The 72,089-nt window shown below is 51.2% G+C and overlaps 1 protein-coding gene across 1 annotated transcript; it reads right to left on the bottom strand.

The window, feature by feature from the left end:
• Positions 1-24,110: 24,110 nt before the first annotated feature.
• LOC140396757 (uncharacterized) lies at positions 24,111-52,295 on the bottom strand. The gene is made up of 5 exons (XM_072485491.1): positions 52,096-52,295; positions 43,865-44,017; positions 43,072-43,302; positions 30,323-30,388; positions 24,111-24,244 (listed from the first exon to the last, which is right to left on the bottom strand). Exons 1-4 carry the CDS (start codon positions 52,252-52,254, stop codon positions 30,329-30,331), a joined length of 603 nt encoding a protein of 200 aa, XP_072341592.1. The 5' UTR covers positions 52,255-52,295; the 3' UTR covers positions 24,111-24,244; positions 30,323-30,328.
• Between the last annotated feature and the right edge of the window lie 19,794 nt (positions 52,296-72,089).

Below are 72,089 nucleotides of genomic sequence, written 5' to 3'. Positions count from 1 at the left end.
CAGACAGACAGACTGGGATAACCAGACAGACAGACTGGATAACCAGACAGACAGACTGGGATAACCAGACAGACAGACTGAGATAACCAGACAGACAGACTGGGGATAACCAGACAGACAGACTGGGATAACCAGACAGACAGACTGAGATAACCAGACAGACAGACTGGGATAACCAGACAGACAGACTGAGATAACCAGACAGACAGACTGAGATAACCAGACAGACAGACTGGGATAACCAGACAGACAGACTGAGATAACCAGACAGACAGACTGGGATAACCAGACAGACAGACTGGGATAACCAGACAGACAGACTGAGATAACCAGACAGACAGACTGAGATAACCAGACAGACAGACTGGGATAACCAGACAGACAGACTGAGATAACCAGACAGACAGACTGAGATAACCAGACAGACAGACTGGGATAACCAGACAGACAGACTGAGATAACCAGACAGACAGACTGAGATAACCAGACAGACAGACTGGGATAACCAGACAGACAGACTGAGATAACCAGACAGACAGACTGAGATAACCAGACAGACAGACTGAGATAACCAGAGAGACAGACTGAGATAACCAGACAGACAGACTGGATAACGAGACAGACAGACTGAGATAACCAGACAGACAGACTGAGATAACCAGACAGACAGACTGAGATAACCAGACAGACAGACTGGGATAACCAGACAGACAGACTGAGATAACCAGACAGACAGACTGAGATACCAGACAGACAGACTGGATAACCAGACAGACAGACTGAGATAACCAGACAGACAGACTGAGATAACCAGACAGACAGACTGGGATAACCAGACAGACAGACTGAGATAACCAGACAGACAGACTGGATAACCAGACAGACAGACTGGGATAACCAGACAGACAGACTGGGATAACCAGACAGACAGACTGAGATAACCAGACAGACAGACTGGGATAACCAGACAGACAGACTGAGATAACCAGACAGACAGACTGAGATAACCAGACAGACAGACTGAGATAACCAGACAGACAGACTGGGATAACCAGACAGACAGACTGGGATAACCAGACAGACAGACTGGGATAACCAGACAGACAGACTGAGATAACCAGGCAGACAGACTGAGATAACCAGACAGACAGACTGAGATAACCAGACAGACAGACTGGGATAACCAGACAGACAGACTGAGATAACCAGACAGACAGACTGAGATAACCAGACAGACAGACTGGGATAACCAGACAGACAGACTGAGATAACCAGGCAGACAGACTGAGATAACCAGACAGACAGACTGAGATAACCAGACAGACAGACTGGGATAACCAGACAGACAGACTGAGATAACCAGACAGACAGACTGAGATAACCAGACAGACAGACTGGGATAACCAGACAGACAGACTGAGATAACCAGACAGACAGACTGGGATAACCAGACAGACAGACTGGGATAACCAGACAGACAGACTGGGATAACCAGACAGACAGACTGGGATAACCAGACAGACAGACTGAGATAACCAGACAGACAGACTGAGATAACCAGGCAGACAGACTGGGATAACCAGACAGACAGACTGAGATAACCAGACAGACAGACTGGGATAACCAGACAGACAGACTGAGATAACCAGGCAGACAGACTGGGATAACCAGACAGACAGACTGAGATAACCAGACAGACAGACTGGGATAACCAGACAGACAGACTGAGATAACCAGACAGACAGACTGGGATAACCAGACAGACAGACTGAGATAACCAGACAGACAGACTGAGATAACCAGACAGACAGACTGGGATAACCAGACAGACAGACTGAGATAACCAGACAGACAGACTGGGATAACCAGACAGACAGACTGAGATAACCAGACAGACAGACTGAGATAACCAGACAGACAGACTGAGATAACCAGACAGACAGACTGAGATAACCAGACAGACAGACTGGGATAACCAGACAGACAGACTGGGATAACCAGACAGACAGACTGAGATAACCAGACAGACAGACTGAGATAACCAGACAGACAGACTGGGATAACCAGACAGACAGACTGAGATAACCAGGCAGACAGACTGGGATAACCAGACAGACAGACTGAGATAACCAGACAGACAGACTGGGATAACCAGACAGACAGACTGAGATAACCAGACAGACAGACTGGGATAACCAGACAGACAGACTGGGATAACCAGACAGACAGACTGGGATAACCAGACAGACAGACTGGGATAACCAGACAGACAGACTGAGATAACCAGACAGACAGACTGGGATAACCAGACAGACAGACTGGGATAACCAGACAGACAGACTGAGATAACCAGGCAGACAGACTGGGATAACCAGACAGACAGACTGGGATAACCAGACAGACAGACTGAGATAACCAGACAGACAGACTGAGATAACCAGACAGACAGACTGGGATAACCAGACAGACAGACTGAGATAACCAGACAGACAGACTGAGATAACCAGACAGACAGACTGGGATAACCAGACAGACAGACTGAGATAACCAGACAGACAGACTGGGATAACCAGACAGACAGACTGGGATAACCAGACAGACAGACTGAGATAACCAGACAGACAGACTGGGATAACCAGACAGACAGACTGAGATAACCAGACAGACAGACTGAGATAACCAGACAGACAGACTGAGATAACCAGACAGACAGACTGGGATAACCAGACAGACAGACTGAGATAACCAGACAGACAGACTGAGATAACCAGACAGACAGACTGAGATAACCAGACAGACAGACTGGGATAACCAGACAGACAGACTGAGATAACCAGACAGACAGACTGGGATAACCAGACAGACAGACTGGGATAACCAGACAGACAGACTGAGATAACCAGACAGACAGACTGGGATAACCAGACAGACAGACTGGGATAACCAGACAGACAGACTGGGATAACCAGACAGACAGACTGGGATAACCAGACAGACAGACTGCGAAAACCAGACAGACAGACTGAGATAACCAGACAGACAGACTGGGATAACCAGACAGACAGACTGAGATAACCAGACAGACAGACTGAGATAACCAGACAGACAGACTGGGATAACCAGACAGACAGACTGGGATAACCAGACAGACAGACTGAGATAACCAGACAGACAGACTGAGATAACCAGACAGACAGACTGAGATAACCAGACAGACAGACTGAGATAACCAGACAGACAGACTGGGATAACCAGACAGACAGACTGGGATAACCAGACAGACAGACTGAGATAACCAGACAGACAGACTGGGATAACCAGACAGACAGACTGAGATAACCAGACAGACAGACTGGGATAACCAGACAGACAGACTGGGATAACCAGACAGACAGACTGAGATAACCAGACAGACAGACTGAGATAACCAGACAGACAGACTGGGATAACCAGACAGACAGACTGAGATAACCAGACAGACAGACTGGGATAACCAGACAGACAGACTGGGATAACCAGACAGACAGACTGGGATAACCAGACAGACAGACTGAGATAACCAGACAGACAGACTGAGATAACCAGACAGACAGACTGAGATAACCAGACAGACAGACTGAGATAACCAGACAGACAGACTGAGATAACCAGACAGACAGACTCAGATAACCAGACAGACAGACTGGGATAACCAGACAGACAGACTGGGATAACCAGACAGACAGACTGAGATAACCAGACAGACAGACTCAGATAACCAGACAGACAGACTGAGATAACCAGACAGACAGACTGAGATAACCAGACAGACAGACTGGGATAACCAGACAGACAGACTGGGATAACCAGACAGACAGACTGAGATAACCAGACAGACAGACTGAGATAACCAGACAGACAGACTGAGATAACCAGACAGACAGACTCAGATAACCAGACAGACAGACTGGGATAACCAGACAGACAGACTGGGATAACCAGACAGACAGACTGAGATAACCAGACAGACAGACTGGGATAACCAGACAGACAGACTGAGATAACCAGACATACAGACTGGGATAACCAGACAGACAGACTGAGATAACCAGACAGACAGACTGGGATAACCAGACAGACAGACTGAGATAACCAGACAGACAGACTGGGATAACCAGACAGACAGACTGAGATAACCAGACAGACAGACTGAGATAACCAGACAGACAGACTGAGATAACCAGACAGACAGACTGGGATAACCAGACAGACAGACTGGGATAACCAGACAGACAGACTGAGATAACCAGACAGACAGACTGGGATAACCAGACAGACAGACTGGGATAACCAGACAGACAGACTGGGATAACCAGACAGACAGACTGAGATAACCAGACAGACAGACTGAGATAACCAGACAGACAGACTGGGATAACCAGACAGACAGACTGAGATAACCAGACAGACAGACTCAGATAACCAGACAGACAGACTGGGATAACCAGACAGACAGACTGGGATAACCAGACAGACAGACTGGGATAACCAGACAGACAGACTGGGATAACCAGACAGACAGACTGGGATAACCAGACAGACAGACTGGGATAACCAGACAGACAGACTGAGATAACCAGACAGACAGACTGGGATAACCAGACAGACAGACTGGGATAACCAGACAGACAGACGGAGATAACCAGACAGACAGACTGAGATAACCAGACAGACAGACAGAGATAACCAGACAGACAGACTCAGATAACCAGACAGACAGACTGGGATAACCAGACAGACAGACTGGGATAACCAGACAGACAGACTGGGATAACCAGACAGACAGACTGGGATAACCAGACAGACAGACTGGGATAACCAGACAGACAGACTGGGATAACCAGACAGACAGACTGAGATAACCAGACAGACAGACTGAGATAACCAGACAGACAGACTGGGATAACCAGACAGACAGACTGAGATAACCAGACAGACAGACTGAGATAACCAGACAGACAGACAGAGATAATCAGACAGACAGACTGGGATAACCAGACAGACAGACTGGGATAACCAGACAGACAGACTGAGATAACCATACAGACAGACTGGGATAACCAGACAGACAGACTGGGATAACCAGACAGACAGACTGAGATAACCAGACAGACAGACTGAGATAACCAGACAGACAGACTGGGATAACCAGACAGACAGACTGGGATAACCAGACAGACAGACTGGGATAACCAGACAGACAGACTGGGATAACCAGACAGACAGACTGAGATAACCAGACAGACAGACTGGGATAACCAGACAGACAGACTGAGATAACCAGACAGACAGACTGGGATAACCAGACAGACAGACTGAGATAACCAGACAGACAGACTGGGATAACCAGACAGACAGACTGGGATAACCAGACAGACAGACTGGGATAACCAGACAGACAGACTGAGATAACCAGACAGACAGACTGGGATAACCAGACAGACAGACTGAGATAACCAGACAGACAGACTGAGATAACCAGACAGACAGACTGGGATAACCAGACAGACAGACTGGGATAACCAGACAGACAGACTGGGATAACCAGACAGACAGACTGAGATAACCAGACAGACAGACTGAGATAACCAGACAGACAGACTGAGATAACCAGACAGACAGACTGGGATAACCAGACAGACAGACTGAGATAACCAGACAGACAGACTGGGATAACCAGACAGACAGACTGATATAACCAGACAGACAGACTGAGATAACCAGACAGACAGACTGAGATAACCAGACAGACAGACTGAGATAACCAGACAGACAGACTGAGATAACCAGACAGACAGACTGAGATAACCAGACAGACAGACTGGGATAACCAGACAGACAGACTGGGATAACCAGACAGACAGACTGAGATAACCAGACAGACAGACTGGGATAACCAGACAGACAGACTGAGATAACCAGACAGACAGACTGGGATAACCAGACAGACAGACTGAGATAACCAGACAGACAGACTGGGATAACCAGACAGACAGACTGGGATAACCAGACAGACAGACTGAGATAACCAGACAGACAGACTGAGATAACCAGACAGGCAGACTGGGATAACCAGACAGACAGACTGAGATAACCAGACAGACAGACTGGGATAACCAGACAGACAGACTGGGATAACCAGACAGACAGACTGAGATAACCAGACAGACAGACTGAGATAACCAGACAGACAGACTGGGATAACCAGACAGACAGACTGAGATAACCAGACAGACAGACTGAGATAACCAGACAGACAGACTGAGATAACCAGACAGACAGACTGGGATAACCAGACAGACAGACTGGGATAACCAGACAGACAGACTGAGATAACCAGACAGACAGACTGAGATAACCAGACAGACAGACTGAGATAACCAGACAGACAGACTGAGATAACCAGACAGACAGACTGAGATAACCAGACAGACAGATTGAGATAACCAGACAGACAGACTGGGATAACCAGACAGACAGACTGAGATAACCAGACAGACAGACTGAGATAACCAGACAGACAGACTGAGATAACCAGACAGACAGACTGAGATAACCAGACAGACAGACTGAGATAACCAGACAGACAGACTGAGATAACCAGACAGACAGATTGAGATAACCAGACAGACAGACTGGGATAACCAGACAGACAGACTGAGATAACCAGACAGACAGACTGAGATAACCAGACAGACAGATTGAGATAACCAGACAGACAGACTGGGATAACCAGACAGACAGACTGAGATAACCAGACAGACAGACTGGGATAACCAGACAGACAGACTGAGATAACCAGACAGACAGACTGAGATAACCAGACAGACAGACTGGGATAACCAGACAGACAGACTGAGATAACCAGACAGACAGACTGAGATAACCAGACAGACAGACTGGGATAACCAGACAGACAGACTGAGATAACCAGACAGACAGACTGGGATAACCAGACAGACAGACTGGGATAACCAGACAGACAGACTGGGATAACCAGACAGACAGACTGAGATAACCAGACAGACAGACTGGGATAACCAGACAGACAGACTGGGATAACCAGACAGACAGACTGAGATAACCAGACAGACAGACTGAGATAACCAGACAGACAGACTGAGATAACCAGACAGACAGACTGGGATAACCAGACAGACAGACTGAGATAACCAGACAGACAGACTGGGATAACCAGACAGACAGACTGGGATAACCAGACAGACAGACTGGGATAACCAGACAGACAGACTGGGATAACCAGACAGACAGACTGGGATAACCAGACAGACAGACTGGGATAACCAGACAGACAGATTGAGATAACCAGACAGACAGACTGGGATAACCAGACAGACAGACTGAGATAACCAGACAGACAGACTGAGATAACCAGACAGACAGACTGGGATAACCAGACAGACAGACTGGGATAACCAGACAGACAGACTGGGATAACCAGACAGACAGACTGGGATAACCAGACAGACAGACTGGGATAACCAGACAGACAGACTGAGATAACCAGACAGACAGACTGAGATAACCAGACAGACAGACTGGGATAACCAGACAGACAGACTGGGATAACCAGAGAGACAGACTGAGATAACCAGACAGACAGACTGAGATAACCAGACAGACAGACTGAGATAACCAGACAGACAGACTGGGATAACCAGACAGACAGACTGAGATAACCAGACAGACAGACTGGGATAACCAGACAGACAGACTGAGATAACCAGACAGACAGACTGAGATAACCAGACAGACAGACTGGGATAACCAGACAGACAGACTGGGATAACCAGGCAGACAGACTGAGATAACCAGACAGACAGACTGAGATAACCAGACAGACAGACTGGGATAACCAGACAGACAGACTGAGATAACCAGACAGACAGACTGAGATAACCAGACAGACAGACTGAGATAACCAGACAGACAGACTGAGATAACCAGACAGACAGACTGAGATAACCAGACAGACAGACTGGGATAACCAGACAGACAGACTGAGATAACCAGACAGACAGACTGGGATAACCAGACAGACAGACTGGGATAACCAGACAGACAGACTGGGATAACCAGACAGACAGACTGAGATAACCAGACAGACAGACTGGGATAGCCAGACAGACAGACTGAGATAACCAGACAGACAGACTGAGATAACCAGACAGACAGACTGAGATAACCAGACAGACAGACTGAGATAACCAGACAGACAGACTGAGATAACCAGACAGACTGGGATAACCAGACAGACAGACTGGGATAGCCAGACAGACAGACTGAGATAACCAGACAGACAGACTGGGATAACCAGACAGACAGACTGAGATAACCAGACAGACAGACTGAGATAACCAGACAGACAGACTGAGATAACGAGACAGACAGACTGGGATAACCAGACAGACAGACTGGGATAACCAGACAGACAGACTGAGATAACCAGACAGACAGACTGGGATAACCAGACAGACAGACTGAGATAACCAGACAGACAGACTGAGATAACCAGACAGACAGACTGAGATAACCAGACAGACAGACTGGGATAACCAGACAGACAGACTGGGATAACCAGACAGACAGACTGAGATAACCAGACAGACAGACTGAGATAACCAGACAGACAGACTGAGATAACCAGACAGACAGACTGGGATAACCAGACAGACAGACTGAGATAACCAGACAGACAGACTGGGATAGCCAGACAGACAGACAGATAGCTCAGCACCGATGCTGGAACTCAGAGATTAAAACATCAATGATCAGCGATGCACAGCGGGAGTGACGCACCTGTCGAGAGAGAGTCAGGGACGATGTTTAAACTTAACCCTAACCTCTTTAACACGACTGGGAAAGGTTATAGAGAGGGCAGCCTTTCTCCAAGGACAGAGCTGAGGGGGGAAAAGAGGGGGGAATAACAGCAGAGACGGAATGACGGTGCACGAGCCAGGGACAGGGAATGGGACACGATACACTGGGTGGGTCTCAAGGAGGTGTCAATGGGGAGAGCAGGAAAATTGCCAACAGCTGCCCACTCAAGGAAACTGGGGCACATTTGCATGGAGTCAGAGCTGTTGAACTTGGTGTCAAGTCTGGAATTCTTTTCTGTGGGCGTCGCTGGTTAGATCTATTGCCCATCCCTAATTGCCCCTTGAGAAGGTGGTGGGTGAGCCGCCTTCTTGAGCCGCTGCAGTCCCTGTGGTGTAGGTACACCCACTGTGCTGTTAGGGAGGGAGCTCCAGGATTTTGACCCAGCGACAGTGAAGGAACGGCCGATATATTTCCTAGTCGGGATGGTGAGTGACTTGGAGGGGAACCTCCAGGTGGTGGGGTTCCCAGGTATCTGCTGCCCTTGTCCTTCTAGATGGTGGAGGTCGTGGGTTTGGAAGGTGTTGTCGAAGGAGCCTTGGTGAGTTGCTGCAGTGCATCTTGTCGATGGTACACACGGCTGCTACTGTGCGTCGGTGGTGGAGGGAGTGAGTGTTTGTGGATGGGGTGCCGATCAAGCGTGGCTGCTTTGTCCTGGATGGTGTCGAGTTTCTTGAGTTTTGGAGCTGCACTCATCCAGGCAAGTGTGGAGTATGGCATAAGACGCAAGGCATAAGACACAGGAGCAGAATTAGGCCACTCGGCCCATCGAGTCTGCTCCATTCTATCATGGCTGATATTTTCTCATCCCCATTCTCCTGCCTTCTCCCCATAACCCCTGATCCCCTTATTAATCAAGAGCCTATCTATCTCTGTCTTAAAGACACTCAGTGATTTGGCCTCCACAGCCTTCTGCGGCAAAGAGTTCCACAGATTCACCACCCTCTGGCTGAAAAGTTTCCTCCTCCTCTCTGTTTTAAAGGATCGTCCCTTCAGTCTGAGATTGTGTCCTCTGGTTCTCGTTTCTCCTACAAGTGGAAACATCCTCTCCACGTCTCTTCTATCCCTCACACTCCTGCCTCTTGCCTTGTAGATGGTGGACAGGCTTTGGGGAGTCAGGAGGTGAGTTACTCTCCGCAGGATTCCCAGCCTCTGACCTCCTCTTATTGCCACAGTACTTATATGGTTCAGTTTCTGCTCAATGGTAACTCCCAGCATGTCGATAGTGGGGGGTTCAGCGATGGTAATGTCATTGTGAATGTCAAGGGGCGGTGGTTAGATCCTCGCTTGTTGGAAATTGTCTTTGCCTGACACTTGTCTGTCCCAGGGCCTGAGATGATCCACCTCCAACCACCACAACCATCTTCCTTTGTGCCAGGTGTGACTCCAACCACGGAGAGCTTTCCCCTCGATTCCCACTGACTCCAGGTTAGCTGGGGCTCCTTGATGCCACATTCGGTCAAATGCTGCCTTGATGTCCAGGGCAGTCACTCTCACCTCACCTCTGGAGTTCAGCTCTTTTGTCCATGTTTGAACCAAGGCTGTAATGAGGTCAGGAGCTGAGTGACCCTGGCGGACCCCAAACTGAGCGTCCATGAGCAGGTTATTGCCGAGTAAGTGCCGCTCGATAGCCCTGTTGATGACTCCTTCCATCAGTTACTGATGCTGGAGAGTAGACTGAAGGGGTGGTGATTGGCCGGGATGGATTTGTTCTGCTTTGTGTGTGCAGGGCACAGTCGGGCAATTTTCCACATTGCCGGGTAGATGTGAATGTTTTAGCTGTACTGGAACAGCTTGTTCCTCATCCATCACATTGCAAAGAGACACTTGGGCAAGTTCAGTCATCAGTTGGAAGCAAGGTTAGAAACAGGGGTGAACTTGCATAGCAGAGAATGCGGTGATTTGCCAAGTTAGCTCTCTGAATAGGTCCAGAGAGCTTAGCGAAGTAAGGATCCCAGATTCCTCTAAGTGTGGACAGATACAATTCAGCAGTAAATAATTTCTCTCGTTATTGCCATGTAAGGAGGTGAATTGACTCCCCGATTAAAACATTCTGAGTTTGACCATAATAAGGATTTTATTCTTGTGAATTTAAGGATGTGCAGGTTAGGTGGGGTTACAGGGATCGGGCGGGAAAGGGGGCCGAGGTGGGGTAATCTTCCAGAGGGTCGGTGCAGGTCCGATGGGCCGAATGGCCTCCTTCTGCACTGTAGGAACTCATTTACATGCTGATTGCAACAAAACAAAACTAGTCTGGAAGGCATTTTTGCATCAAAGACTGAAAGGGTTTTGTTTTTATTGAGTCGGGATCTCACCCAAGATTTAAAATCTGTGCCTGACCATCGTAACACACCATCCACACAGACAAACGGGCGGGATTCTCCAATAATGGGGCTATATCCCCACTCCCGTGAAGAAACGCGCCTGAATCACTCTGGACTTACATGGAGAAAGTCCAGGGTGATTCACCGATTTGCAGGGGTCTAGCAGGGCCCCGGATTGCTCCTCGCAGCTCTGGCCGATACGGGGCCCTACACCTCCGGTCAGCGATCCGCGCATGCGCACAGCGGCGACCAGCGTCGGCCGCCCCGTGCAACATGGCCGACCCACACCATGTCCGCGGATCGGTGACCCCCGATCGATAGCCTGGCCATCCTGGAGGCATCCTCCCCCCCCCCGCCGCCCCCGTGAATGATCCCCCTGCCCCCTACCTGGGCGGCCGTGGACTGAGTCCATAGCCGCCACGCCAAGTGCCCACCGGGTGGAACCACGAGATAATCACGCCGGCGGGAACTCAGCCAGCTGCCTGCGTAGAATCGCCACGGGGGCCTCTTTCAATGGCCTCCGACCGGCGCCAAGTCAACCGCGCGCGCCCAATTGGCGGCAATTCTCCAGGGACCCGATCTCGGGTTTGACACCAATTCTCCGCCTCCGCGCAGAGCGCGATTTCAGTACGGAGGCTTGGAGAATCTCGCCCAGAGAGCTCGCTGTTACGAGTACTTTGCTGGTACCCTGTGACTTAGGCAGAATGCTAGGCGGTCTGATTTAGTGGATTGAAGCCTATATAAAACTGCAGTGTCGGAGACAATGGGCGGGATTCCATGCAGCCGCGCTCCGAAATCACGTTCAGCGCGGGGGCGGAGAATCCACTTTCACGCCGCAGTCGGGCCCGGCGCCGGGACCCGAGAATCGGCGTGATCGCGAATACACCGCGTGGCTGGGGGCCCTTTGACAAAGGCCCAGCCAGCGATCCTGCGCTCCCGACTGGCCGAGTTCTCTACGCCGTGGAATTAACCTACCACTGGGGATAGGGATGCTGGTGTTGCGGCTGTGCACTCAGCCCGCGGGGCGGTGGGATCGGACACCGGGGGTGGGGGGGACACCTTATATGCGGCCGGGGAGTGCGTGTGTGCGGTTAGATCCTTGAGCGCGCGGCCGATCGGGGGGGGGGGTTAATTTTTGCGCCATGGAGCTCGGCGTAGCCACTGGAGGCCATCGCGCGCACTCCATATCGAAGGTTGGGGGCCCGTATCCGCAGTTAAAGCTGTGTGAATTACTCCGGGTCCCTGCTCGTCCCCTGCAGGACATTGAATTAGTTGTACTTTTCTCCCCAGGAATCTCTGGAGTAAAACACCAGCGTTTTTACGCTGGCGTGGCGACATAGTCCAATTTTGGGACAATCCTGCCCAAATGTAACCCGTTTTTTCCAAAGTCAATGATTTTTGCATCAAGGTTTATTTCAAAAAATTCCCTATCCCTGTGCTGGATTTTAAACTGGAATAGAAATAGAGCCTTGAACTTAAAGGGGTGGAGGAGGGTATTATTACCCCGCTGGCGGGATATTCCAGTCCAGGTTGTGTGTTATAATTAGAGATTTCAAAAATGACTATTCTAGTCATTTGACCTCCCTCCCCCTCATAATTTGAGATAGTATTTATTTGGCTGATGCCTACACAGATCATGGTTACTGTTTCATGGCCCAGGGGATCAGATCCTGTTACGGCCCAGCCATTTGCTTCTGAATGATTCATTGTCCACCTTGATGAGATGGGGAAAACACTTTTTCACATACTTATTGTCTGTGCTTGAGAGATAGCCTGATGGAAATATAAACGTGAGATCCAGTACAGTTTCAGTAAAGCTTGTGAAGTCTTCATGATGTCATCAGGTGTGAGATTCCATGAGGATCCCGGGCATGCCTCGAGTGTATTCCGATTTCCAGAAAATTGGTCAACCTGTCCCACCAGACATCAGGTGACTTGTGGCAACCATCAGTGCCTTTGTTTGGAGTTCAAAACTCTTTTTCAAACAGTTGAATATATATTATCAGCCGATAAAAGGTTAAAACCTCTCGGGCACAAGTCACATCACTGTGACAAGTATACTCGCAAAATAGTCACACGCGTGCATACACAGAGTAAGAGAAAAAAGCCAGAGATTGAGAGACTGCTTGCATTAAAAATGCCGGTCATATTTCGAGTGGAAATGGCCACCTAAACCTCTCATACATTAGCTAAATGTGATTAAATGGAATTAACGATGTGGCTGATGCATTTGGGTTGCAGAAATAAATTGGAAAAATAGACAATTTTAGAAATGTGATCAATGCTGATTCACACCACATATGCACTTCTTAATGTTGCTGTTGGTAAGGTGCCAAAAGGCAGCATGCACAGTTACTGTGACACCTTGTACATGCTTCACTCGCTTGGAGCGAAGCCCACTTAAAAACGCCAGGTTTTGGCACTGTAGCAACGCCAGCACGCTCGGAGGAACTGTCATCACTTGGCAGATCGTCCAAGTTATTCTTTTTAAAGTTTAGAGTGCCCAATAATTTTTTTTCCGATTAAGGGGTGGCCAATCCACCTACCCTGCACATCTTTGGGTTGTGGGGGCGAAACCCACGCAGACACGGGGAGAATGTGCAAACTCCACACGGACAGTGACCCGGGGCCGCCATTTTGTCTCCTCCCGACTCCAACAAAGCTTCCAGGTCTGAGGAGCACATCTGCCCCCCCCCTCCCCCCTACCCCCACCCCCCAACTCCGTTATTATTTTTTGGCATGTTTTGATTTGAAGCTGTATATTCCCCCTCGTGTCCCTTACTGCGAGCGCTACTTATAGTGCACTTTACGGGTCGTCTCCCGATGCATGTCCTTCGTTCAAATCTGCCGCCGGAAGTCCCACTCACCCGTCAGGAACTCGGCGTGGCGGCTGCGGACTCAGTCCAGCGCCGCCACAGTCGGGGAGGGCCGATCCGCGGGCAGAGGGAACATATTCGGGGCTGGGGGCACTGTGGTGGGGCGGTCCGGGGTGCACAAGCTGACCGAAGGGGAGGGGGGGGCCACTATTTTGCGGGTCAGGTCCACGAGCGGCATCCGCATGCGTAGCCACGGACCCGGCAACTCTCCAGAGCTGGGAGCTCTACGTGGCCTGGCTGCTAGGCCCTCCCCCGGAACAGGGAATCGGTGGCCATTTTGCGCCAGTTTTCCTGATGTAAAATGCCACTGTTTCCACGCTGGCGTGGGGACTTAGTCTCCAGAATCCAGCCCAATGTGTGAGGTTGTTCATTTCGGCAGGAAAAATAAAAAGGCAGAGGGATCTACGTATTCTTGTGAATGAGTCACAAAACATTAGTATGCAGGTGCAGCAAGTAATTGAGGCGGCTAATGGAATACTATCCTTCATTACGAGAAGAATTGAACTTAAAAGGAAGGATGGTATCCTTCAGTTACATAGGGTTTTCTCATCTCGAATATGGTGTGTAGTTTTGGTCTCCTTATTTAAGGAAGAATGTAAATGGGTCGAAGGTGGTACAGGAGACGTTTTACTGGATCGATACCTTGAATGGACGCAACTTATTTTCAGGAAAGATCGGACAGACCAGGCTTGGTTCTACTGGAGTTTAGAAGAGTGAGGGGTGACTTTATTGAAGCAGATAAGGGGCGAAATTCTCCCCCAACGGCGCGATGTCCGCCGACTGGCGCCAAACACGGCGCCAATCAGACGGGCATCGCGCCGGCCCAAAGGTGCGGAATGCTCCGCATCTTTGGCGGCCGAGCCCCAACATTGAGGGGCTAGGCCGATGCCGGAGGGATTTCCGACCCGCCAGCTGGCGGAAATGGTGTTTGGTGCCCCGCCAGCTGGAGCGGAAATGCGGCGCATGCGCGGGAGCGTCAGCGGCCGCTGACAGTTCCCCGCGCATGCGCAGTGGAGGGAGTCTCTTCCGCCTCCGCCATGGTGGAGGCCGTGGCGGAGGCGGAAGGGAAAGAGTGCCCCCACGGCACAGGCCCGCCCGTGGATCGATGGGCCCCGATCGCGGGCCAGGCCACCGTGGGGGCACCCCCCCGGGGTCAGATTGCCCCGCGCCCCCCCCCCAGGACCCCGGAGCCCGCCCACGCCGCCTGGTCCCGCCGGTAAATACCAGCTTTTATTTACGCCGGCGGGACAGGCAATTTCTGGGCGGGACTTCGGCCCATCCGGGCCGGAGAATCCAGCAGGGGGTCCCGCCAACCGGCGCGGCCCGATTCCCGCCCCTGCCCAATCGGTACCGGAGACTTCGGCGGGGGCGGGGGCGGGATTCACGGCGGCCTACGGCCATTCTCCGACCCGACGGGGGTTGGAGAATGACGCCCAAGATCTTGAACGGTATGGACATCGAAAGGATGTTCCCCTTTGTGAGTGAGTCCAGAACGAGGGGGGCACTGTTTAAAAATTAGGGGTTGCCCTTACAGAGGAGGAGCACTTTCTTTCTCTCAGAATTGTACGAAGGCGGTGGAGGTTGCAGGGTTAAGGGGATGAATGGCCTACTGATTTGAAGCTGTATATTTGTAGGTTTGTAAATAGTCCATTTTCTCGTTCGTTCATCAACATATTGTTTTAAAGAATATATACGCACAAATGTATAAATTCCACTTCCTTATCCTTTTTGCCTTTCCTCGCTAAATGCCAAATATCCTTGAGCTTTCAGTTCCCAACCTTGGTCACCCTGCAACCATGTCTCTGGAACGGCAATTATACGATACCGTTTTACTTATAGTTGTGCCGTTATTTCATCAACCTTGCCTCGAACCCTGCATGCATTTGGGGAGAGTATCTTTAATTTATTCTGATCATTTTCACAATCTTGTTACGACACGGAGCGATTGAATAAACTCGGTTTGTTCTCTCTGGAACGAAGGAGGTTGAGGGGCGACCTGATAGAGGTATACAAAATTATGAGGGGCATAGGCAGAGTGGATAGTCAGAGGCTTTTCCCCAGGGTAGAGGGGTCAATTACTAGGGGGCATAGGTTTAAGGTGAGAGGGGCAAGGTTTAGAGTAGATATACGAGGCAAGTTTTTTACGCAGAGGGTAGTGGGTGCCTGGAACTCGCTACCGGAGGAGGTAGTGGAAGCAGGGACGATAGGGACATTTAAGGGGCATCTTGACAAATATATGAATAGGATGGGAATAGAAGGATACGGACCCAGGAAGTGTAGAAGATTGTAGTTTAGTCGGGCAGTATGGTCGGCGCGGGCTTGGAGGGCCGAAGGGCCTGTTCCTGTGCTGTACATTTCTTTGTTCTTTGTTCTTTGACACACTGGGCTAGTGCATGATTAGTCCCACAGACGCAACACAAGTGAATTAACCAATCATTCTTATACCCCAAAATCTTTGGCCTTTGGCTGTCCAATAATTACAGTCACCAGGTTTGTAAGTTTAAACCTGATTACTATTTATTTATAACTAGAACGAATATGTTGTACACAGTAAATACAGCTGCTTAATGACAAGCTAATACCTGACTCCCCTTTAACTGCCCCACCCTCTACCTACACACAGGACAGACAAACACCGAGGGTTGGAAAGGGGCAAAATAATAAGGATCAAGGTCAAAAGATAAGAGTCCTTGCTTCAGCTGATGAGTTCTTTGGTGCACTTCCTTCACAGTGTACGTGTGGATTAAAGTCTCTGGTTTACAGCCTGTAATGACCTTCCTGGCAGGTAGCAATATCTTACTCACAGCTTTTCCAGGAGAGGCCCCTGGCTTCACATCAGCCTTTTCTGCAGAGAGAGAGTTGATTTCCACAGTGACCTTTTGCTGAGAATTTGCTGTTTTAAGAAAACAGAGTCTGGAAAAAAAGACCTTTTAGCTGCCAAAAGCAAAAGTGGAAGCTCTTCAGGTCTCTCAACTATTTCAGTGGGAAAGGATCCAATCACTACCTGTTACCGGGCAGGGCGCCGCCTTTTAGGCCAGTTCATTGGCCACCAGCCACATCAATCAATCTGGGTCATCACTGATGTCAGTCTAAAACAGCACAGCCTTCTGGGTCTTCCTGTTTGAATTAAAGGTACAGGCAGCTTACAGGCTGTTTTGCCTTAAAGTCACAGGTCTATTAAACATCCATGGATCAAAAAATGTAATGACAAGAATAAAAGAACGGAAATATAAGGGAATAAACTGGAAGAACTTACAATCTTGAGCCTTAACTGCTGGTGTGCAAGTATGTTTGCTGCTCTGTCCCTCCCTGCCACACTCTGATTGATATCCTGATATCTTACTTTGGTCCTCACTATTTAGTTTAAAGCCTTCGTTACTTCCCTAATTAGACGACTCACCAGACGCTGTTCTCGGCACAGCTGAGGTGTAACCCGTCCCAACATTGCACCTCCCACCTTCTCCAGTATCGATGCCAATGTTTGAGCTATGCATTGAACTGTCTAACTAATGGGTCGAATGGCCTCCTTCTGCACTGTTGGCAGATATCCTGAACCCCGGCACTGGGCCGACAGTACAGCTGCCTGGACTCTTGCTCTTGGCTGCAGAGAACAATATCTAGCCCCCTCATTATACCCCCCCCCCCCACACACACACACATTGCTGTGACCACCCGCTGCTCGAGTGCCTTGCTATGCCATAGGGTAAGAAACTGGGGTTTTGATAAGTGGGTATCTTCAGTATTTTATGGGCTTTTCTAAGCCACATTGACGGCCTCCCTGCAAAGAGGGTCTCTAAAAACTCTGGACTTCTTTACCGCCTTTGTTCAAGCTGCTCTGTTGATATTCCTAAGTTGAGAAGAGGGCACATAAGATGGCATCCTGTCTAGGCAAATGTTTGGAAATGGCTAGGGTATTACCCTGGGCGGCACTGCTGCACAGTGGTTAGCACAGCGGCCTCGCAGCGCCAGGGGTCAGGGTTCGGTCCCGGCCTCGGGTGACTCTGTGCGGAGTCTGCACGTTCTCCCCGTGTGTGCGTGGGTTTCCTCCGGCTGCTCCGGTTTCCTCCCACAGGCCAAAGATGCGCAGGTTCGGTGGATTGGCCGTGATAAATTGCCCTTTAGTGTCCAAAGGTTAGGTGGGTTACGGGGATAGGGTGGAGACGTGGGCTTAAGTAAGGTGCTCTTTCCAAGGGCCGGTGCACACTCAATGGGCCGAATGGCCTCCTTCTGCACTGTAAATTTTATGATTACCCTCAACATGATGTAAACATGGAGGTCTTTGAGTGTCTATCTGTCTTCCCCCATTGAAACACCCCCGACCAGTGGATCCACAATGGGTAAACTACCAGCAGCCCCTCCCGGAAAGGGTATGTGGATATTGTCATGTCAGAATACCTTTAGGAAATGGGTGTTTATAAATGGGTGTTTATATACTGGGCTCAATCGCTGGCTTTTAAAGTAGACCAAGGCAGGCCAGCAGCACGGTTCAATTCCCGTACCAGTCTCCCCGAACAGGCGCCGGAATGTGGCGACTAGGGGCTTTTCACAGTAACCTCATTGAAGCCTACTTGTGACAATAAGCGATTTTCATTTCATTCATTTCATTTCATTCGTAAATATCTGTAGTCAGAGTACCTTTAAGAAATGGCTGTTTACTACTGCAGTGATGTTAGACAGTGGGCTGTCTGTCAGCTTTTTACTTTTGTTTTAGGCTGTTTGCTGCAGGGTGTGTTTTAGTTTCATTTTCAGTGTTGGAGCTGAAGCCAGACAGAGCAGCTGTACTGTTGATCTCTCTGCCATGAAAAGACTATTTCTTGATCATGTGGTGAATTCAGAATTATAAATGTTCTCAGTAGTGACTTTAACCTGATGTGCTTCTGTTAAAAGGGGTTAAGTCTGATGGATGTTAAAGGGACAGCTTACGGATTACTTAGTGTTGTAGTCTTTGGGGGGTGTATTTGAATTGATGGTTGCTAAGTTGTTCACTGTATGTTTTAAAAAAGGTTAAGTTGAGTTCATAGAATAAACATTGTTTTGCTTTAAAAAATACTTTTCCATTTCTGCTGTCCCACACCTGTAGAGTGGGCCGTGTGCTCCCCATACCACAATCCAGTAAAAGTTGTGGGTCAGGTCAACTCCATGATACACTTTGCGGTTCTCTAAACCCTGGCTCATAACAATATCCTGTTGGAGGATGAGTTACTGCTGCTGCGGGGGGTGGGGGGGGGGGGGGGGGAGATGGGGGGGGGGGGGGTGTCAGTGCTCATCGGACAGCTACCTTCTTCAGAGCAAAGGTGGCCAGAGAAGGTGGATCATCAAAGAACAAGAACAACGAACAAAGAAATGTACAGCACACGAACAGGCCCTTCGGCCCTCCAAGCCCGTGCCGACCATGCTGCGGCAATGCTCACTAACACATCTGAGAGCAACATCTTCTACGCCAACCGTCCTGCAGAATCAGCAACCTGCTCCCAACTCTTTTGGCCCATAAAGGTTTCCTGCCTAATTAGTTACTGTATCCAACTAAACTCCTGCTTCTTAATAAACCATCTTAAAATGACTTATGACTAGTCAACTGTCTATTTAGTCACCTGTGGCTCCGAAACCCCAGTAAGCTTACAATAGTCAGCAGGCTCACCTTCGCTATTCTTGTCTGTACAGGTTACAATAACCTTGAACTTTTCACACAACTGAAAAGACTGCGGCTCCTCCGCTTTCTACCTTCTCCCAGTCACACCCTCCTGCCCCCTGACCAAAAACAGAAGGCCATATCCGAAGTGTCCGGGTGACATTGCCCCTCCCCGATGAATCACAGTTGTAGTAACCTAGCAAGGCCTAGATTTAGGCCCGATTAAAATTGAGTATTTTAAATGAAAGAATTCGCCGATCAAAATGGATATGCTAAATTAAAGAATTGGCCATTTTAAAATCATACTGCAGTCAAACTTGTCGGAATTCAGACTTGACCAAAAGCAAATATACAAGCGACAGACAAGTTTCTAGAACATATAATGGTTTAAGGTGCGAGGGGCAAGGTTTAGAGTAGATGTACGAGGCACGTTTTTTACACAGAGGGTAGTGGGTGCCTGGAACTCGCTGCCGGAGGAGGTGGTGGAAGCAGGGACGATAGTGACATTTAAGGGGCGTCTTGACAAATACATGAATAGGATGGGAACAGAGGGATACGGACCCAGGAAGTGTAGAAGATTGTAGTTTAGTCGGGCAGTATGGTCGACACGGGCTTGGAGGGCCGAAGGGTTTGTTCCTGTGCTGTACTTTTCTTTAAGAAGTCTTGCAACACCAGGTTAAAGTCCAACAGGTTTGTTTCAAACACTAGCTTTCGGAGCGCTGCTCCTTCCTCAGGTGAATGCTTTTCTTTATTCTTTACATCTGGGTCTGTCCCATTCAATCACCCATCAAAAACCATCGCACTCGACTGAGGCCCAACAAGAGACCATCGTATCCCGTTGAAATGCACCGGCCTTTTGTCCGGAGCCCAGATCGAGCCAGACTTTCCGTCACCCAGAGTTTCTACTGTTACCTTATATGGAGCAGGTCCATCGCCAGAGATGGGACACCTGGGGCGGGCTGAGGTGGCCTGTAAAATGGCCATCAACTGGATCATTGGCTGCTGCGACCCCCTCCTGGGGAAGCATTGTCCAGAACCCAGAGCGGTTTCTGGAAAGCGAGGAGCGAGGGGAATAAAGGTATGCAGCTCAGACACACCAGCAGCAAATACTCGATGTGTGACGCGACTTGGACCAGACCAGAAGGAAGGAAGGAAGAGATCGCCAGCGAGAACCACCTTCGTAAAGGTGGGCCAGAGGAATTTCAGTGATCAGATCCACAGCCTACCAAGCCATCTTTACGGGTAGTATACTTGAATCGGGCTATCCTCTTGTTTTATGTGGGTAATATAAGGGTGAATTGTGTGAATAAATAGTGTTGAATTTTGAACTTGTGAATAAAGACACCCTCGGTAAAACCTTTGAATAAGTAACCTTCGAAAGTGCCTGAGGTTTTACAGGTACAGCACAGTGTCCGCAGCTCAGCCTTTCAGTCAATGACTCTCAGCCCAAACAGGCGCTGACTGCAGAAGTGTTTGCCCTGGATTGCACTGGCGTCCAAGTGCTCCCACATGCTGCAGGCAATACCCATCACCTGCCTGGTCTGCCTCATTGTATCCAAATCATAGAGGTATCATAGAATTTACAGTGCAGAAGGAGGCCATTCGGCCCACCGAGTCTGCACTGGCCCTTGGAAAGAGCACCCTACATAAGCCCACACCTCCACCCTATCCCTGTAACCCCAGCCAACCTTTTTTTGGACACTAAGGGCTATTTTGCACGGCCAATCCACCTAACCTGCACATCTTTGGATTGTGGGAGGAAACCGGAGCACCCGGAGGAAACCCACGCAGACACGGGGGAGGACGTGCAGACTCCGCACAGACAGTGACCCAAGCCGGGAATCGAACCTGGGACCCTGGAGATGTGAAGCAATTGTGCTAACCACTGTGCTACCATGCTGCCCCAAACGGAGTAATGGTGTGGGACCTGTGGAGGAGGTGCAACATTCACTTCCAGCATTCACTGAGTTTACAAGGAAAAGCACTGCAAACAGTGACTGTAAAGGAAATCCATAAGTCGATTGGTTGGTGAGTAATTGCTCTAGAGCTGGAATTTAGAAAAGTGAAAACTTGTAAATAACTCCAAAGTACTGGCCGTATTAATAGTTTTGTGTCACCAGCAGAAGTGCGTCACAAAAGTCGTCTAGAATTGCAACAAGACCTTTTCTTCAACTACAACCCCCTTGCAACAACAGCCATGACTCCATTTTCCTTCCCAATTACTTGCTGTACCGGTGTATTTGTGTACAAGGATCCCCAATTCCCCCTGTATGCCAGTATCCTCCTCGCAGCTTACCTTCCTCATCTAAATTTGTATTGCTGCTCCTTTGTATCCTCCTTGCAGCTTACTTTCCTTCCCTAGATTTGTATTGCTGCTCATCTGTCTGCTCCACACAGCTTACTTTCCTCCCCTCGATTTGTATTGCCGCTACTTTGTATCCTCCACACAGCTTACCTTCCTCCCCTAGCTTTGCACTGCAGCTCCCTTGTATCCTCTCCAGGGCTTACCTTCTCATCTAGATGTGTATCATCAGCAAATCCAGATGTTGATTGTTAAAGTGGAGGCCCAATCACTGATCCCGTGACACTCCATTTGTTACACTGCCATCAGAATAGCCCCTTAGTCTGACTATTTTCTGTCCTTTAAACAAAATCCATACCAGTATTGCGCCCAATCCCACAAGCCCTAATTTTGCATAATGATCCTTTGTGCGAAGCTTGATCCAGAGTGAGCATTTCCCCAACTTCCCACAAAGGACCTCAATGCCAAATCTCACACAGATATTCCTCACTGTGCCGACAGGTGCATTTTAAAATTTAAATCGACATTTGTAAGTACAGAACTTGAATATCGCTGAAGAAAAAACAGAGTCATGCTGGCGAAGTTTATTGAAAAAAAAAGACACTGTCAAAAAAGAGACATGTTGTCGAAGTTTTTTGTTTTGCACTCACCAGGACAGACAAAGGCTGGTGCAGACTCGATGGGCCGAATGGCCTCCTTCTGTACTGTAAATTCTATGATTCAATGACTGTAGCCTGGACAAGCCCTGGAATGAAGTTAAGTTGAGCTGAGCTCACTGGGCCTGTGAGGGAGGCCCTGGCAAAAGATGTCCGGGTGGGTGGGGGGGCAGGGAGGTGGGGGGAGAACTGCTGACAGGGCAGGGGTGGATCTTTCAATGTGGGAAGGGTGGGGGCCCTTTGACCGAGGGAGCCACTATGGCCTGATCAGGAGAGTCCCATGGCCAAACTCGGAGAGGTAGGCCTGCCAAAGTGCCGTGACACAGCAGGTAAAATCCCAGAGGTGTTGGAAGGCTGGGCTATCCCACTTGATTTACACACCCGTCTCTTAACGCACTCTGCGGGCTGTGAACACCCAGCCAGAGGCGTTACGGCACAGAAGGAGGCCATCCAGCCCATGCTACTCAAATCTAGCCCATCGCATTCTCTCTTGCTTTCTCCTCGTATCCCTGTGAGCTTATTTCCCTCAAGCCCCCCAATCCAATTCGGAAATCGTTCATCGTCTGCACTCCCACCATCCTCGTAGGCAGCGAGTTCCAGTTCATACCGCTCGCTGGGTAAAAAAGTTATTCCCCCCTCTATTTCGCACCCAAAACCTTAAATCGGTGCACCCCCACCCCCCCCCCCAGCCCCTGTACCATTGGATAACGGGAACAGCTTCTCTTTGTCGACCTTCTCTAAACCTGTCACCAACTTGTACACCTCGATCAAATCTCCCCTCAACCTCCTTCACTCCGAGGAGACCAATCCCCGCTTCTCCATCATCACCTTGGAGCTAAAATCCCCGGAACCATTCTGGTAAATCACCCTCCGCATCCTCTGGCGGACCCTCACATCCTTCCCAAAGTGTGGCGACGAGAACTGGACACAGTACTCTAAGTTGTGGCCTAACCAGAGCTTTATATAAGGTTCAGCCTAACTTCCCCGTCTGTGTACCATAAGCCAATGACGATCTATGAAGCACAAGGCCCCATAAGGCTTGCTAACTCATCTCCAGCAGGCTCGAGGGGCTGAATGGCCTATTCCGAATTTGCGTTTTGCCTGCAAATATCAATGTCCAGCTCCTTCTGTCCTTGCACATTCTTTCAAACTCGGCCTTTAAAAGTTTACAATGACTGCTCCTTGGCAGGTGTCCCCTTTGCTATTTCATGGTCACCCATGACGGAGCAGTTTAGTAAAGGAGGGCTCGAACCTCCAGATCTCTTATACAGTTACGAGGAACCTCTCGAGTGTGAAGTCCTTCGGGAAAGGAAGCAACCGTAACAAAAGAAGCAAAGATCTCTGATCAAAGTTAGTCAATCAAATGATCAACTACGACAAAATTCAAGAGTGACAGCCTCATTTTAATGTTTCACAGGGAATCTCAAGTTCACAATTCAGTCTTTTGAATTAATTAGAAGCCATTTTGTACATTATATATAGATTGCAGACGACTTTGTTCTGTATCGCAGCCCTGTGATCTGTAACAAAATGCACATTAGACACAAGTTAGATAGATATTGGTTATTCCAATTGTTGTAATTGGCAGATTGCCCCACTGTGGTCCCCAGGGAGGCTAGCTTTCGTCGCCCTGGGCGAGAGTCACTTTGAGAACTCTCACTAATGGACACATGCTAAGCTGGAACACAGGATCGATCAATTGGATTCGCTGCTTTTAATAAGCTTTCTCCTGAATGGACTTTAACCCGGAAATGTATTCGGTGGTGCATTTTGGGAGCACGAACCAGGCAAGGGAAGGTTAAGCTCTGATGGTAACTCAAGTATTAAACAGTTATATCCCCAATTGGGAGGCGGCATGGTGGCACAGTGGTTAGCACTGCTACCTCACGGCGCCGAGGACCCGGGTTAGATCCCGGTCCCGGGTCACTGTCCGTGTGGAGTTTGCACATTCTCCCCGTGTTTGCGTGGGTTTCACTCCACAACCCAAAGATGTGCAGGGTAGGTGGATTGGCCGCGTAAATTGCCCCTTAATTGGAAAAAAAAAGAATTGGGTACTCTAAATTTATATTTAGAAAAAGAACCCCAATTGTAACTTAAGTCCTACTAAGGGAATACACAATGCACGGTAAGGAGGCTAGGGCGTACAGAGGAGCAGAGGGACCTTTGGATGCATAGCCATAGATCCCTGAAGGCAGCAGGACAGGTAGATAAGGTGGTTAAGAAGGCAGATGGGATACTTGCCTTTATTAGCCGAGGTATAGACTATAAGAGCGGGGAGGTTATGATGGAGCTGTATAAAACACTGGTTAGGTCACAGCTAGAGTACTGTGTGCAGTTCTCGTCGCCACTCTATAGGAAGGATGTGGTTGCGCTAGAGAGGGTGCAGAGGGGATTCACCAGGATGTTGCCTGGGCTGGAGCGTTTCAGCTATGGAGAGAGGCTGGTTAGGCTGGGGTTGTTTTCCTTGGAGCAGAGAAGGCTGAGGGGGGACCTTATTGAGGTGGACAACATTATGAGGGACACAGATAGGGTGGATAGGGAGGAACCTTTCCCCTTAGTAGAGGGTCAATAACCAGGGGGCACAGATTTAAGGTAAGGGGCAGGAGATTTCGGGGGGATTTGAGGAAAAACCTTTTCACCCAGAGGGTGTTGGGAATCTGGGACTCGCTGCCTGAAAGGGTGGTAGAGGCAGCAACTCTCACAACTATTAAGAAGTTTTTAGATGAGCTCTTGAAACACATTAGCAGACAAGACTGGGAAATGGGATTAGAACAGATAGAAGCTTGATGGCCCACACAAACACGATGGACCAAAGGGACTCATTCTGTGCTGTAAAACCCATCACTCTCAGGCCACCTTCTCCTGGACCCCAGCTGTCCACGATATATAAAATTATATACAAGGCTGGACAGATGCAGGGGGAAGTTTTCCCTGATTAGGGAATCTAGAACCAGGGGCCACAGTCTCGGGATTCAGGGTGGACCATTTAGGATTGAGGCGAGGAGAAAGTTCTTCACTCAGAGGGTGGTGAAGCTGTGGAATTCTCTCCCCACACAGGCTGTGGAGGCCAAGTCAGTGAATATATTCCAGAACGAGATGGATAATTGTTTATTGACATTCAGGGATATGGGGAGAAAGCGGGAAGATGGCATCGAGATCGAGGATCAGTCCACGTCATATTGAATGGAGGAGCAGGATCGATGGGCTGAATGGCCTCCTAGTTTCTGTCTTTTCATTGCTCGCAGCATTCAAAGCGGTTCGTAGGAGCACTGTGAAAGCCCTGATAGGAGACACTCAACGTGCATTACTTTAATATGCAACATGAACTCAGACAGGCTCCAATGCACAAACAACAGGGGTGTGATTCTGCTGAATTCAGTTCGTGACATATGGGTTGCTGGACAAGGCCAGCATTTGTTGCCCATTTCTAAAGGAATGGCTTGCGAGACCATACCAGGGGGCAGGTAAGAGTCAACCACATTGCTGTGGTTCTGGAGTCACATGTAGGCCAGACCGGGTAAGGACGGCAGATTTCCTTCCCTAAAGGACGTTAGCGAACCAGATGTTTCTTTCCCCCCCCCCCACAACAGTCGATGATGGTCACCATCACAGGGCGAGGCGTTGTAATTCGCGATTGTTCTTTCAATCACATGAATTGCAGTAGCAGGGGTGTACCAGAGGCGAGGGAGAGGGCGCTTCGAGTCGGAGAAATCTGGAGAATTCAAGCCAAGACATAGGTTTCGCAGCTGGGGGAGGGTGGTGGGGAGGGGGGCTAGGTTTGCAAGCAGTTCAGTTATAAACAGCTCCTGACGCACAAGGTAAAATGGAAGCCCAGTCCAGGTTGGCTACTCACCAAGTGCAGGCGGGTAGCCCTGTTACCCCCCTCCCTCCCCATGCCACCCCACTCCATGCTACCAGAAAAAACAGCCCAGGGAAACTGGCATGCAGCCTGGTGTGGCTAATTCACCCACCTCTGCTTCCAATATATGGGAGATAGATCGCGCAGGGCGGCTGGGTAGCGCAGTGGTCAGCCCGGCTACCTTATGGCACTAGGGGCCCGGGTTCGATTCCGGCCTCAGGTCACTGACTGTGCGGAGTCTGCACGTTCTCCCCGTGTCTGCGTGGGTTTCCTCCGGGTGCTCTGGTTTACTCCCGCAGTCCAAATATGTGCAAGTTAGGTGGATTGGCCGCGCTAAATTGCTCCTTAGAGTCCATGGATGTGCAGGTTAGGTTACGGGGATAGGGGAGGGGAGCGGGCCTCGGTCGGGTGCTCATTCGGAGGGTCGGACAAGACTCGATGGGACTTCTGTAGGGCTTCTATGGCTCTAAGAGCACCGCTGAACAGTTCATGAGGAAAATTGTCGTACAATCACTTCGGGTCCATGAATAAAGAAAAACAATTGACTTCCCTGGAAAACAAAATGTCTACTTGTTGTTTCAACTGCAAATTGTGCCAGAAATGAAGCACAAAGAGTGTTCATCTGCTCTCGCAGTTGGGACTTGTATGTCCAACGGTAATGGTCACCCTCCCAAGTGAGTATTCCTGGGCATGTTTGTACAAGGGCAGCACGGTAGCATTGTGGTTAGCACAATTGCTTCACAGCTCCAGGATCCCAATTCGATTCCCGGCTTGGGTCACTGTCTGTGCGGAGTCTGCACATCCTCCCTGTGTGTGCGTGGGTTTCCTCCGAGTGCTCCGGTTTCCTTCCAAGGTCCAAAGATGTGCAGGTTAGGTGGATTGGCCACGCTAAATTGCTCTTAGTGTCCAAAATTGCCCTCCGTGTTGGGTGGGGTTGCTGGGTTATGGGGATAGGGTGGAGGTGTTGACCTTGGGTAGGGTGCTCTTTCCAAGAGCCGGTGCAGACTCGATGGGCCGAATGGTCTCCTTCTGCACTGTAAATTCTATGATAATCTCGGAGTTATACCAGGATAAACAGGATCAGTCGACAACCTGAAGCAACAAAACAACATCCACTTTTCATACCAATTGGACAGCTCTGGTGGGAATCAATGCTATGTAGAAAAAAGGCCAGACAAAAAAAAACAGGAATGGAGTAGGCCCCATCTTGAGCCTGCTTCACCATTCAAAACCATGCCTGAACGTCCACCTCAACTCTACTTCCCCCATCACATTCCCAAATCACTCAGTTCCACTAGAATTTCAAACTTGAACATTAAGGGAAAATATTTCTCCTCACCTCAGCCCTCTTATCCAGCGAATATCCTACTCTTCACCAAGGGAAGTGGCCTTTCATAATTTCCTCGGTCAGGACCCCCCTCGGTCTGCTGCATGGGATCTTCCTGTCCCATCCAAAGTTAACAGACCTTTTGCAGGTCTGTCAACGCAATGATTCATGTGGTGGCCGGGACCAGGAAATCCCCTCCCTCGCATAAAATATAGGAGCAGAATTAGGCCACGGGCCATCGTGTCTATTCCGCCATTCTATCATGGCTGATAAGTTTCTCATCTCCATTCTCCTGCCTTCTCCCCATGATCCCGGGTCCCCTTATTAATCACCCCTTATTAATCAAGAACCTATCTGTCTCTGTCTTAAAGATGCTCAGTGGATTGGCCGCCACAGCCTTCTGCGGCAAAGAGTTCCACAGATTCACCATCCTCTGGCTGAAGAAATTCCTCCTCCTCTCTGTTTTAAAGGATCGACCCTTGTGTCCTCTACTTCTAGTTTTTCCTACAAGTAGAAACATCCTCTCCACGTCCACTCTATCCGGAATCGCAGTATCCTGGAAGTTTCAATAAGATCCCCCCCTCATCCTTCTAAACTCCAACGAGCACAGACCCAGAGTCCGCAACCGTTCCTTCCAGGGATCATTCTTGTGAACCTGCTCTCGACCCATTCCAAGGCCAGCACAAGGTCACCACCAATCTAGCTAAACTCCAAAGACTTTAGGCCCATTCTACTCTGAGTGAGCCTTCATTCACACCCTCGGAGGCAGGATTTTTTATTTGTTCAAAGGACCAGCATTTTATGCCCTTCCCCAATTGCCCTTGAACGAAGTGGCTCGCTTGGCCATTTCCGGGGGCATTTAAGAATCAACCACATTGTTGTAGGCCAGACCAGGAGGGCAGATTTCCAATTCGTCAACCAGATGGTCTGTTTTTTTTTTTAACGACAATCATGGTCACCATTAGGCTTTTGATTATTTTGAATTCAAATTTCACCATCTGTCGTGAAGGGCTTCGAATCTGGGGTTCCCAGAGTATTTCCCTGGGGCTCTTGTCCACTGACAATACAACTACACCACCACCTCTCCTTCCTTTGGGAGGTCGGCGCATGGCAACCCAGCTGGGAGGTCACAAAAGTCATCTAGAATTGCAACAAGACCTTTTATTCAACTACAACCCCCTTGCAACAACAGCCATGACTCCATTTTCCTTCCCAATTACTTGCTGTACCGGTGTATTCGTGTACAAGGATCCCCAATTCCCCCTGGATGCCAGTATCCTCCTCGCAGCTTACCTTCCTCATCTAAATTTGTATTGCTGCTCCTTTGTATCCTCCTCGCAGCTTACTTTCCTCCCCTAGATTTGTATTGCCGCACCCATGTATCCTCCACACAGCTTACTTTCCGCCCCTCGATTTGTATTGCTGCTCATCTGCATGCTCCACACAGCTTACTTTCCTCCCCTCGATTTGTATTGCCGCTACTTTGTATCCTCCACACAGCTTACCTTCCTCCCCTAGCTTTGCACTGCAGCTCCCTTGTATCCTCTCCAGAGCTTACCTTTCTCATCTAGATGTGTATCATCAGCAAATCCAGATGTTGATTGTTAAAGTGGAGGCCCAATCACTGATCCCGTGACACTCCATTTGTTACACTGCCATCAGAATATCCCCTTATTCTGACTATTTTCTGTCCTTTAAACAAAATCCATACCAGTATTGCGCCCAATCCCACAAGCCCTAATTTTGTATAACGATCCTTTGTGCGAAGCTTGATCCAGAGTGAGCATTTCCCCAACTTCCCACAAAGGACCTCAATGCCAAATCTCACACAGATATTCCTCACTGTGCCGACAGGTGCATTTTAAAATTTAAATCGACATCTGTAAGTACAGAACTTGAATATCGCTGAAGAAAAAACAGAGACATGCTGGCGAAGTTTATTGAAAAAAAAGACACACTGTCAAAAAAGAGACATGTTGTCGAAGTTTTTTGTTTTGCACTCACCAGGACAGACACAAGAATCTCAAATTTCAAAAGAGCAACAATTTATCCTGCATGAGGGAAGGGTGCTGATTGGCTGGCAAGTCAACTCTGAGGTGATGCCATTGAGAAAGCATATTTGAATTAAACACAAACATTGGGGAGAATGACTCCCTGGTGCCTGCTCCAATGCAAATCTCAACCAGAGTCAACTTGCCAAGCAATCAGCATCCTTTTCCCATGCAGTGCTCCCTTTGAAATTTGGCATTCTTGTGTTTGTCCTGATGGGTGCAAGATGGAACGTTTTGGCAGCTTATCTCTTCTTTATCAGCAATACTTATTCCACATCTGACACCGGCCATTCTATCTTGCATGGAGTGGCCCCAGCACAATACTATTTGTGGTCAGCTAATCGGACTGGTAACAGCTTACCTTGCGCTACTCCAGAGTCAACTTAACTCCTACACTGGAACAGGAGCCCTCGTTTCCTTGGAAGATCTGAAATGCAATCAAGTCAAATTCAAGAGAAGTTGCATGAATTATTAGCGAGATATTCTGGGTAACGTAGCATCTCCTGACTCGCGTCATGAGCTGAGGGTTTTCGGAAAGGGTCCCGGAGGATTGGAGAATAGCCAATGTTGTTCCTCTGTTTAAGAAGGGTAGCAAGGATAATCCAGGGAACTACAGGCCGGTGAGCCTTACTTCAGTGGTAGGGAAATTACTGGAGAGAATTCTTCGAGACAGGATCTACTCCCATTTGGAAGCAAATGGACGTATTAGTGAGAGGCAGCATGGTTTTGTGAAGGGAAGGTCGTGCCTCACTAACTTGATAGAGTTTTTCGAGGAGGTCACTAAGATGATTGATGCAGGTAGGGCAGTGGATGTTGTCTATATGGACTTCAGTAAGGCCTTTGACAAGGTCCCTCATGGTAGACTAGTACAAAAGGTGAAGTCACATGGGATCAGGGGTGAGCTGGCAAGGTGGATACAGAACTGGCTAGGTCATAGAAGGCAGAGAGTAGCAATGGAAGGATGCTTTCCTAATTGGAGGGCTGTGACCAGTGGTGTTCCACAGGGATCAGTGCTGGGACCTTTGCTGTTTGTAGCATATATAAATGATTTGGAGGAAAATGTAACTGGTCTGATTAGTAAGTTTGCAGACGACACAAAGGTTGGTGGAATTGCGGATAGCGATGAGGACTGTCAGAGGATACAGCAGGATTTAGATTGTTTGGAGACTTGGGCGGAGAGATGGCAGATGGAGTTTAATCCGGAAAAATGTGAGGTCATGCATTTTGGAAGGTCTAATGCAGGTAGGGAATATACAGTGAATGGTAGAACCCTCAAGAGTATTGAAAGTCAGAGAGATCTAGGAGTACAGGTCCACAGGTCACTGAAAGGGGCAACACAGGTGGAGAAGGTAGTCAAGAAGGCATACGGCATGCTTGCCTTAATTGGCCGGGCATTGAGTATAAGAATTAGGAAGTCATGTTGCAGCTGTATAGAACCTTAGTTAGGCCACACTTGGAGTATAGTGTTCAATTCTGGTCGCCACACTACCAGAAGGATGTGGAGGCTTTAGAGAGGGTGCAGAAGAGATTTACCAGAATGTTGCCTGGTATGGAGGGCATTAGCTATGAGGAGCGGTTGAATAAACTCGGTTTGTTCTCACTGGAACGAAGGAGGTTGAGGGGCGACCTGATAGAGGTCTACAAAATTATGAGGGGCATAGTCAGAGTGGATAGTCAGAGGCTTTTCCCCGGGGTAGAGGGGTCAATTACTAGGGGATATAGGTTTAAGGTAAAAGGGGCAAGGTTTAGAGGAGATGTACGAGGCAAGTTTTTTTACACAGAGGGTAGTGGGTGCCTGGAACCCGCTATCGGAGGAGGTGGTGGAAGCAGGGACGATAGTGACATTTAAGGGGCATCTGGACAAATACATGAATAGGATGGGAATAGAGGGATATGGACCCAGGAAGTGCAGAAGATTTTAGTTTAGACGGGCAGCATGGTCGGCGCAGGCTTGGAGGGCCGAAGGGCCTGTTCCTGTGCAGTACTTTTTTTTATTCTTTGTTCTTACCCGCCCACTCACCAGAACCCTTAATTCCTTTACTGTTCAAAAATCTATCTATCTTTGCCTTACAAACATTCAAGACCGCAGGAAACTACAAAAGGTCGTGAATGTAGCCCAGTCCATCACGCAAACCAGCCTCCCATCCATTGACTCTATCTATAATTCCCGCTGCCTCAGAAAGGCAGCCAGCATAATTAAGGACCCCACGCACCCCGGACATACTCTCTTCCACCTTCTTCCGTCAGGAAAAAGATACCAAAGTTTGAGGTCACGTACCAACCGACTCAAGAACAGCTTCTTCCCTACTGCCATCAGACTTTTCAATGGACCTACCTCGTATTAAGTTGATCTTTTCTCTACGCCTTGCTATAACTGTAACATTATATTCTGCAGCCTCTCCTTCCTTCCCTACGTACGGTGTGCGTTGTCTGTACAGCATGCAAGAAACAATACTTTTCACTGTATACTAATACATGTGACAATAATAAATCAAATCAAATCAAATTCAATGAGGTCGCCTCAACTGCTTCACTGGGCAGGAATTCCACAGATTCCAAACCCTTTGGCGAAAGAAGTTCCTCCTCAACTCAGTCCTAAATCTGCTCCCCCTTATTTTGAGGCCAGTGGAAACAACCTCCCTGCTTCGGTCTTATCTATTCCCTTCATAATTTTTACATAGAATTTACAGTGCAGAAGGAGGCCATTCGGCCCATCGAGTCTGCACCGGCTCTTGGAAAGAGCACCCTACCCAAGCCCACACCTCCACCCTATCCCCATAACCCAGTAACCCCACCCAGCACTAAGGGCAATTTTGGACACTAAGGGCAATTTATCATGGCCAATCCACCTAACCTGCACCTCTTTGGACTGTGGGAGGAAACCGGAGCACCCGGAGGAAACCCACGCGCACACAGGGAGAATGTGCAGACTCCGCACAGACAGTGACCCAAGCCGGGAATCGAACCTGGGACCCTGGAGCTGTGAAGCAATTGTGCTAACCACCATGCTACCGTGCTGCCCGAACAGATAATGTTATATGTTTCCACAAGATCCCCCCACATTCTTCCAAATTCCAACGAGTATAGTCCCAGTCTACTCCGTCTCCCATCATAAGCCAATCCTCTCAACTCCGGGCTCAACCAAATGAATCTCCCCCCGCACACCCTCCAGTGCCGGTACGTCCTTTCTCAAGTAAGGAGACCAAAACTGGAGTTTTGCCAGGACGTAATGAACGATGTAGATGAACGAGAATCTGGAACATCTGGAGTTCCAAAAGGCGTTCAGTAAGGTGTAACATAATGACACAAATTAAGGGCCCCCGGTGTTGGCAAGAGGGTGAATAGGGGAACTTGTTGGCCTTCATCGCCAGGGGATTGGAGGGTAAGAGTAAATAGATTTTGCCATGATTGGAGGCAGCTTTCAGTAGATTTGGAATTCGCTGCCCTAGAGTGGGTGTGACGCTCGGTCATAGAAAATAGGAGCAGGAGGCCATTCGGCCGTTAATATTTATCGAGAACATTCAACGTAGAGATGTTTAGGCGGGTCTGTGGACTCTATAGCGGTGGGCAACTTGCGGTCTGGGGCCACATCTGGGTTCTGGGTGTACCCCACAAGACATTTTGTTGGCCGTCGCCCACACGCAGAGTCGCCGCTTTCCACTGAGCTCCATCTGCATAGTTTTCTTCCGACCGATTTGATTGATTCGCACGTAATGGGAGGGCGAGTGAAGCTCGGCGCGTGCGGATTGCTCACAACATTGACTGTGAGCGCCATGTTTCTCAAATCAGGCAGGAAATTGGAGTCAAAGGTCAATGACAGAAGGACCAAAAGGCGGCAAGTAGGACTTTCTTTTTAATTTGCAGAGTAGCTTGGCTCTGGAACGCGCTGCCTGAGAATGCGGTGGAGGAAAAATCAATATCCAATTCCTTTTGGGTCAACCATTAATCCTCGGCGGCACAGTAGCACAATGGTTAGCATACTGGCTTCACAGCACCAGCGTCCCGGGTTCGATTCCGGCTTGGGTCACTGTCTGTGCGGAGTCTGCACCTTCTCCCCGTGTCTGCGTGGGTTTCCTCCGGGTGCTCCGGTTTCCTCCCACAATTCCCTTGTCATATACTTGTTAGGTGAATTGGGCATTCTGAATTCTCCCTCTGTGTACCCGAACAGGCGCCGGAATGTGGCGACGAGGGGATTTTCACAGTAACTTCATTGCGGTGTTAATGTAAGCGATTAATATTCATTAACTAAAGAGAAGAAAAATGGCAGGGCGATGGAGAAAAGGACCAGCCAGTTGGCCTTGTAGAGAACTGGTTACAGCACAGAAGGAAGCCACACACGATTCATATGTGCTCTTATTTGTCATGTTTTCAGGGACTTCCTGTCACAGATAAAGGCAGTGTGATTGTCAGAGAATTAGCAGAGAGCATCGTCGCAGAATAAGGGGGAGCTCATTCAAGGCGGATTTGAGGAATCATTTCTTTTCTCAAAAGAGTGGGGAATCTTTGGAATTCTTTCCCTCAGGAAGCTGTGGAGGCCGAGTCCTCGAACATGTTCAAGGCCGAGATCGATAGGTTTTTGATCAGCCGGGGGACGAAGGGAGAGGAGGTGGGAAAGTGAGTGTTAGATCGAAGTCAGAGGACGAACAGACGGTCAAGTTGATTTGCCCCAGCGGACTACAGATGCAGCTCAAAGCCACTGGACTGGTTCCCGGTAACTGTTCAGCTGCAGCCACTGATGCCTCACAGCACCTGGCGAGTGAGGTACACGGGCTATCCCCTTCCTTCCGACCAGGAGTCCACCACTCGCTGAGGGAAAGGGGAGTCCCTCGACCACAGTCAGGTGACGTTTCCCCGACTCCCCATGACCAATTTTGATGCTGTTCTACATCTCGGGTGTATAAACATCCCTTGCTGCCTTTGGTGGAGTTATACAGTCCATCCCATTGGTGGGATCTTCCATTCCTTCCCAAAGTCATGGCCTTCAGAAGGGCTCGACACATCCTACCGCCCTGTCACGACCCTCTCCTTTTCCTGTTTCATCCACTTCCTCCCCTTGGATCCTATCTGTGGTAATACCAGGTATTGCGGTACCAGAGAGAGGAATAACCATTGGCTAGACCGCGGGGTCTACCATTGGGCAATGTACATAGCCCCGCCCTGAGAGGCGGGGTATAAGAACCAATGCCGTCCCAGCAGCCTCCACTTCTGTAACATCGCTGCTGGGTACAGTTCTATCTGATTAAAGCTGAATCGATATGACTTCACGTGGACTGAAGCGTATTGATTGTGCATCAATTTAATCAGATAAGTACTTTTGAAGGATGAATCTCCGCATCAAGCCGGCGTGCCTTCAGCTCAGCCCTCACGCAGAAAACTCCGCCGTGATTTTTAAGCATTGGCTGGCATGCTTCCAGAGCTACCTCGAGACGGCTGCCGATACCCCCACGGAAAGGCAGAAAATGCACCTCCTACGCTCGTGGGTCAGCCCGGCGATCTACCCACTGATCGAAGGGGCGGCGAACTGCTGGAAGGACATTACATTCGTCCACTTAATCAGGTCCACGCCAGTCACCTGCTGGCAACGAGACGGCAGAGCCCAGATGAGACGCTAGAAGATTTCTACAGGACACTGATCGTGCTGGGCCAAAACTGCGACTGCCCAGCGGTGACGGCGAACGAGCACTCCGAACTTTTAATTCAAGTTGCTTTTGTGGCAGGTATGATCTCCCCCGACATTCGCCAAAGGCTGCTCGAAATGGAGACGCTGGGCCTCACCGAGGCCCGGGCCCTGGCAGGGTCCATGGACGTGGCGAACAAAAACACCCTTGCGTACGCCCCCACGTGCACCGCACCCACCTGGGCTGCGTGGCACCCCGCCGAGGCAGCCCCCCAGACCTACCCGCTAACTCCGCAGGCCTGCGCGGCAAGGCGCCCCGCTACCACCGCCGGCCAACGCTGCTTCTTCTGCGGCCAGGTGAATCACCCGCGCGCGCACTGACCGGCTCGCACCGTCACCTGCAAAGGGTGCGGCAAGAAAGGCCACTATGCCGCGGCTGCCGAGCCCGCGCGGTGCCCGCGGTGTCCAGCGAGTACCCACAGCCGTTTTTCCAGGTCCCTGCTGTTCAAGGCCCACCGGTCTCCCGCGGCCCCCGAAACGCCGCAGCACGCCCGGCTCCAGGCCCCGACCGCCCCGCGCAGTGGCCGCCGTCTCCCACGCCCCCGGAACGCCGCAGCACGCCCCGCCCCAGGCCCCGACCGCCCAGCTCTCACCGCCCCGCGCAGTGGCCGCCGTCTCCCACGCCCCCGGAACGCCGCAGCACGCTCCGCTCCAGGCCCCGCCCGCCCAGCTCTCACCGCCCCGCGCAGTGGCCGCCGTCTCCCGTGCCTCCGGAACGCCGCAGCACGCCCGGCTCCAGGCCCCGACCGCCCCGCGCAGTGGCCGCCGTCTCCCGTGCCTCCGGAACGCCGCAGCACGCCCCGCCCCAGGCCCCGACCGCCCAGCTCTCACCGCCCCGCGCAGTGGCCGCCGTCTCCCGTGCCTCCGGAACGCCGCAGCACGCCCGGCTCCAGGCCCCGACCGCCCCGCGCAGTGGCCGCCGTCTCCCGTGCCCCCGGAACGCCGCAGCACGCCCCGCCCCAGGCCCCGACCGCCCAGCTCTCACCGCCCCGCGCAGTGGCCGCCGTCTCCCACGCCCCCGGAACGCCGCAGCACGCCCCGCTCCAGGCCCTGACCGCCCCGCGCAGTGGCCGCCGTCTCCCGTGCCCCCGGAACGCCGCAGCACGCCCCGCCCCAGGCCCCGACCGCCCAGCTCTCACCGCCCCGCGCAGTGGCCGCCGTCTCCCACGCCCCCGGAACGCCGCAGCACGCCCCGCCCCAGGCCCCGACCGCCCAGCTCTCACCGCCCCGCGCAGTGGCCGCCGTCTCCCGTGCCCCCGGAACGCCGCAGCACGCCCCGCCCCAGGCCCCGACCGCCCAGCTCTCACCGCCCCGCGCAGTGGCCGCCGTCTCCCGTGCCCCCGGAACGCCGCAGCACGCCCCGCCCCAGGCCCCGACCGCCCAGCTCTCACCGCCCCGCGCAGTGGCCGCCGTCTCCCACGCCCCCGGAACGCCGCAGCACGCCCCGCCCCAGGCCCCGACCGCCCCGCGCAGTGGCCGCCGTCTCCCGTGCCCCCGGAACGCCGCAGCACGCCCCGCCCCAGGCCCCGACCGCCCCGCGCAGTGGCCGCCGTCTCCCGTGCCCCCGGAACGCCGCAGCACGCCCCGCCCCAGGCCCCGACCGCCCCGCGCAGTGGCCGCCGTCTCCCGTGCCCCCGGAACGCAGCAGCACGCCCCGCCCCAGGCCCCGACCGCCCAGCTCTCACCGCCCCGCGCAGTGGCCGGGGTCTCCCACGCCCCCGGAACGCAGCAGCACGCCCCGCCCCAGGCCCCGACCGCCCAGCTCTCACCGCCCCGCGCAGTGGCCGGGGTCTCCCACGCCCCCGGAACGCCGCAGCACGCCCCGCCCCAGGCCCCGACCGCCCAGCTCTCACCGCCCCGCGCAGTGGCCGGGGTCTCCCACGCCCCCGGAACGCCGCAGCACGCCCCGCTCCAGCTCTCACCGCCCCGCGCAGTGGCCGGGGTCTCCCACGCCTCCGGAACGCCGCAGCACGCTCCGCTCCAGGCCCCGACCGCCCCGCGCAGTGGCCGCCGTCTCCCGTGCCCCCGGAACGCCGCAGCACGCCCCGCTCCAGGCCCCGACCGCCCAGCTCTCACCGCCCCGCGCAGTGGCCGCCGTCTCCCACGCCCCCGGAACGCCGCAGCACGCCCCGCTCCAGCTCTCACCGCCCCGCGCAGTGGCCGCCGTCTCCCGCGCCTCCGGAACGCCGCAGCACGCCCCGCTCCAGCGCTCACCTCCACCCCCCTATCCTAGGGCCACGTGCGACCCATGGCCGCAGTCTTTCTATCCTATCCCGGCCGTCCAAGGCCCACCGCCGCCCCTCTCTCCCCAGGCAGCGTGCAACCCGTGGCCATGGCCACTTTGCCCCCCGGCAACCACGCTGGATGGGTCGGCGCCGCCATTTTGTCCCTCGCCGACGCCATCTTGGATGGGGCCTCAAGCCCCCAGCACGGCTGACTACACGCTGCCCGACCAGAACTCCTTGCTGCAGCTGGCCTCCATTACTCTGGATCAGAGTCGGCCCCGGACGCTAGCGAAGGCCATCACAACGGTCGCCGTCGTGCCTGATCGACTCCGGGAGCACGGAGAGCTTCGTCCACCCCGACACGGTAAGGCGCTGTTCCCTGATCACCTATCCCACCAAACAAAGGATCTCCCTGGTCTCCGGGTCACACGCAGTGGAGATAAAGGGGTTCTGCCTCGCAGACCTCACCGTCCAAGGCAGGGAATTCCGCAATTTCCGCCTATACGTTCTGCCACACCTCTGTGCAGCCACCCTTCTGGGGCTGGATTTCCAGTGCCACCTACAAAGCCTGACTTTTAAATTTGGCGGCCCTATACCCCCCCTTACTGTCTGCGGCCTCATGACTCTTAAGGTCGACCCACCTTCCCTGTTTGCAAACCTCACCCCGGATTGCAAACCCGTCGCCACCAGGAGCAGACGGTACAGTGCCCAGGACCGGACCTTAATCAAGTCCGAGGTCCAAAGGCTGCTGAAGGAAGGGGTCATCGAAGCAAGCAACAGCCCCTGGAGGGCTCAAGTAGTGGTGGTAAAGACTGGGGAGAAACACAGGATGGTCATCGACTCTCGTCAGACCATTAACCGGTTTACGCAACTGGACGCGTGCCCTCTCCCCCGTATTGCCGACCTGGTAAACAGGATCGCGCAATACAAGGTTTTCTCCACGGTGGATCTCAAGTCCGCCTGCCACCAGCTACCCCTCCGTAATAATGACCGCCAGTACACTGCCTTCAAAGCAGATGGGCGGCTCTATCAATTTTTAAGGGTTCCCTTCGTTGTCACAAACAGGGTCTCGGTCTTCCAGCGTGGATGGACCGAATGGTTGACCGGTACGGCTTACACGCAACGTTCCCGTATCTTAACAACGTCACCATCTGCGGCCATGACCAGCAGGACCACAACACCAACCTCCGTAAATTTCTCCAGACCGCGCACCTCCTTAATCTGACCTACAATAAGGAGAAGTGCGTGTTTAGCACCGACCGCCTAGCCATCTTAGGCTACGTAGTGCAAAATGGAGTTATAGGCCCCGACCCTGAACGCATGCGCCCCCTCATGGAGTTTCCCCCTCCCTCACTGCCCCAAGGCCCTAAAGCGCTGCCTCGGCTTCTTTAGCTATTATGCACAATGGGTCCCTAATTACGCCGACAGCGTAATCCAGTCCACAACCTTCCCTCTGTCGACGGAGGCCCGCCAGGCCTTCTGCCGCATCAAAGCGGACATCGCAAAAGCCACGATGCGCGCCATCGACGAGTCCCTCCCCTTCCAGGTCGAGAGCGACGCGTCCGACGTAGCTCTGGCGGCCACCCTCAACCAGGCGGGCAGACCCGTGGCCTTCTTCTCACGTACCCTCCATGCTGTACAAAACTTTGGTAAGGCCACATTTGGAGTACTGTGTACAGTTCTGGTCGCCTCATTTTAGGAAGGATGTGGAAGCTCTGGAAAAGGTGCAAAGAAGATTTACCAGGATGTTGCCTGGAATGGAGAGTAGGTCTTACGAGGAAAGGTTGAGGGTGCTAGGCCTTTTCTCATTAGAGCGGAGAAGGATGAGGGGCGACTTGATAGAGGTTTATAAGATGATCAGGGGAATAGATAGAGTAGACAGTCAGAGACTTTTTCCCCGGGTGGAACACACCATTGCAAGGGGACATAAATTTAAGGTGAAAGGTGGAAGATATAGGGGGATGTCAGAGGTAGGTTCTTTACCCAGAGAGTAGTGGGGGCATGGAATGCACTGCCTGTGGAAGTAGTTGAGTCGGAAACATTAGGGACCTTCAAGCAGCTATTGGATAGGTACATGGATTACGGTAAAATGATATAGTGTAGATTTATTTGTTCTTAAGGGCAGCACGGTAGCATTGTGCATAGCACAATTGCTTCACAGCTCCATGGTCCCAGGTTCGATTCCGGATTGGGTCATTGTCTGTGCGGAGTCTGCACGTCCTCCCCGTGTCTGCGTGGGTTTCCTCCGGGTGCTCCGGTTTCCTCCCACAGTCCAAAGATGTGCGGGTTAGGTGAATTGGCCAATGATAAATTGCCCTTAATGTCCAAATTGCCCTTGGTGTTGGGTGGAGGTGTTGAGTTTGGGTAGGGTGCTCTTTCCAAGAGCCGGTGCAGACTCAAAGGGCCGAATGGCCTCCTTCTGCACTGTAAATTCAATGATAATCTATGATTAATCTAGGACAAAGGTTCGGCACAACATCGTGGGCCGAAGGGCCTGTTCTGTGCTGTATTTTCTATGTTCTATGTTCTATGTTCTATGCTTCCGAAATCCGCCACTCCTCGGTCAAAAAGGAGGCCCAGGCCATAGTAGAAGCTGTGCAGCACTGGAGGCATTACCTGGCCGGCAGGAGATTCACTCTCCTCACGGACCAACGGTCGGTAGCCTTCATGTTCCATAATGCGCAGCGGGGCAAGATAAAAAACAACCAGATCTTGCGGTGGAGGATCGAACTCTCCACCTACAATTACGAGATCTTGTACCGTCCGGGGAAGCTGAACGAGCCTCCTGATGCCCTATCCTGCGGCACTTGTGCCACCGCACAAGTAGACCGCCTCCGAGCCCTCCACGAGGACCTCTGCCACCCGGGAGTCACCCGGTTCTTCCATTTCGTTAAGACCCGAAACCTGCCTTACTCCATCGAGGAGGTCAGGACAGTCACCAGGGACTGCCGATTCTGCGCGGAGTGCAAACCGCACTTCTACCGGCCAGGGAAAGCGCATCTGATAAAGGCTTCCCGTCCCTTTGAACGCCTCAGCATGGACTTCAAAGGCCCCCTCCCCTCCACCGACCGCAACACGTACTTCCTGAATGTGATTGACGAATACTCCCGGTTCCCATTCGCCATCCCCTGCCCGGACATGACTACGACCACTGTCATCAAGGCCCTCCAAAGTATTTTTACGCTGTTCGGTTTCCCCGCATACATTCACAGTGATAGGGGGTCCTCCTTTATGAGCGACGAGCTGCGCCAGTTCCTGCTTAGCAAAGGCATCGCCTCGAGCAGAACGACCAGCTACAACCCCCGGGGTAACGGGCAGGTAGAAAGGGAGAATGGAACGGTCTGGAAGACCGTCCTGCTGGCCCTTCGGTCCAGGAATCTCCCAGTCTCCCGCTGGCAAGAAGTCCTCCCAGTGGCCCTTCACTCCATTCGGTCGCTGCTCTGTACTACCACAAACCAGACACCTCAGGAAGTCCTCCTCGGGACCTCGCTCCCCACCTGGCTAGCGACACCCGGACCCGTCCTGCTGCGGAAACATGCGAGGGCGCACAAGTCGGACCCGTTGGTTGAGAGGGTCCACCTACTGCATGCCAACCCCCAGTACGCCTACGTAGCGTTCCCCGACGGACGCCAAGATACGGTCTCCCTTCGGGACCGGAGCCCCACGCGTGCCCGAGCCACTGCCCCCCCCCCCCCCCACCGCACCTGACCGGAGGTTCAGTACTGCTGCCAGAACCCCGACCCAGAGCCGAGCAGGCACCGACGCCCCCTACAGGCGTCCTACCCATTTTTCGACCCGACAGCGCCACCTAGGGGTGACGAAACTGCCTGGGAGGAAGACACCACATTCCCGGAGTCACTACCGCCGGGGCCCTCACCAGGATCGCCGCCGAAACTTAGACGCTCCAGTAGGACAACCAGGCCGCCCGATCGTCTGATTGCAGCACCATGAAGAAAATTAACAACGCAAGAACTTTCTCCGCAACCCTCGACAGCATGGTACCTGCAATACCTGGTCCTACCATGAAAAGGCGACAGTAATACTGGCCATCACCCCGCCGACTCACCCCGCTGACTCTTTTTTAACAGGGGGTGAATGTGGTAATACCAGGTATTGCGGTACCAGAGAGAGGAATAACCATTGGCTAGACCGCGGGGTCTACCATTGGGCAATGTACATATACCCCGCCTCTCAGGGCGGGGCTAAGAACCAATGCCGTCCCAGCAGCCTTCATTTCTGTAACTTGCTGCTGGGTACAGTTCTATCTGATTAAAGCTGAATCGATATGACTCCACGTGGACTCAAGCGTATTGAATGCGTATCACTATCATCCAGTTTGTTTGGCAAAATTAAATCAAGGGTGAAAGGTCAACCATCGCTCAAATGAGCATTTTTAATCGTGTCCTCAAGTTCTGTTTGTGCAGCACCATTAACACAATGAAACCACCCGTGATGCTTCACAGGAATATCAAACAATTGATACTGGGCCACTGAGTAAGGAGATATTAGGTCAGGTGATCAAACGTTTGGTCAAAAAGGTCAGTTTTGAGGGAGCGTCTTCAAGGAAGTGAGGTGTAAAGAGGGAAATTCCTGAGCTGGGCGCCTCAGGCAGCTGGAGGCACGGCCGCAATGGCGAGGCAATTAAGTTCGGGGGATGCTCAAGAGGCCGGAATTGGAGTGACGCCGGTACCTGCGGGGGCTGGAGGAGATCTGGAGAGATGAGACCAGGGAGGGATTTGGAAACCAGGATGAGAATTTTGCAAATTGAGATTTAGCTCGACTTGGGAGCCGGTATCGGTCCGCGACTGCAGGGGAGGGGTGGGGGAACGATTGGGGACTCGGGGGGGGGGGCAAGTATTGGATGAGCCCAGATTTGCAGAGGGTAGAACGTGGGAGACCAGCCAGGAGCGTGTCGGAATAGTCGAGTCGAGAGGTGATGAGAGGAGGGTTTCAGAAAATGAAATGAGACAAGCGAAGCAGAGCGATATTACGAAGGTGAAAGAAAGCAAAGAATGTTCTTGGAAGGCCTGTTCTTCTCCAAGCCAACATTGATAAGCCCATTGCCAATGGCAGATACTGGCTAACTCTTTGACTTTTGCTAGGTGTGTTCATTACAACTGAGTGGATTAACTCAGCCCTTACGACCACACAAACTTTAAGCACCGTTCTGAAAATTTATACACCATTGTACGGAGCCAGATACATCACCCAGTTTCCATTCTGTAGCTGGACAACGCCAATGTACGGTGCCGGAGGACTCTCCCAGACGCTGTGCTCCTCTTCATCAGTTGTGATTTCAACGTGTCTTTCCACAGCATGGTCCAGTTGAAGAGGAGGCCTCAGGTTAGGAAGGGGGCTCCGTGCAGGTGGGTTGCATACCAACATCGGGGCCTCCCCAAAGTCAGGCGGTTCTGTGTTCAGGTCCTGGTCAACGATCGCCTGTCCCAGAAGTAACACTGATTAGACCACTTCATCAGGAATAGTCAACTCCGCTGCAGGGTAGGCAACTCCAAAATGGTACTTTAAACTTTTTGTTTTAATGAATTAATCGCGACTCTGAACAATTTCAGTGGAAAGCTTCCAGGATTAGACAGCCCCAGGAACGTGCTCTAATTAAATAAATTTAGAACTCAAATTCGATTCAACGCCTTCACCTCTGAAGCATCAGCTCTTGTCCGTGTTGAAGAATTGGCAAGGCTCAAATTAAAATGTTCAATCAAATCGGCCATGTTTGAAAGTTAGGTATCAATCTGCTGCCTCCAGACCTTTCTTTAACCCCTTTCCCGCCTGAACCAACCAGTTATTTTATCTGCCATCATTTAGAAGGCAAACATGCCTGACTACCCCAAATGTGTTGGACGTGGATCACTGACCTAATCCAGGGATCAACATCGCACCTCTCCGAGAGTGAGACAGGGGCTCCCAGCTTCAATTTCAAGGCTTCTACTCCTAGCCTGTCCAAAAGCTCAGGATAGTTACAAATATCGCATGTAATCCTTACCTCAACGCCTCCTGATTCCTCCAGAATTTTATGCAGGATTCGAATGTATTCCGAAGCAGCCTGAAGCACGTGGACTTTGCTCGGTTTCCGATCTTTGGGAATCAAGGGAACGATACTCTTGAGCGTGGAAAAGCCACTGTTTATGCTCTGGATCTGAAACAAGAACAATATTAACTGTGAACTCAAAGTAACGCTTGAGATTTTATATATTTATAAAATAAATTTAGAGTATCCAATTCTTCTTTTTCCAACTAAGGGACAATTTAGCGCGGCCAATCCACCTACCCTGCACGTCTCTGGGTTGTGGGGGCGAAACCCACGCAAACACGGGGAGAGTGTGCAAACTCCACACAGGCAGTTAGCGCCATGAGGCAGCCGCGCTAACCACTGCACCGTGTCGCCTAAGATTTTATATTTGATCGATGTTTTCCCCATCGGTAACATTACAGCTCAAGAACCTCGCACCAGAGGGGGCTTCTGCTAATACATTTGGAGTGAAACTAAAGCTTAAATATCGCAATTCCTTAGGGGAGAAAACAATAGAAAGTCTGAACAGGAAGGAACCTTCTCCACCTTCACTTTCTGCAGTGGTTATAAGAAGCCAGATTTTGAGGGAGTAATAACAATGTTCACTGTCATCACCCCTTAGAGATGGACTGGAGCTTCTGGTGTCTGCATAGACTCAGCCATGGGGCGATAACAGCACAGAAGGAGGCCATTCAGCCACCGGCTCTCTGTAGGGCAACCCAGGGCAGCCCCATTACTGTACTCAATCCCCCGTGACGCTGCGTGTTCAGTTGTCGGAAGCGTCCTTCCAATTTAATCTTTGAACGGTTCGTCCTCTCTGCTTCCACCATCCTCGCAGGCAGCGGGTTCCAGCTCATTACGACTCGCTGGGTAAATAAAACTCTTCCTCACAACCCCCTCCACCATCACGCACGCAAAACCTTAAACCTGCAACGCCCTAGTCCCTGCACCGGTCCACCTCCTCGAAAACTGCCATAATCCTGTACATCCCGATCAAATCTCCGTCGCTGCAAGGAGAGCAACTCCTCCAACCACACCTTAAGAGGCTAAAACCCCTCATCCTTGGAACCATTCCGGTAAATCTCCCTCCGGGCCCGCTCGAGGAGCCTCAGAGTATATGATTAAATAAGGGAGAAAAGCTAGAAGTTGCCATCAGTGATTCTACGCCTTCGCAAAGGAAACACCCTTAATGTCCTCCCCAGAATGCAATCAATTAGAAATCACTAAGCTGACTAGAACTTCTATTCCTGGCGTTGAATGAGGTGCTTTAAAGAACAACTTAAGCTCAATTACCGCAAAACTGCTTCTCTGGCCTGAGGACTATGGGTATCAAACTTCTCCATCTATTTTTAATTTTGTAAAGCTTACTTTCCACCTTAACCCCAGATAATAATAATAGTTATTATTATGTACGTTCAGAATGGAGGAAGTCAAGAGGCTAAATCGATTTTTCCTTTGGTGTGCGCATGTCTGTGGGAATACTTCCATACGATTGGCTGCCTACTCTAAGGGTGTCACACTGTTGCTGAGTGCCTGCAAATCTCTGGTGTCAGATTCAAAGTGGCTTTGGGAAATGTACGCATACATGGAAACACAGCAAATAGGAGCAGCAGGAGGCCATTCGGCCCTTCGAGCCTGCTCCGCCATTCATTATGATCATGGCTGATCATCCAACTCAATAGCCTGCTCCACCTTCCCCCCCCCCCGCCCCCATGTCCTTCGATCACTTTCGTCCCAAGTGCTATATTGAACTCTTTCTTGAAAACATGCAATGCTTTGGCCTCCACTACTTCCTCTGGTAACAAATTCCACAGGCCGGCCACTCTCTGGGTGAAGAAATTTCTCCTCATCTTGTTCTAAATGGTCTACCCACTATCTTCGGACTGTGACCCCTGGTTCTGGACTCCCCTACCCTCCCCCAATCGGGAAAACCCTTCCTCCATCTACCCTGATTAGAATTTTATAGACCGCTATCGAGATCAGCGGTGTGTTAATGGTGCAATGACTGGTGCAATGGTGATATAGTTAAAGATACAGGTAGCCATGGCAACGTTGCAATGATGCACTTTCACAGACTTCATTACAAGTACAAAAAGGTATATATTCACCTTCCGCAAACATTCACTCCCTCCACCACCGACGCACAGTGGCAGCCGTGTGTACCATCTACAAGATGCACTGCAGCAACTCACCAAGGCTCCTTAGACAGCACCTTCCAAACCCATCTAAAAAGGACAAGAGCAGCAGATATCTGGGAACCCACCACCTGGAGGTTCCCCTCCAAGTCACTCACCACCCCGACTTGGAAATATATCAGCCGTTCCTTCACTGTCGCTGGGGCAAAACCCTGGAGCTCCCTCCCTAACAGCACAGTGGGCGTACCTACACCTCAAGGACTGCAGCGGCTCAAGAAGGCGGCTCACCCACCACCTTCTCAAGGGGCAATTAGGGATGGGCACTATATGCTGGGCTAACCAGCGATGCCTACATCTTGTAAATGAATTTAAAAAGAACCTTGCCCCCTACATGTCTCCTGGCTAGGGGAGGAATCCACCCTCTCTGGGGTGATTACCCACACAGCATCCCTATTGGTCCCCCTAACCAGGTGACCCTTACTCTGCTCTGGCGCCCTCAAAAGGGACAATCAACTCATCCGTGCTCTACTCCGTGTCAGTCGATGTACGGTCTCGATCAGATAAACAATACAGCCTTCAGCAATGTCACCCGGTCGTAACTCGGTCAAGGTTACAAAAATGCCATGCGCCAAGCAATAAACCAGGTCTCTTTCAGACCATGAGCAAACGATTTTCACGATAATCTGTTTATGCCGCTGCGACCGTTCCAGATACCACTAAGTCAAATCAATTGCGCATTGATTTCCAAAATCTTTGAATGAAGTGCCACTGAATTATAAAGGTTCTCATTTTTTTCGTCAAGTATTGTAAGCACTTGCATTAACTACGGCAACACTTCCTAATGAAACTTTATCACTTTGCTCAAATTTTCTGGTCTGGATTTGGCCTTTAAGACCGATACAGCTATTACACACAAACCCCCACCCCAAGGCTCCTATAGCCAGCCCTGCGGCCTCTCAGGCCTCCCGACAATCTAGAAGCTTCCGTTCATCAGCTCCCGCTAATGTACCCGGAGCTCTTCCTCCAGCAGACATTCGAAGCACTCTTCACTATTTTCAAAATGAAAGGTTTCCAATTTCCGAATTTTGAAACGTTCCATTTGGATTGTTTTTTTCCCCCTCTTCCAGAGCCTGGTGCCCCTCCCTTTGATCCCAGAACCATCTCAAATTGATGATAGTTCCCAGCATCGAGTGTTTCCAATCTAAATACACTGGCACCTGGTGGCACAATGGTTAGCACTGCTGCCTCACAGCGCCAGGGACCCGGGTTCGATTCCGGCAATGGGTCACTTTCTGTGTGGAGTTTGCACGTTCTCCCGGTGTCTGTTGGGGTTTCCTCCGGGTGCTCCGGTTTCCTCACACAGTCCAAAGGATGTGCAGGTTAGGGGGACTGGCCGTGTTACATTGCCCCTTAAGTGTCTAAAGGTTAGGTGGGGTTAGGACGGGGAAGGGGACCTGGGTAGGGTGCTCTTTCAGTGGGTCGGTGCAGACTTGATGGGCTGAATGGCTTCCTTCTGCATTGTAGGGATTTGATGAGGCTACCTACTTGCCAAACACCACAAGCATTATCACCTCAAGTCATTGAGGAACGCTCTCCCACTCCACGTCCACCACACTCCCCAACAGTGCAGGCACCCATTCCCCAGTACTGCTAGATTAAATCCCCGTTTGCCATCTTCCTCTGTATCCTGGGCTCGACTATTACAAAAACACAGACAACATTTCCAAGTCCTGCACAAATAAAATACACAATGCGAACTTTCCAGCGACAATTAATTCTTGCTAAAATCCTGCAACTTTCTGATTCAGCGACAGGTCGATCGTCAGCTTGAAGATGAGGCATTGGCCCGGGGTCAAGGCAGATGTAAAACATCCCACGGTCCACAGTCAATGACCATGTGGCTAATTGTGGCAGCTTGCTGTGCAGTAATTAGCGTATTTACCATATTACAACAATGACTAGACTCAAAGGGCCTTCTTTGGCTCCCAATTCGCTTTATCGCCAATAAGGTCCTGGAAGATTCTATGTCAATGCTCATTCTTAATTTTTTGATACCAAAATTATTTCTTTTGAAACTATGTATCAGTGACACATTGATCAGAAACTGAACTGGACCCAGCCATATAAATACTGTGGTTACCAGGGCAGGTCAGAGGCTGGGAATCCTGCGGAGAATAACTCACCTCCTGACTCCCCAAAGTCTGTCCACCATCTACAAGGCACAAGTCAGGAGTGTGATGGAATACTCCCCACTTGCCTGGATGAGTGCAGCTCCAACGACACTCAAGAAGCCCGGCACCATCCAGGACAAAGCAGCCCCGCTTGATCGGCACCCCATCCACAAACATTCACTCCCTCCACCACCGACGCACAGGGGCAGCCGTGTGTACCATCTACAAGATGCACTGCAGCAACTCACCAAGGTTCCTTAGGCAGCACCTTCCAAAACCACAACCATCTAGGACAGGGCAGGTGTTGAGAGGCAGGTGGGGTCCCGATCATGGGAGAAGGGTTTAACGGCCGTGACCGACGTTTGAGAACGCCGGCTGCGACTGGCTTTTTAATGGAATGGTACGATTTGTCCTGCCCGAAGCTGCGGCAGAGAGCAGGTCACGCGCCCGGCACGCACATTGACGCCACTCGCCCTGTACGTCTGTGCTTTTGCCGCAAATTGATCGAGGAGAGATTCCTCCATTTTCTAACTGCGAGCAAGCAAGGCAACAGAACTGTGGAAGACTGAAGATGGATTGTTTGTTATAAGGAAGAGAGAGGTCCAGAGACACAAACAGGGCTTGTTTAGGATTTAGGAGGACAAGGGCAGCAGACACAGGGGGAACCCCACCACGCAGGTTCTCCGTCACTCACCATCCCGACTAGAAATATATTGGCCATTCCTTCACTGTCGCTGGCGCAAAAATCCTTGAAATCCCTCCCCCTCATCACATTAGAACCATAGAATTTCTACTGTGCAGAAGGAGACCATTCGGCCCATTGAGGCCACATCGACCCTTCGAAAGAACATCCCCCCCACAGACCCCCTCCCCCACCCTACCACCCCACCCAACCTGCACATCTGTGGATTGGAGGAAACCCACGCAGATACGGGGAGATACAGTTCTTGGGGCTAAAGAGATTAAGGGATATTGGGGGTTGGGGGTGGGTGTGGGAGGCGGGTACTGAACTTGATGATCAGCCATGATCATAATGAATGGCAGAGCAGGCTCGAAGGGCCGAATGGTCTCCTCCTTCTATAATCTATGTACGGTTCCACAAAGGGCTGTTTAGCACAGGGCTAAATTGCTGGCTTTGAAAGCAGACCAAGGCAGGCCAGCAGCACGGTTCAATTCCCGTAACAGCCTCCCCGAACAGGCGCCGGAATGTGGCGACCAGGGGCTTTTCACAGTAACTTCATTTGAAGCCTACTTGTGACAATAAGCAATTTTCATTTTCACACAGTCACCCAAGGCTGGAATTGAACCTGGGTCCCTGGCGCTGTGAGGCAGCAACGTGAACCACTTTTCCATCCCATGGACCTCTTGGGCTCCTGCCATTGAAGAAGGCAGCTCATCGCCACCTTCCCAAGGGCAATTAGAAGTGGAAAATAAAGGTTAGCCGAGAAAGCGAAATCCACATTCGAGTGAATTGACAAAAGTGCTTTGGCACGCAATGAGGTTCTCAAAAGTTCTATATAAATACTCGCTCTTACTTGCTGATACTCTCACAACACAAACAATGTTACTTAAGCCACAACTTATCAATAACACAACAGATATTAACTATAGTTTAAAGCCTGTGTTCTTCCTGGTGAATAACTAATGTGGCCATGAAACCTGGGAAGGAGTATGGATCAGTCCCAATCGATATCCGCACCCTCCAATTACATGATTTAGAATCAGAGGGTCCCTACAGTGCAGATGGAGGCCATTCGGCCCATCAAGCCTGCACCAACCCATTGAATGAGCACTCTGCCGGTATCCACCCAAACCTGTCCCCGTAACAAAATCTGCACAGCTTTGGACACTGAGGGGTAATTTAACACAGCCAACCCACCTAACCTACACAGCTTTGGACACTGAGGGGCAATTTAACACAGCCAATCCACCTAACCTACACAGCTTTGGGCTGAGGGGTAATTTTACACAGCCAATTCACCTAACCTACACAGCTTTGGACACTAAGGGGTAATTTTACACAGCCAACCCACCTAACCTACACAGCTTTGGACACCGAAGGGCAATTTAACACAGCCAATCCACCTAACCTACACAGCTTTGGACACTGAGGGGTAATTTAACACAGCCAACCCACCTAACCTACACAGCTTTGGACACTAAGGGGTAATTTAACACAGCCAACCCACCTAACCTACACAGCTTTGGACACTAAGGGGTAATTTTACACAGCCAATCCACCTAACCTACACAGCTTTGGACACTAAGGGGTAATTTAACACAGCCAACCCACCTAACCTACACAGCTTTGGACACTAAGGGGTAATTTTACACAGCCAATCCACCTAACCTACACAGCTTTGGACACCGAAGGGCAATTTAACACAGCCAATCCACCTAACCTACACAGCTTTGGACACTGAGGGGTAATTTAACACAGCCAACCCACCTAACCTACACAGCTTTGGACACTGAGGGGTAATTTAACACAGCCAACCCACCTAACCTACACAGCTTTGGACACTGAGGGGTAATTTAACACAGCCAACCCACCTAACCTACACAGCTTTGGACACTGAGGGGCAATTTAACACAGCCAACCCACCTAACCTACACAGCTTTGGACACTGAGGGGCAATTTAACACAGCCAACCCACCTAACCTCCACAGCTTTGGACACTGAGGGGCAATTTAACACAGCCAACCCACCTAACCTCCACAGCTTTGGACACTGAGGGGCAATTTAACACAGCCAACCCACCTAACCTACACAGCTTTGGACACTGAGGGGCAATTTAACACAGCCAACCCACCTAACCTACACAGCTTTGGACACTGAGGGGTAATTTAACACAGCCAACCCACCTAACCTACACAGCTTTGGACACTGAGGGGCAATTTAACACAGCCAATCCACCTAACCTACACAGCTTTGGACACTAGGGGGTAATTTTACACAGCCAACCCACCTAACCTACACAGCTTTGGACACTAAGGGGTAATTTAACACAGCCAACCCACCTAACCTACACAGCTTTGGACACTAAGGGGTAATTTTACACAGCCAACCCACCTAACCTACACAGCTTTGGACACCGAAGGGCAATTTAACACAGCCAATCCACCTAACCTACACAGCTTTGGACACTGAGGGGTAATTTAACACAGCCAACCCACCTAACCTCCACAGCTTTGGACACTAAGGGGTAATTTTACACAGCCAACCCACCTAACCTACACAGCTTTGGGCTGAGGGGCAATTTAACACAGCCAATCCACCTAACCTACACAGCTTTGGACACCGAAGGGCAATTTAACACAGCCAACCCACCTAACCTACACAGCTTTGGACACTAAGGGGTAATTTTACACAGCCAACCCACCTAACCTACACAGCTTTGGACACTAAGGGGTAATTTAACACAGCCAACCCACCTAACCTACACAGCTTTGGACACTAAGGGGTAATTTAACACAGCCAACCCACCTAACCTACACAGCTTTGGACACTAAGGGGTAATTTTACACAGCCAACCCACCTAACCTACACAGCTTTGGACACTGAGGGGTAATTTAACACAGCCAACCCACCTAACCTACACAGCTTTGGACACTAAGGGGTAATTTTACACAGCCAACCCACCTAACCTACACAGCTTTGGACACCGAAGGGCAATTTAGCATGGCCAATCCACCTAACCTGGACATCTTTAGACTGTGTGAGGAAACCGCAGACACGGAGAGAACATGCAGACTCCGCACAGTGACCCAAGCCGGAATTGAACCCGGGACCCAGGCGTCGCGAGGCAGCCGTGCTGACCACTTTAGCTTGAAGAGTTAGTCAATAAATGAACTTATGGAACATCCTCTCTGGAGACACCGTTCGGCTTCCCCTCACCCGGTGTCTCTCCCTGGCATTGGCTGCTCGCCTCTTGCCAAACTGGTCCTGCACGTCAGTGCTGGGATCGTAATGGCCAGCTGGCTGCCTCTTGAATTTCCTGACGGGGGCCAGCATGGGCAATGGGCCCAGGGTCAGGTCCAGGACGTCGCTCATCATCTCAGCCTCTGGCACCAGCAGGAGCTGCTCAGGAGGACAGTCCCCAACCTCCCCCAGCTGGAAGAGCTCACAGTCCTGCAAACCCTCACACTCCACCTCCACATAGAGCTGCATGTCACTGCCACCCTCCATCTGCCACCACCCCCACTCCATGCCTGCTGCCCTGACCAGCTGGCCTTTATTGACCAGCTCCCCAGCCCAGCCCAGCTGCTCACTGCCCCAATCAGTCCAGCAGGGGGCCGCCGCACGCAGCATGCCGGTCGCTGTAGTTCCCCCCGCCGCCCGGCGCATGCGGGAGGCGGCAACAGAGACTACAACTCCCGGCCTGCCCCGCGGTGGGGCGCGTGCGCACTTGCTTCCCGCCTCTCCGGAGGAGGCTCGTGAGGGTGTGTGATAGAGAGAGAGAGAGGGTGATAGAGAGATAGATGGAGAGAGTGTGATAGAGAGAGAGAGAGAGAGAGGGTGATGGAGAGAGTGTGACAGAGAGAGAGTGAGAGAGATAAAGAGAGAGAGAGAGAGAATGTGTGAGAGATAGATGGAGAGAGTGTAATAGAGTGATAGAGAGATAGAGTGATAGAGATAGAGTGACATGGAGCGATATGGAGAGAGAGTATGGAGGCAGTGTGATTGATGGAGAGAGTGATAGAGAAAGAGTGTACTAGAGAGTGTGATTGACGGAGAGAGTGATAGTGATAGAGTGAGAAATAGAGTGAGTGATAGTGTATGATAGAGAGAGAGTGATAGAGATTAGTAGTGAGTGATAGAGAGTGAGTGATAGAAAGAGTGCTAGAGAGAGTGAGTGATAAAGAGAGAGTGATAGAATGTGTGAGAGATAGAGTGTATGTGAGATAAAGTGCGTGTGAGAGAGGGGCAGAGTGATAGAGAGAATGAGAGGGAGAGAGTGATAGAGAGAATGAGAGGGAGAGAGTGATAGAGGGGCAGAGTGCTAGAGAGAGGGAGAGAGTGATAGAGAGAGGGAGAGAGTGATAGAGAGAGGGAGAGAGAGAGGGTGATAGAGAGATAGACGGAGAGAGTGTGATAGAGAGAGAGTGAGAGTGATAAAGAGAGGGATAGAGCGAGAGAATGTGTAAGAGATAGATGGAGAGAGTGTAATAGAGTGATAGAGAGAGATAGAGTGTTAGAGATAGAGTGACATGGAGCGATATGGAGAGAGAGTATGGAGGCAGTGTGATTGATGGAGAGAGTGAGAGAGAGTGATAGGGAAAGAGTGTGCTAGAGAGTGTGATTGACGGAGAGAGTGATAGAGAAAGAGTGTACTAGAGAGTGTGATTGATGGAGAGAGTGATAGTGATAGAGTGAGAAATAGAGTGAGTGATAGTGTATGATAGAGAGTGATAGAGATTAGTAGTGAGTGATAGTGAGTGATAGAAAAGAGTGCTAGAGAGAGTGAGTGATAAAGAGAGAGTGATAGAATGTGTGAGAGATAGAGTGCGTGTGAGAGAGGGGCAGAGTGATAGACAGAATGAGAGGGAGAGAGTGATAGAGAGAATGAGAGGGAGAGAGTGATAGAGGGGCAGAGTGATAGAGAGAGGGAGAGAGTGCTAGAGAGAGGGAGAGAGAGAGGGTGATAGAGAGATAGACGGAGAGAGTGTGATAGAGAGAGAGTGAGAGTGATAAAGAGAGGGATAGAGAGAGAGAATGTGTAAGAGATAGATGGAGAGAGTGTAATAGAGTGATAGAGAGAGATAGAGTGTGAGAGATAGAGTGACATGGAGCGATATGGAGAGAGAGTATGGAGGCTGTGTGATTGATGGAGAGAGTGAGAGAGAGTGATAGGTAAAGAGTGTGCTAGAGAGTGTGATTGACGGAGAGAGTGATAGAGTGAGTGATAGTGTATGATAGAGAGAGAGTGATAGAGATTAGTAGTGAGTGATAGAGAGTGAGTGATAGAAAGAGTGCTAGAGAGAGTGAGTGATAAAGAGAGAGTGATAGAATGTGTGAGAGATAGAGTGTATGTGAGATAAAGTGCGTGTGAGAGAGGGGCAGAGTGATAGAGAGAATGAGAGGGAGAGAGTGATAGAGAGAATGAGAGGGAGCGAGTGATAGAGAGAGGGGCAGAGTGATAGAGAGAGGGAGAGAGTGATAGAGAGAGGGAGAGAGAGAGTGACAAAGAGCGTCGGCGAGGGGGGAATTCCTAACGTGGGGACGGGGTACAGCAAGGGGGGAATTCTGAACCTGGGAGGGAATGACACGGGGAAGTCCTTTAACCAGATGTGTATTGAAATGAGGTAGGAATCTCATTCTGTCACAGAATTTAAAAAAAAAAAATTAGGAGTACCAAATTATTTTTTCCAATTAAGGGGCAATTTAGCGTGGCCAATCCACCTACCCTGCACATCTTTGGGTTGTGGGGGCGAAACCCACACAGACACGGGGAGAACGTGCAAACTCCACACGGACAGTGACCCAGGGCCGGGATTCGAACGCAGGTTCTCAGCGCCGTAGGCAGCAATGCTAACCACTGTGCAGCCCCTATTCTGTCACAGAATTTACAGTGAAGAAGGAGGCCATTCAGCACATTGAGTCTGTACTGGCCCTTGGAAAGAGCACTCTATTAAAACCCACACGTCCAACCCACCCCATCCCCGTAACCCAGTAACCCACTTAACCTTTTTGGACACTCATGGTCAATCCATCTGAAGAAAATGAAAATCGCTTATTGTCACAAGTAGGCTTCAAATGAAGTTACTGTGAAAAGCCCCTAGTCGCCACATTCCGGCGCCTGTTCGGGGAGGCTGGTACGGGAATTGAACCATGCTGCTGGCCTGCCTTGGTCTGCTTTCAAAGCCAGCGATTTAGCCCTGTGCTAAACAGCCCCACTAACAAGCACGTCTTTGGACTGTGGGAGGAAACCAGAGCACCCGGAGGAAACCCACGCAGACACGGGAAGAACGTGCAGACTCCGCAGACAGTGACCCAAGCGGGTAATCGAACCCGGGTCCCTGGAGCTGTGAGGTAGCAGTGCTAACCACTGTACTGCCGTGCGTGTCCAAGGGGAGAGGGGGGGGTGGAGAATCGGAAAACAGATCTCACTGGAGAATTCCTGCTTTCTGACTATGGTGGGATTTTCTGCCCAGCTGCCGGTTGGGCGCGAGGCAAACGTGGGCACAATCCACCCCCGCGGGAGGGCTCACTGCAGGGCTGGGTGTTACACACTGCTGTTCAGCCTTACAGCAGCAGATGTCCTCAGCGAGCTGCTGTGCTCGACACCACACAGTCAGCTAACCGGGCAGCCAGGAGTCAGGGCTGCTCACCGGGAGAGCAGGGAGCATGCAGCGACACCCCCCGCCCCTGTCAGCACTAAACCAACCTTCACCTCCTCATTCAAACCAGCAGTCTGGCCAAGCAGCAGAATGAAAATGCCGGTTTATTTTAGCAGATACAGCAGTGGCAATGGGTGAACATTGAGTTAATGGTTATTTATTTTCCGTGATGGATAGGGCAAGTTTGTCAGATGGGCCAAATGCAGGCAAATGGGGTTAGCATAGATGGGACTTGGGTTGGCATGGACAAGTTTGGGCTGAAGGGCTTGTCTTTGTGCCGTAGATTCTATGATTCTCCTCTGAGCCAGTTCCGGGTGCGGCGATGACCAGCTGAGTCGCACGTTTCGGCACCTCCCGTTGGAACGGACTTTTGGGCTCTTAATAGGAGCCCCAACGGCAATTTATACGGCCAAAAACACTGTGCGGTAAACCAGAAGGGAATCCCCCCGGACACGCATGGAAAAAGGAGAGGATAGCGGCCGGATTGCAGAGGATCCTCTGGAGCAGCGGCAAGGAAGGGAAGCTCGAAGCAAGATGGCGTCGGAAGGTGGCCGTTTGTTATGGGGCCCGGAGCAACAAGAGTTCCTGCGGCGCTGTGTGGAAGAGCTGAAGAAGGAGGTGAAGAAGGAAGTGTTGGCCCCGATATTACAGGCGATTGAAGGGCTAAAGGAGGAGCAGAGGACCCAGGAGCTGGAGCTTCGGGTCGTGAAGGCAAAGACTGCTGAAAACGAGGATGAAATACAGTGCCTGGTGCTGAAGGCAGAGACGCACGAGGCACAGCACAAAAGGTGTGTGGAGAGGTTGGAAGCACTGGAGAATAATTCGAGGAGGAAGAATTTAAGAGTCCTGGGTCTTCCCGAAGGCGCAGAAGGAGCGGGCGTCGGGACATATGTGAGCACGATGCTTCACTCGCTAATGGGATCGGGGGCCCCGACGGGCCCTTTGGAGGTGGAGGGAGCCTATCGAGTTCTGGCGCGAAGACCAAAGGCTGGAAAAAATACCTCGAGCCATAGTGGTGAGGTTTCTCCGCTACAATGACAGAGAGACGGTCCTCAGATGGGCGAAGAAAACTCGGAGCTGTAGGTGGGAGAACGCGGTGATCCGCGTATACCAGGATTGGAGTGCGGAGGTGGCGAGAAGGAGGGCAAGTTTCAATCGGGCTAAGGCGGTGCTTCACAAAAAGAAGGTTCAATTTGGAATGTTGCAGCTGGCGAGACTGTGGGTCACACACCAAGGGAAGCACCACTACTTTGAGACGGCAGAAGAGGCGTGGACATTCATTGTGGACGAGAAGCTGGAATAGTCTAGCGAGAGAAAGAGCTTCTGGGACAAAGTGGTGGGGTGATTATGCGGGGCGAGGAAGAGGAAGGGGGGGGGATGATTTTTCAATTTGTTAATTCTGTGATCCTGTAACTTTTCTCTCTTCCCCATGTTGGGGGGGGGGAGTATGAGGAACTGTGGGCGCCGGTGGGACGGAAAGGGGAAGGAGAAGGGAAATGCGCCATTATGGGCGGGGCCGAGTGGGAAACGCGGGATTTGCTCCCGCGTTATGGTAATTGTGGAGGGAACAGGGACGCAGGAAGGAGGGGGCCTCGCACAGTGGGGGCCGAGGGCAAGGGGGGAAGCCGAGCTCAGCCAGAGTTCGCTGACTTCTGGGAGCAACATGGGGGGTGCAACTACGCTAGAGGGGGATCTAGGGGAGGGGGGGGGGGTTAACTGGGTTGCTGCTGCTAAGGAGAAGGGGGAGCTGTTATGGGGTGGGGTGGTCGAGACGGGGGGGCACCGTCGGTGGGATATACGGGTACGTGGGAACCGGGTGAGGAGCTGGGTTAGAAAAGGGGATGGCTAGTCGACAAGGGGGGGGGGGGGTAAAGAGCCCCCCAACCCGGCTGATCACGTGGAACATGAGAGGGCTGAACGGGCCGATTAAAAGGGCACGGGTATTCGCACACCTAAAGAAATTAGAGGCAGATGTGGTTATGTTGCAGGAGACGCACCTGAAACTGATAGACCAGGTCAGACTACGTAAAGGATGGGTGGGGCAGGTGTTTCATTCGGGTTTGGATGCGAAGAATAGGGGGGTGGCTATCTTAGTGGGGAAACGGGTACTGTTTGAGGCAAAGACCATAGTGGCAGATAGTGGGGGTAGATACGTGATGGTGAGTGGCAGACTGCAAGGGGAGGCGGTGGTTCTGGTGAACGTATACGCCCCGAACTGGGATGATGCAAATTTTATGAGCCGTATGTTGGGACGTATCCCGGACCTGGAGGCGGGAAAGTTGGTAATGGGGGGAGACTTCAATACGGTGCTTGATCCACGGCTGGACCGGTTGAGGTCCAGTACCGGGAGGAGGCCGGCAACGGCCAGGGTGCTCAAGGACTTCATGGAGCAGATGGGAGGAGTAGACCCCTGGAGATTTATTAGGCCTAGGAGTAAGGAGTTCTCATTTTTCTCCCATGTTCACAAGGTATACTCACGGATAGACTTTTTTGTCTTGGGAAGGGCACTGATTCCGAAGGTGACAGGGACGGAGTATACGCCCATAGCCATTTCGGACCACGCTCCACACTGGGTAGAGGAGAGGAAAAAGAACAGCACCCACTCTGGAGAATGGATATGGGCTTATTGGCGGATGAGGGGGTATGTCTAAGGGTGAGGGGGTGTATCGAAAGGTACTTGGAGCTTAATGACAATGGAGAGGTTTAGGTGGGAGTGGTCTGGGAGGCGTTGAAGGCGGTGGCCAGAGAGGAACTGATATCCATAAGGGCACATAAAGGGAAGCAAGAGGGTAAAGAAAGGGAGCAATTGTTGAGAGAACTTCTGAGGGTGGACAGGCAATATGCAGAGGCACCGGAGGAGGGATTGTACAGGGAAAGACAAAGGTTACATGTGGAATTTGACCTGCTGACCACGGGTAAGGCAGAGGCACAGTGGAGGAGGGCACAGGGTGTACAGTATGAGTATGGAGAGAAGGCGAGTCGGCTAATGGCCCACCAATTGAGGAAAAGAGGAGCGGCGAGGGAGATAGGTGGGGTGAGAGATGAGGGAGAGATGGAACGGGGAGCGGAGAGAGTGAACGGGGTGTTCAAGGCATTCTATGAGAGGTTATATAAGGCTCAGCCCTCGGATGGGAAGGAGGGAATGATGTGTTTCCTGGATCAGCTGGAATTCCCGAAGGTGGAGGAGCAGGAGAGGGCGGGACTGGGAGCACAGATTGAGATGGAGGAGGTGGTAAAAGGGATTGGGAGCATGCAGGCGGGGAAGGCCCCGGGACCGGATGGATTCCCGGTGGAATTTTATAGGAAATATATAGACCTACTGGCCCCGCTTTTGACGAGAACCTTTAATGAGGCCAGTGAAAGGGGGAAGTTGCCCCCGACTGTGTCGGAGGCGACGATATCGCTCCTTTTGAAGAAGGAAAAAGACCCGCTGCAGTGTGGGTCCTACAGGCCCATTTCCCTTTTAAATGTAGATGCTAAGCTCCTGGCCAAGGTGATGGCGACGAGGATAGAGGACTGTGTCCCGGGGGTGGTCCACGAGGATCAAACTGGGTTCGTTAAGGGGAGACAGCTGAACACGAATATACGGAGGCTGCTAGGGGTGATGATGATGCCCCCACCAGAGGGAGAGGCGGAGATAATGGTGGCGATGGATGCCGAGAAAGCATTCGACAGAGTGGAGTGGGACTATCTGTGGGAAGTGCTGAGGAGATTTGGTTTTGGAGAAGGGTTTATTGGATGGGTACAGCTGCTATATAGGGCCCCGGTGGCAAGTGTGGTCACGAACCTTTGTCCTAGATTAATCATAGATTATCATCGAATTTACAGTGCAGAAGGAGGCCATTCGGCCCATTGAGTCTGCACCGGCTCTTGGAAAGAGCACCCCACCCAAGGTCAACACCTCCACCCAGCACTAAGGGCAATTTTGGACACGAAGGGCAATTTATCATGGCCAATCCACCTAACCTGCACATCTTTGGACTGTGGGAGGAAACCGGAGCACCCGGAGGAAACCCACGCACACACGGGGAGGATGTGCAGACTCTGCACAGACAGTGACCCAAGCCGGAATCGAACCTGGGACCCTGGATCTGTGAAGCAATTGTGCTATCCACAATGCTACCGTGCTGCCCTTAAGAACAAATAAATCTACACTATATCATTTTACCGTAATCCATGTACCTATCCAATAGCTGCTTGAAGGTCCCTAATGTTTCCGACTCAACTACTTCCACAGGCAGTGCATTCCATGCCCCCACTACTCTCTGGGTAAAGAACCTACCTCTGACACCCCCCCTATATCTTCCACCATTCACCTTAAATTTATGTCCCCTTGTAATGGTTTGTTCCACCTGGGGAAAATGTCTCTGACTGTCTACTCTATTCCCCTGATCATCTTATAAACCTCTATCAAGTCGCCCCTCATCCTTCTCCATTCTAATGAGAAAAGAACTAGCACCCTCAACCTTTCCTCGTAAGACCTAATCTCCATTCCAGGCAACATCCTGGTAAATCTCCTTTGCACCTTTTCCAAAGCTTCCACATCCTTTCTAAAATGAGGCGACCAGAACTGTACACAGTACTCCAAATGTGGCCTTACCAAAGTTTTGTACTCATCACCTCACGGCTCTTAAATTCAATCTCTCTGCTAATGAACGCGAGCACACCATAGGTCTTCTTCACAGCTCTATCCACTTGAGTGGCAACTTTCAAAGATGTATGAACATAGACCCCAAGATCTCTCTGCTCCTCCACATTGCCAAGAACTCTACCGTTAACCCTGTATTCCGCATTCATATTTTTCCTTCCAAAATGGACAACCTCACACTTTTCAGGGTTAAACTCCATCTGCCACTTCTCAGCCCAGCTCTGCATCCTATCTATGGCTCTTTGCAGCCGACAACAGCCCTCCTCACTATCCACAACTCCACCAATCTTCGTATCGTCTGCAAATTTACTGACCCACCCTTCAACTCCCTCATCCAAGTCATTAATGAAAATCACAAACAGCAGAGGACCCAGAACTGACCCCTGCGGTACACCACTGGTAACTGGGCTCCAGACTGAATATTTGCCATCCACCACCACTCTCTGACTTCTATCGGTTAGCCAGTTTGTTATCCAACTGGCCAAATTTCCCATATCCCATGCCTCCTTACTTTCGGCATAAGCCAACAATGGGGAACCTTATCAAATGCCTTACTAAAATCCATGTACACTAGATCCACTGCTTTACCTTCATCCACATGCTTGGTCACCTCCTCAAAGAATTCAATAAGACTTGTAAGGCAAGACCTACCCCTCACAAATCCGTGCTGACTATCCCTAATCAAGCAGTGTCTTTCCAGATGCTCAGAAATCCTATCCTTCAGTACCCTTTCCATTACTTTGCCTACCACCGAAGTAAGACTAACTGGCCTGTAATTCCCAGGGTTATCCCTAGTCCCTTTTTTGAACAGGGGCACGACATTCGCCACTCTCCAATCCCCTGGTACCTCCCCTGTTGACAGTGAGGACGAAAAGATCATTGCTAACGGCTCTGCAATTTCATCTCTTGCTTCCCATAGAATCCCTGGATATATCCCGTCAGGCCCGGGGGACTTGTCTATCCTTAAGTTTTTCAAAATGCCCAACACATCTTCCTTCCTAACAAGTATTTCCTCGAGCTTACCAATCTGTTTCACACTGTCCTCTCCAACAATATGGCCCCTCTCATTTGTAAATATGGAAGAAAAGTACTTGTTCAAGACCTCCTATCTCTTCAGACTCAATACACAATCTCCCGCTACTGTCCTTGATCGGACCTACCCTCGCTCTAGTCATTCTCATATTTCTCACATATGTGTAAAAGGCCTTGGGGTTTTCCTTGATCCTACCCGCCAAAGATTGTTCATGCCCTCTCTTAGCTCTCCTAATCCCTTTCTTTAGTTCACTCCTGGCTATCTTGTATCCCTCCAATGCCCTGTCTGAACCTTGTTTCCTCAGCCTTACATAAGTATCCTACTTCCTCTTAACAAGACATTCAACCTCTCTGTCAACCATGGTTCCCTCACTCGACCATCTCTTCCCTGCCTGACAGGGACATACATATTAAGGACACGTAGTACCTGTTCCTTGAACAAGTTCCACCTTTCACTTGTGTCCTTCCCTGACAGTCTATGTTCCCAACTTATGCACTTCAATTCTTGTCTGACAACATCGTATTTACCCTTCCCCCAATTGTAAACCTTGCCCTGTTGCACGTACCCATCCCTCTCCATTACTAAAGTGAAAGTAACAGAATTGTGGTCACTATCTACATTCTCTCATCTTTCTTAGATTGGGAATTACCAGACTTCCATGTTTCAAATGACATATCTTTCCATATTTTCAATTACAAAGTGCACATCTAAATACTTCTTCAATGTTACGAGGGTCTCTGCCTCCACCACCCTATCAGGCAGCGAGTTCCAGACTCCCACCACCCTCTGGGTAAACATTTTCCTCACATTCTCTCTAAACCTCCTGCCCCTCACCTTAAATCTCTGCCCCCTGATCATTGACCCCTCCACCAAGGGAAAAAGTTTCTTCCTGTCTATCTGTGCCCCATATAGTTTTATACATCTCAATCATGTCCCCCTCAGTCTCCTCTGCTCCAAGGAAAACAACCCCAGTCTATCCAACCTCTCTTCATAACTATAACTCTCCAGTCCAGGCAACATCCTGGTAAATCTCCTCTGCACCCTTTCCAGTGCTATCACATCACTCCTGTAATGTGGATTCCAGAACTGCACACAGTACTCTAGCTGTGGCCCAACCAACGTTTTATACACTTCCAGCATAACCTCCCTGCTCTTAAACTCCATGCCTTGGTTAATAAAGGCAAGTATACCATGTGCCTTCTGAACCACTGTATCCACCAGCTCTGCTACCTTAAGGGACCGCTGTGCATGCACACCAAGGTCCCTCTGATCCTCGGTGCTTCCCAGGGTCCTGCCGTTTATTGTGAATTCCCTTGCCTTGTTTGTCCTGCCCAAGTGCATCACCTCACACTTATCCAGATAGAATTCCATTTGCCACTGATCAGCGCATCTGACCAGCTTGTCTATATCCTGTAATCTAAGGCTATCTTCCTCACTTGCCTACCGAGTGTGTATGAGTGAGAGTGCATAGGTCTCATCAGGTGCTTGAGTCTTGAGAGCGTGCGTGAGACTGAGAGCGTGCGTGAGACTGAGAGCGTGCGTGAGACTGAGAGCGTGCATGAGACTAAGAGCGTGCGTGAGACTGAGAGCGCGCGTGAGACTGAGAGCGTGCGGGAGACTGAGAGCGTGCGTGAGACTGAGAGCGTGCATGAGACTAAGAGCGTGCGTGAGACTGAGAGCGCGCGTGAGACTGAGAGCGTGCGTGAGACTAAGAGCGTGCGTGAGACTGAGAGCGTGCGGGAGACTGAGAGCGTGCGTGAGACTAAGAGCGTGCGTGAGACTAAGAGCGTGCGTGAGACTGAGAGCGTGCGGGAGACTGAGAGCGTGCGTGAGACTAAGAGCGTGCATGAGACTAAGAGCGTGCGTGAGACTGAGAGCGCACGTGAGACAGAGCGCGCGTGAGACTGAGGGCACGCGTGAGACAGAGCACGCGTGAGACTGAGAGCGTGCGTGAGACTGAGAGCGTGCGTGAGACTGAGAGCGTGCATGAGACTAAGAGCGTGCGTGAGACTGAGAGCGCGCGTGAGACTGAGAGCGTGCGTGAGACTAAGAGCGTGCGTGAGACTGAGAGCGTGCGTGAGACTAAGAGCGTGCGTGAGACTGAGAGCGTGCGTGAGACTAAGAGCGTGCGTGAGACTGAGAGCGTGCGTGAGACTGAGAGCGTGCGTGAGACTGAGAGCGTGCGTGAGACTGAGAGCGTGCGAGAGACTGAGAGCGTGCGCGAGAGAGAGCGCGCGCGAGACAGAGAGCGCGCGCGAGACAGAGCGTGCGCGAGACTGAGAGCGTGCGTGAGACCGAGAGCGTGTGTGAGACTGAGAGCGTGCGTGAGACTGAGAGCGTGCGCGAGAGAGAGCGCGCGCGAGACAGAGAGCGCGCGCGAGACAGAGCGTGCGCGAGACTGAGAGCGCGCGCGAGATAGAAGACATGTGCGAGACAGGGCGCGTGTGAGACTGAGGGCGGGCGCGAGACAGGGCGCACGTGCGAGACTGAGGGGGTGTGCGAGACTGAGGGCGAGCGCGTGAGACTGCATTCCACTGTTAACACAACAAAAGCACGAGACACACCCCACTGGGATTGACAGTACGTATAATTAGGCTTGTGTGTGGCCGTGGCTCGGGAGGTAATACCCACACTTCTGAGTCACAAGATTTCGGATTCAAATCCAGGACTTGGCGCAGAAAATGGAGGCTGGATCTCTGATGCAGCGCTGGGGGAGCGATACACAGCCTTTCAGGTGAGGCATGAAACGGAGGCTCCATCTGCCTCTTCCGGCATGGATAAATGATCCCCATTTGGGAGATGTAAAGGGGAGATGATCCCCCCCCCCACTCAGCATCACAACGGACTGTCCGGGCAGGATTGCGGGATCTTGCTGTGCACATAAGCGACCGTTGCATTTCCAACATAACACTACGCTTCTCGTTAGCCCCTGAAACGCTTTGCGGGATTGGGTGGCCGCGTGAAAGGTCTGTAAAAATGCAAGTTCGGAAAGGGTTTGATCAGGCGACATTTCCACTTATGGGCATCTTACAGATAACTTTTTAAAATCCATTTACGGGATGTGGGAGTTGCTGGCCAGGCCCAGCATTTGTTGCCCATCCCTAGTTGCCCTTCAGAAGGTGGTGGTGAGCCGCTGCAGTCTGTGTGGCTGGCGTAGGTACACCCGCAGTGCTGTTAGGGAGGGATTTTGCCCCAGCGACAGTGAAGGAACGGCCGATATATTTCCAAGTCGGGACGGTGAGTGACTTGGAGGGGAGCCTCCAGGTGGTGGGGTTCCCAGGTATCTGCTGCCCTTGTCCTTCTAGATGGTAGCGGTCGTGGGTTTGGAGGGTGCTGTCTAAGGAGCCTTGGTGAGTTGCTGCAGTGCATCTTGTAGACGGTATACACGGCTGCCTCTGTGCGTCGGTGGGGGAGGGAGTGAATGTTTGTGGATGGGGTGCCGATCAAGCGGGGCTGTTTTGTCCTGGATGGTGTCGAGCTTCTTGAGTGTTGTTGGGGCCGCACTCATCCAGGCAAGAGGAGAGTATTCCATCACACTCCTGACTTGTGCCTTGTAGATGGTGGACAGGCTTTGGGGAGTCAGGAGGTGAGTTACTCTCCGCAGGATTCCCAGCCTCTGACCTGCTCTGGTAGCCACAGTATTAATATGGCTGGGTCCAGTTCAGTGTCTGATCAATGGTCACCCCCAGGACGTTGATAGGGGATTCAGTGACGGTAATGCCATTGAATGTCAAGAGGCGATGGTTGGGTTCAGTCTTATTGGAGATGGTCATTGCCTGGCACTTGTGTGGCACAAATGCTGCTCACCACATATTATGCCAAGTCTGAATGCCGTCCATGTTGCCTTTTGGCACAGACTGCTGAGGAGTCGCGAATGGTGCTGAACATTGTGCAGTCATCAGCGAACATCCCCACTTCTGGCCTTGTGATGGAAGGGATGAAGCAGCTGAAGATGGTTGGGCCGAGGACACTACCCTGAGGAACTCCTGCAGTGATGTCCTGGTGCCGATTGGGCTTCACCAACCTCACGTATCTTCCATCGCACTGGGTATGACTCCAGCCATCATTGGTTTCCATTTTACTCTGGTTCCTGGATGCCACACTCGGTCAAACGTTACCATGGACAAGGGCAGTCGTGCTGATCTCACCTCTGGAATGCAGCTCCATTGACCATGTTTGGACCAAAACTGGAAAGTGGCCTGGAACCGTGCGGGCAGCACGGTAGCATAGTGGTTAGCACAATTGCTTCACAGCTCCAGGGTCCCAGGTTCGATTCCCGGCTTGGGTCACTGTCTGTGCGGAGTCTGCATATCCTCCCCGTGTCTGCGTGGGTTTCCTTCGGGTGCTCCGGTTTCCTCCCACAGTCCAAAGATGTGCAGGTTAGGTGGATTGGCCATATTAAATTGCCCTTAGTGTCCAAGATTGCCCTTAGTGCTGGTGGGGTTACTGGGTTATGGGGATGGGGTGCGAGTGTTGACCTTGGGTAGGGTGCTCTTTCCAAGAGCCGGTGCAGACTCGATGGGCCGAATGGCCTCCTTCTGCACTGTAGATTCTATGAAAAAAACCCAAAGAAATGAAATGAATTGAAATGAAAATGAAATGAAAATCGCTTATTGTCACAAGTAGGCTTCGAATGAAGTTACTGTGAAAAGTCCCCTGTCGCCACATTCCGGCGCCTGTTCGGGGAGGCTGTTACGGGGAGGTAATCGATGAGCAAGTTTGGGTGGTTAACGGCCCCCTTAATGACCCTGCCAATGGCAACCTCCATCACCTTGCTGACGATTGAGAATGGACTGACAAGGCGACAGTTAGCCAATTTGGATTTCTCCTGCTATTTGTGGACAGAACAGAGCCGGGTAATTCATAGAATCATAGAATTTACAGTGCAGAAGGAGGCCATTTGGCCCATCGAGTCTGCACCGGCTCTTGGAAAGAGCACCCTACCACCCACACCACCCTATCCCCATAACCCAGTAACCCCACTCAACCAACCCTAAGGCCAATTTTGGACACTAAGGGCAATTTAGCATGGCCAATCCACCTAACCTGCAAATGTTTGGACTGTGGGAGGAAACCGGAGCACCCGGAGGAAACCCACGCACACACGGGGAGAACGTGCAGACTCCGCACAGTCAGTGACCCAAGCTGGGAATCGAACCTGGGACCCTGGAGCTGTGAAAAAATTATGCTGTCCACTATGCTACCGTGCTGCCCCAATTGTCCACATTGTCCATAGATCTCCCTGAGTAGTTGCGCTGGAACAGCTTGGCTGGAGTCTAGTTCTCGAGGGTTACAGCCCAGATGTTGCCAGGGACCATCAGTGCGTAGACTCGTAAAGTAATTGTATCAAAATGTATCACCTCCCACTTCTCTCTGTTAAACAGCATCTGCCACTTCTCTGCCCATTCTGCCAGCCTATCAATGTCATGCTGCACGCAACTCCGATCGTCCTCATTGTCAGCTACCCCTCCAAGTTTGAAATTGTTGGAAAGTTTTATTCTGTATTCCAAGATCCAAATCATTTATCCATAATTGAGACAAGATATTCCGTGGAGTCAATGTCATTGGCTGAGGTTTGACATCTGCGATGCTGGGGACCTCGAGAGGAGGCCGATGTCCATCAGCAACTTGGCATTTCTGGCTGGAGATTGTTGCAAACGGTGTCTGCCTTGTCTTTTGCACTGACGATGGGGATATTTGTGGAGCCTCCTCCTCCAGTGAGTTGTTTAATTGTCCACCACCATTCGCGGCTGGATGTGGCAGGACTGCACAGCTTCGATCTGACTCATCAGCTGTGGGATTAGTTCTTGTTCAGGATGGAGGGAGTCCTGTGCTATCCTTCTACCAGTTTGGCACCTCATTTTTCGATCTGGTTGGTGCTGTTTCTGGTATGGCCTCCTACACTCTTCAGGGTTGATCTCCTGGCTTGGTGGTAATGGTGGAGTGGGGGATATGCCGGGCCACAGATTGCGGTTGAATAAAATTCTGCTGCTACTGATGGCCCACGCGCCTCTGGATGCCCAGTCCTGAGTTGCTAGACCTGTTTGAAGTCTATCCCATTTAGCACAGTGGTAGTGCCACACAACACGATGGAGGGTTTCCTCAATGTGAAGACGGGACTTTGTCTCCACAAGGACTGCAGTGGTCATTCCTGCATATTGAGGGCATGTTTATCGGAGCAAATGGAAACTTGGGCTTCATAAATTGAGCACAGAAGCCTGGGAGTTTGGCTGAATCTTGTATAAAGCTCTGGTTAGGCGCAAACACAAGAAATGGGAATATACTAAGAGGGATAGATGAAGTGAAAGATCTTGCCGTACAAGTACACAGGTCCCTAAAGGCAGTAGGTCAAGTAGACAAGGTTGTTAAGGAAACATATGGAATGCTTTCCTTCATTGGCAGAGATATAGAATATAAAAGTCAGGATATAATGTTGGAATTGGTGAGGCTACAACTGGAATATTGTGTGCAGTTCTCGTCGCCACATTACAGGAAGGACGTTATTGCTCAGGAGTGCAGAGGAGGTTGACAAGAATGTTGCCAGGGCTGGAAAAATGTAGCTACGAGGAGAAATTGGATAGGTTGGAGTTATTTTCCTTGGAACAGCAAAAGCTGAGGGGTGACTGGATTGAGGTGGACAAAATGATGAGGGGAAGAGATTCAGAGTAGACAGGATCAAATTGTTTCCCTTGTGGAGAATTCGAGAACCAGGGGACATGGATTCACAATAAGAGGCAGAAGGTATAGAGGGGACATGAGGAATGTACTGAAGTACGGTGAAAAGTATTTTTCTGCGGCCGAGGGAACGTACATAGTAGACAGAGAATAATCAACAGAGAACATTGACAAATGGTACATCGACCAACAGTGATTGGTTACAGTGTGGAACAAGCGGCCAAACAAAGCAAATACAGGAGCAAGAGCAGCATAGGGCGCCGTGAATAGTGTTCTTAAAGGGAACTGATCAGTCCGAGGGGGAGTCGTTGAGGAGTCTAGTAGCTGTGGGGAAGAAGCTGTTCCTATGTCTGGATGTGCGGGTCTTCAGACTTCTGAACCTTCTGCCTGATGGAAGGGTCTGGAAGAAGGCAATGCCTGGGTGGGAGGGGTCTCTGATAACGCTGTCTGCCTTCCTGACGCAGCGGGAGGTGTAGACAGAATCAATGTGCGGGTGGCAAGCTTGTGTGATGCGTTGGGCTGAGTTCACCACACTCTGCAGTGTCTTGCGATCTTGGACCGAGCAGTTGCCATACCAAGCTGTGATGCAGCCGGATAGGATGGTCTCTATTGCGCATCTGTAGAGGTTTGCGAGAGTCGATGCAGACATGCCGAATTTCTTTAGCTTCCGTAGGAAGTAGAGACGTTGTTGGGCTTCCTTGACTGTTGCATCAACGTGAGTGGACCAGGAACTTAAAGCTATCGACCATCTCCACCTCGGTGCCATTGATGCAGACGGGAGTGTGTGAGTCGTTCTTATGTTTCCTGATGTCGATGATCAGTATCTTGGTCTTTCCGACATTTCGAGAGCGCCGGCCCTGAGTCACTGTCCGTGTGGAGTTTGCACATTCTCCCCATGTCTGCGTGGGTTTCACTCCCACAACCCAAAGATGTGCAGGTTAGGTGGCCACGCTAAATTGCCCCTTGGAAAAAAAATAATTGGGTACTCTAAATTTTTTTTTTAAAAATTCCCTCTTGTTGGTTCCCTCGCCACCTGTTGCAGACTCAGTCTAGCAGTCCTCTAGGACTTGGCCAACTCGGTCAGTAATAGTGGTGCCAAGCCACTCTTCGTGATGGGCATTGAAGTCTGCGCCAGGACACAATCCGTGCCCGTGTCACCCTCCGTGCTCCTAAAAGGTGTTCAACATGGTGGTGTACTGAGTCACGGGCTGATGAAGGGCAGGAGGTGGCGATTAGCGGGAGATCTCCTTGCCGATATTTGACTACTGCCATGAATATCTTTTTAAACACCAAAGCCTCAATCACAACAATTCCGACAATATTCCCGTTGGATATTCCGCTCAGTGCTCTCCAACTAAATGAAATGCTTTGCTTGCCAAGTCTTTGCCTAACCTTCGAGACTTCTTACGTCAATACATCTTGAAGATGACTAATTTACAGGGAGGGTGGGAGCAAGAATTTGTAGGCCTCTTGTGGGACCCAACCCCGTTTGACAGCCCCTGGTCCACCCAATCACGATGGTGGTGTTGAGCAACCCTTCGTAGTGGCGTTCCTCCCAACACCAGGGAGCGTGAGAGTGGAGGAGTGGGAAATGCTGACTCGCACCTTACACGACAGGGTTGGGTAACATACCTGGAATGGGTGTCAAATTATGAAGCTCTTGCTAAATCTTTACCACCGCTGGGAGATTGGAGTTACAGTGTCATGAATTTTAAAAGGTTGCTCAGAATTTAACAATCAATGCGACAGAGATGTCAGCGCAGGACAATGTGTGTCATCAACCCTGAATGGCCTGGAGTTTCCCCAAAGTGGAGCAGGGGCTGATTCAGGGTCTAGGGGCCCTGATTGGGCTGAGAGAGGTGATGGATGGTGTGAGGACAATAGAACATGCAGCGCAGAAGGAGGCCAGTCAGCTCATCAAGTCTGCACCAACCCACATTAAGCCTTCACTTCCAACCTATCCCTGTAACACAATAACCCTTCCTTACCTTTTTGGACACTAAGGGCAATTGATCATGGCCAATCCACCTAACCTACACATCTTTGGACTGTGGGAGGAAACCGGAGCACCCGGAGGAAACCCACGCAGACACGGGGAGAAGGTGCAGACTCTGCACAGACACTGACCCAAGCCGGGAATCGAACCCGGGACCCTGGCGCTGTGAAGCCACAGTGCTAGCCACTTGTGCCACCGCGCTGCCAGGGAAGGCCCCAGGCCCGGACGGGTTCCTGCTAGAGTTTTATAAAAGGTTTTGGGCGGACCTGGAGCCACTGCTGGTGAGGACGGAGAATGAAGGGAGGGGGTGGGGAGGCATTTGGGAAAGAGGGCAGGAAAGGAGACTAGAGGAGTTAGGGTGGCAGGGGGGCAATTTGAGGTATCTGGGTATCTGGCTTGGAGCTGGGCGCAGCTGCATGAACTGAACTGGCTCTGCTGGTGGAGCAGATGAAGGGGGATTTTAAGAGGTCAGACCATCCCAACCTTTGTTCTCGAGTGGTTTTTTTCGCAGGTCAATGGGCTGGTCTCTGGGTTTGTGTGGGCGGGGTAAACCCAGTGGGTTAGGCGGGATTTCTTGGAGCGGGGACGGGCGAATATGATGAATTACTACTGGGCGGCGAAAATTGCTACGGTTAGGAAATGGGTGTGGGGTGGGTGTGGGGGTGGGTGGAGGTGGTATCGTGTAGGGGAACAAATTTGAGGGCTTTGTTGTTGGCACCTTTACCATTCTCGCCAGCCAGGTACTCCATGGGCCCAGTGGCGATGTCGGCCCGGAGGTTGAGTGAGCAGCGGAGGCCGCACCTGGGGCTGGAGGGTGGTCACCGGTTTGTAATTACCAAAGGTTTGCACCGGCGGGGCTGGTCGCAAGGTGTCAGGAGTGCTGGCCGGCAGGGATTGAGCACTTTGGTGACTTGTTTATAGCGGGCTAATTTGCAACGATGGAGGATCTGGAGGGAGAGTTGCCCGGGCAATGGCTTTAGGTATCTGCAGGTTTGGGAGTTTGTTACGAGAGAGCTGCTGTCCTTTCTGGGGTTGTCGCTCCTGGTTTCCAGGGCAAGGGGCTATCAAAGGACAATACAGGGGAGGGGAATGTGTCGGATATCTGTCAGGAGTTTATGGAGTGGGAGGGAGCCCCGGTGGGGGATATTATACATCACTGGGAGGAGGAGCTGGGTGGGAGATGGGGGCCGGGATGTGGGCGGAGACCTTGCGGAGGGTGGGTACGCCCTCATCATGGGCGAGGTTGACCCTGATCCAGTTTAAAGAGGTTCATCGGGCCCACATGACGGTGGTGAGGATGAGGTTCTTTGACGGGGTGGAGGATGGGTGTGGGCGGTGCGCGCGGATGGGGGGGGCGTGAATCACATCCACATGGCGTGTCCAAGGGTGAGGGGGTTCTGTCAGGGGTTCTCGTACAGGATGTCTGAGTTGCTGGGTGTGTGGGTGGTTCCGGGTCCGGAGGTAGCGATATTTGGGGTGTCGGAAGACCCAGGTGTCCGGGAGGAGGGGTGGGGGGGGGGGGGGGTCCTCCAATTGCAGCTGCACAGCTCTTCCATAACCGTCCGCTGCCTTACCTGGAGGGGATATTTGACCGGCACAGCGGTTCGCATGGCTGCTTCACAAAGCCAGGGACTCGGGTTCGATCCCGGCCTGCCTTGGGTGACGTTTGTTTAGAGTTCGAACATTCTCCCCGTGTCTCCGGGTGTTCCGGTTTCCTCCCGCAGGATGTGCAGGTTAGGTGGATTGGCCACGATAAATTACCCCTGAGTGTCCTGGGACGTGCAGTTTAGGTTGTGGGAATTCATCTGGGGAGTGCTCGTTCAGAGGGTTGGTGCAGACTCGATGGGCTGAATGGCCTCCTTCTACACTGTCAGGACTCTGGTGATCTTTCATGTGGACAGATTCGGAGTAGCCCATTGGAAAGCAACGACTGATGATAGTTTCATTGCCACCATTCCTGAGATTAGCTTTCATATTCCAGATTTTATGAAGTGAATTTAATTTCTCCACCCCCCCCCTCCCCCTTCACTTCCTCCCTTTCCTCTCCTCTCCACTTCCCTCTCTTTTCCCTACCCCTCCCAAAACTTTCAAAAGCAGGCTGGTTGCCGTAGCGTCTCTGCCTTGCATCTGTCCGGGCACAATCACGAGAACATGAAAGGGGGCACCAATGGGAGTTCCCTTGACAACCAATCGAAACGC

The sequence above is a fragment of the Scyliorhinus torazame genome, chromosome 20 (genome assembly GCF_047496885.1).
Source record: "Scyliorhinus torazame isolate Kashiwa2021f chromosome 20, sScyTor2.1, whole genome shotgun sequence".
Lineage (NCBI taxonomy): Eukaryota > Metazoa > Chordata > Chondrichthyes > Carcharhiniformes > Scyliorhinidae > Scyliorhinus > Scyliorhinus torazame.
Note: the sequence above shows the minus strand (reverse complement) of the source record. Positions and strands in the feature narration are given on the sequence as shown.

Coding starts and splice junctions, on each gene's coding strand:
- LOC140396757 (XM_072485491.1), bottom strand. CDS start 52,254: ATGATGAGCGACGTCCTGGACCTGACCCTGGGCCCATTGCCCATGCTG. Junction 44,018..52,095: donor ATGCCAGGGAGAGACACCGG/GTGAGGGGAAGC, acceptor TTCTTGTTTCAG/ATCCAGAGCATAAACAGTGG. Junction 30,389..43,071: donor AGCTACAGAATGGAAACTGG/GTGATGTATCTG, acceptor ATTGCATTTCAG/ATCTTCCAAGGAAACGAGGG.